Raw genomic sequence first — 72,089 nt, forward strand, 5'->3', positions numbered from 1 at the left:
GGGTGGTATGCACAAAATCCTCTGCCTTATCAAATTGATCACACTTCTTGGTGAGAATTTCACGAGCTCTTCCCCGTCCCCTTACAAAGGTGAAATCAAGGGGATAGTTTCTAGTTCTACACTACCTTCATTTTTTTAGATTCTCCCACTTCACATAGCCCCAAACATCAATTTATTCACATAACCCACTTTTCACACAGTAGCATTTTAATCCAGGTGTTCAAAGACTTAACGTACTTATCTCACAGTCCTTTGAGGAAGTGTCGCTCTACCTCACTAAAGCTGATTGAAGTATCTACTGCGAACTCAATGATAAATCCTTATATAATTCGATTGATCTAGTGATCAACAACGCACATGATCTTATCCTTCGATGCTTCCAATCTACGCACCAATTCTGGGGTCCACACAATAGGTCTGTCGAGCTTGCACCTTCCTTGGCTATCTGCTAGCTTCACGATCCACTCATATAGCTCAGTAGGGAAGGATGCGAAGAAATTTCGTGGATCTCTGTGTATAAGTAGCAGTATAACCACTCTTCTTTTGATAGTCATAGATTCCTATTCTCCTGTGCCGCGAAATCGTGAATCTTCTTATCCAACCAATCCTCAATTCCTTTCTTAGTTTGATTCCAGCGATACGACATCAGACATCTCTATGAAAATCGCAGTCCTGGACAGAACCATTTGTTGGCTTATGGGGGCCTGACCCACTTTCAAAGTTATCTAGCCAAACAAATCCCTATATTACTGGCCCTTTCGGCAATAGTTCGTAGAGCGTGGACTGAGGTCTCACCCGAAGTAGTATGGGGGGTGCTTGAACTAGGTTTCTGCACCTTTAAGATGTCTGAGGGTTTGATTGGGTCCAACTGTTAGTCCCTTCATGCAAGCTACTTCGCGCACTTCCCTGTTCCTCATGCCTTGATATACTCGCCTACGCGCAGCCATAACCAGGGGTTGTGGGGCTTCTGCGCCACTGGAACAGCACCCTGCACTATTTCGCTAAGTCACACTCAAGATCTTACTTATCTTCTTATACCGATTAATTACCTTCACATAAATGGATGCCTTATGTTATATTTATTTATATGTCACATTCATATGAGTTCACGTAGCAAATAAACAATAAACTTGCAATTCATACCAAATAATACCTAAAACAGGAAAAGATACACAGAAATATCATAAAACTTATCTTTATTGATGCTTCCAACGGTTACATACTTGACCTACCCTGCGCACTTAGTTGTAGGGGTCTGCACACTCAGCTGCAGACTACTAGGCCTCTGTGCACTCAGCTGCAGAGCCTTCTCCTACTCTACGACCCAAAGACACAATTTACACTTCGATTGAGTGCTTCTATCCTTCTATTTTCTTTCTTTGATTACCCTCTTTCTACACTTACAACCTTGCTCTATTTATACAATCCCATGGTCTGCAGACCATGGGTAGATCTTTCAAGACCTGTTGTTATATGTTTATGTTTGCAAGACCTATTGTGTTGTAGGTTTTTTCTTCATCTTTTATTGCAGTTCTGAAGCATAGAAAACAATATTCTGTTGTTAGGGTCACTAGTCACCAGTGACTTAAGTGAAGCATTTGGTACACATACTAAGGATTTTAATACTAACAAGTGACGACTTCACTGGTGTATTAATTCAAAATCTTGGTGAAAATTGGTTTAACGATTTTTAGTGTTTCTTCAGAATTTTTATTCCTCCCAATTTCTATTTTTAGATCTATTCTATTGTCTAGAAAATTTTTCTTTTTTTGGGGGGTTTCACGTCTTTTGATAGTTCACAGGTACCAGTTGAGCAACAAACAACACAATCTGCGTCAGATCTGCTGAGTGAGAGAAGAGAGAACATAACAATATTTTTGTCCTAGAAACTGTAGCCAATGCACTTTTCATCCCATAAATTGCACCCAACACACTTTTCAGGTCATTTTTACACTGCAAGTTTTAGATTTTTTTTTCAAATTTTATCGGTTTTTCTAAAATTGTTGAATGTGTGTTGGGAAGCGTTTCTATTACTTCTTGAGTCACCTCTAGGCCTAGATCCACTTAAGAGTTTCTCATTGAGGAAGGAAAAATCCCCAGAGGATTTAGAGTACACCTCCATCATTTAGGAGGAGAATCACTAAGTTGAGGAGTCCAGTGTACAACATTTTCAGCCACTATTTTTCAGTGTTTTTTCCACTGTTTTGTAGTCCTTTTAGATATGTTTTTAAAACACTTTACTCCCTTTAGAGTCTTGTGTTTCCTTCCCCCCTTAGGACCCCCTTATGTATATTTTCTTTTAGAATTTTTTTCGTGTCTTTTTCCAACATTTTCACCTTTGTTTCTAGCTAGTTTTCTGCTCCATTTTCAATAGACGTTTTCCTTTAGATCCGAGTCCCTTAGATGTTAAATATTTTGGCCATTTGGTGCATCCTTGAGTTTCTTGTTTTCCCTCTTTTCTTTTCCTGCTTGATTTCCTTCTTTTGGTGGGGGTTGTGTGTTTCACTATGCTATTTATTTACTGTCCATTATTTTCTTATTAAAGTTCAAAACCATAATGAGAATAATTGAATAAACCATTATTTATTTAATTTTCTCTATTGTAATTATCTTTGACTTAATCACCTTGGAATAATTAAATAAATTACTATTTATTTATTATTCCTGATTTATTCCATGTTTTCCTTATGTGATAATTATTAAACAACTATTTAATAGCTATGTCTTTCTTAATTCTCACAAAGTGATTGATAAATCAATTTTATTTCTTAATTACTTCAACCACTTTCTAAATAAATATATTTGACCATTTTGAAATAAAATATTCTAAACAACTAGATTTTGATTTAGTCAATAATATTTTATTATTTTCTAATACTTAATTTGGCTCAATAATTTGTTATAAATAAAGTATTTCCTATTCATTCTTCACCATGACCATTTTTATCATCACCACTATTGTATCCTTACATTTGAGCTCCCACTTGATTTCAAGCCATCTTTTTGTTTTCTGCCCATTGCAAGTTGAGAGAGAAACACGTTGTTGAAGCACAAGGACAAGAAAAGGACCCATCCCATGAAAAGGGAAATGTAGACCCATGTTGTAATTCCTCTTCATCAAGTGTTTTAATAAAGTTATTATTTGATCAATTCCTTAAATGATGATTTCACTTTATTTCCTTGTTGTTTTATGTTTATGTTTGCAATATATGTTGTGTTGCAGGGTTTTTATTCGTTTTTTCTTATAGATCTGAAGAATAGACAACCATATTCTATTGTTAGGGTCACTAGTCACAAGTGGCTTAAGTGAAGCATTTTTGGTACACATACTAATAATTTTCATACTCACAAATGACGAATCCAAAGTGTAGTAATTCAGAACATTGATGATTGTTGGTTCAACTATTTTCATTGTTTCTTCAAAAAATTTAGTACTCTCAATTCCTATTTTTATATCTCTTCTATTTTCTGGAAAAAATTTCATTTTTTTGGGGTTTCACATATTTCCATAAGTCACAGGTACCAACCAAGTAAGAGACAATAGAATCTGGGTCAAATATGTCGAGCAAGAGAAGTGGTAACATAGCACAATTTTGGCCTAGAAACTACACCCAATGCACTTTTCAGGTCGTTTCTGCACTCGAAATTTTTTCAAAAAACAATTCATTTTTATTTTTATTTTTGCCAAGATTGTTGATGCATGCCAAGAAGGGTTTCTATTATTTCTTGAGTTAGCTGTAGGATTGGATCCACTTAGTAGTTTCTCATTGAGGAAGGAAATCCCCCCTAAGTTTTAGAGTACACCTCCATCATTTAGGAAGATAATTACTAAGTTGAGAAGTCTAGTGTATAGCATTTTTAGCCACTATTTTTGAGTTTTTTGTCCTCTGTTTATCAATATTTTGAGATAGATTTTAAAACAATTTACTCCATTTAGAGTCTTATGTTTCCTTTCCCCTTAGGATCCCCTTGTGTATCCTTACTTTTAAAGCTTCTTGCCTGTCTTTTTCTAACATTTTCACCTCAGTTTTCTGCTGGTTTTATACTCCATTTTCAACAAAATTTTGCCTTTAGATGAGTCCCTAAGTCATTAGATCTTTTGACTATTTTGTGCATCCTTGAGTTTATTTTTCCCTCTTTTCTTTTGTTGCTTGATTGTATTCTTGTGTGGGAAGTTGTGTGGTTCACTATGCTATCTATTTACTCTCCATTTTTAGTATTATTTATAGGTAATGCACTTTATTTTTAACATCATTAACATAATCAAAACATGCTTGATTAAATAATCCACTTGACACATTTTTCACACATGCACACCCTAAGCGGATGTGAGTTTGGTTAACACTGCCAAGCCAATACTTGAAGCAATCGACCTTAATAACTTAACTCACATAGATTAAGCCCACATAGGCACCAGGGCCAAACAATGTTTGTAGTTAGGTGTAAGATAAGTTGGATAGGCTTCCAATAACATCCATTGATTTATTACATTAATACATGCAAATTTGACATATTAGGGAGCTTAAAATCCTTCACCATACCACAGTCTAAAGTCGGAGCACGTGAGAAAATCGATTTAAAGGGGGTTAGGCTAGATCATAGCGTGAGCGGTTCTCCTTAAGGATGTCGAACTCATGGTAGGGAATTTTGTGTCATGGTTGATCACCAAGAAGCTAAAGACTCAATTTCCCTTGTGGGACGAAGGTAACCTTAGTGTCCAATCTTAGGAAAACACCTTCTAGGACTAGTTGTGGGCACGTAGTTGGGAATTACTCATATCATGGAAAAAGCCTACTATTTCACATGGATGTTGTGGGGAATTAATCTAGGTGGATATTGGTGGGCACCCTCCTATTCCATGTAGAGCCTAGCCTATTTCATCAATTTCCTTCATTATAGCAGCATTTACAATTTTTCGCAGTTTTTCGGGTCCTGAACTTCCAGAGCTATTTTAACCCTCTAAATGGGATTTTTTTTCAGGTCCACCGCAAGCCTACAAAAGAAAATCTTGTAGTACTCAGAGATATATTTCTAACAAGGTATCATACACACAAAACAAAGATGATATGGCTAAGTTAAGACCCCAACAAGTTGGTTGCCCAACCAACTCCAATGGCGCCCACAAACTCTTGGCTTTCCATCTCCTAGGGTTAGGTTTTTGTTTGTTTGTTTAGGGTTTCCCTTTTCTGTTCAAAATAAAAAGGCCCTTGAGACTCATTGTAACATAGTTTAGAGGCATGTAGCGACCACATATCTTCTTAGAGATAAGCTACCATCGCTTGAGCTAGTTTATTTCCATTTTGTATGCAAGCATACTTTAGCTCTCTCATGTTAATGAAATGAAGTTTTATTTCTAACACATCTCTGTGTTTATGTTTATATCTATGTTCTATTGTGTTTTTGGATAAGTCTGAGTCAAGAATGCTTGTTAATTTTTGTCATTAATATAATGCTTTCATTTCATAAATTCCGATAAGTTTTTTTTTTTTTTTTTTATAGAAACAAATAGAGAAATTCCATAATTATAATTCCTATAAAATATAGAACCACTTGAAATATCCTTAACTGCATACGAATACATGCTATCATGAAAAATATAATATAATATTTTTACAGGATGTGGGAACATTTATAAAAAAGCTTTAGAGGGGAACATGAACTACTTGCTATTGCCTCCTTTGACCAAGTGTTCCTAACTAATCTCTTTACCATAATCATCATGTGTAACTTTATCTGGGAGCTTCACTTCACTATGAAGCATGGGATTTGCATGACTATTATTATTACATTTCTAATTCATATTGGGACAATGTCATTGTTGTGCCATCTCTACTCCATAGGATGAACCATGTTATTAGATTTCTAATTTATGCTTTATACTATAACTTTGTCACCACTATTCAAATTTTGGTCATAACAGGATTCCTTTTACTCAAATTTGTCACTGTGGCTTGTCCCAGATTTAAGTCATAATTTCTGGTGTTTTTTTCAACATGTTGATTTGTTAGTTGGAACAACTTAACATTAGAGCTTTCCATGGAATACTTGATATTTTTTAATTCCATGAACTTTCAAAATTTTTCCCATGCCATATCTTACTCTTATTTGGAAAGTATTTCATCTTGATTCCCCTGGAGAATAGTCTCATGTTCATGATAATTGGAAATCCAACTTGAGTAATGATCTTTAAGTGACGCATTCATAAAAGGAGATAGTTTGGTGAGGAACTGAGCATATCAATTGATGTATTTTCATTATAATTAACCGGTGCTTCTGTTGTATTCTCTAGATGTGTCTTTCTCTCCATCGAAATTATTGGCAACATTGTCATTACCGTTAAGATTGAATAGAAGTAAAACTGCTACTTTAGTCATGGAACTGTGAACTTGTTGCTTATCGATAACTCCTGTTGCAAGACCCTCCTTGGCTACCTGCTACTTATATATTTTTTCCTTCATTTTTCCATAAATATCCAAGAGATAAGCATAAACATGATTTTTCTATCCAAATATTCAGACAAGAAAAAGAGCATGAAGATCATGTGTTGGATTCCAGGAACCATCAGTAATTATGACCTGATTAGTTATTGGAAGATTTATACCCAATGATCCATCTCTAGTTGATATTAAAACACACCAAACCTTTTTTATTTGAAGGATTACTAATTTTCTCTACTATATTTTTCCTTTGGGCGACACTAGTGTGTCCATCAATATTGCACCATGTTAAAAAATGAAAAAAGTGGAGGAAAGTGATCTTCTCAATATTATAAAAAATTAAATAGATTACATTGGACACAACAATAATTAATGATTGAACTGGAACTCAAGTGTAACTCAACTAAACTGGACTAAATTAAAACTGACTATGACACCTAGATTGAGCTTTATGATGCCTAGTAGGTGGTTGGAATTAGTTTCTCCAACACTCCCCCCTAATTACAACCACAAAAAAATATAAATTAAGATACCTGATGGTTTAAGTCTCAACCAGGCTTACAATTTTGACATGACATGGATTTCCTTTTTTCTTTTTCCAAATCCTATATCCTCTAAATGTTTTTAACCTTTTTTTGTTGTAGGCTTCAAAATTCAAATTCTTCATTTGCTGGTGTAAATCTTCCATTGTTATAGGCTATTTAAACATGTCCTAAATTTCTTCCAAAATTGACTTGTATGGGGACTGCTACCACATGTCATTTTCTGTACTGTGCTTTCGATACTAAATATTCTTCTCATCAATTTTCTGCAACATAAGAATAGAATAGAATTGTGTCTCTTCAAAACTCCAAAATATGGAAATTTTATTATTGTTTTCATTATCCATGCTATCTTCAACATTCATTTCTACAACATTTATGCATACTTTATCAAAACATGGTATTACAAGCCATGCTTCAAGGAATGTTAATTCTTCTTCCAATTTTGTTGCTCCATCCTGATTGGTGACTTATGGAAATTCAAAATCAAGGTTAAGTTTACAAATATTTGTAGAACCACATTGATTTTGTTATTTCCGCTCTGTAATGATAGCTTTCTATTGTTGTGCTTCCTTCTTTTCCTTTTCTACTTCCACTTCTTTACTAAACTGTGTTGCTTCAAACAAGTTGTCTTCCACTTGGTTTTCAGACTCAAGTGGGCTTCTCTCACCAAATAACATCATGTCAATATGATTTTTTTGTTGCATCATCTTCAACCACACCTCCGGCTAATTGTTCTTCATCAAAACTAGAATTAGTGATTTTAATTATTGAATTTATCATACCAATGGATACTCCAATGACATTTTCATTGTCATGAGAAAGATCTACCATTGGAATCACTTGATTTTCATCCACTTGTGTCTATGCACAGTGAGATTTAGGAACATCTATGTGCTCTTTTTCAACTTCTTTAGCAAATTCTTCACAATAATCATCAACTTGTGTCTGATCATAGTGCCATTCACAAGAATTTATGTGATATTTCTCTGCTTCTAGTAACAAACCATCATAAATGTCATCCACTTTCAAGTGGCATTTACCAAACTCTTCATATTCAACTTGATTACTATCCCTTACACCAAAACGCATCTCAAGGATATCCTAGGCTTTCTTGGTTTTCTTTACATCTGCAATGAGGGGAAGAATGTTGTTATCTACACATTCTTTTATGCATTTCAATATGAAGGAATTCTTTTACCTTTTGTCTTCCAACCTTTCAAATAGACCTGAAAAAAATCTTGTTGTTTCTTCAACTTTCTCAACCTCTTCGTTTTTTCCATAGCTACCTAGCCTATGCTTCACATATAGGTTGAACACTCTTGATAATGATTTCCACTTTAAAAAAAAAACCTTTGTTTCTCTTACGAATCACTGCAGCTTACCCCTCTAGATTTGAATTAAAAGTCATAACTAACTCTCAAATTTATTTTCAAATTTCAATTGAACCCAAATTTTTGTTCAGGGTTCAACTTATGACAAAGGAGGGTCAATAAGATGATTGGAAATTTTTTCTTAAATAAAGAATATGCTCATGGATATCCACATGCTCATGGATATGAACATAATCGAGACATTCAAGTATGCCACTTCAAATTACTTTCCCCCCTTTTCAAAAAGACATGCCATTAAAATGGAATTTCACACCAGTAACATGAAGTTGACTTTTATCATAGGCTCATTTCATAAGAACCAATGCACATTACATAACTACATTTCATAAAATTTTGACCTCATGATATCTCATAAGGAAAGAGGGCTACGATTTACCTTCGCGGCCTTCCCAACATTTGAACGATCTCTGGCGGGCTCTCTTCGCTTGAGATTTCGAGGGGAAAAATGTTCACTCATGGTTCAAATTTCGTGGCGGATTTTAACTTTGAAAAATTCTCACTTTTTGATCTTTAACGAGGAGAAATTATGGCTAACCCACTTGTGGACATTTTTATGTTTCTCCATGTTAATTAAAGCAAAAACAAAAATTTACATAAACTTTATTTGGGCGTTATAACGTTGTTGCTTAGCAGAATTCAATGCAAACTTCTAACTACTTCTTGCCATTTAATGAATTTTTAGCAGTGGTCTTTCTTGCAATAGGAATGATGACTTTTTAAAATAGAAGAGGCTTCTCATGCTCTTTTCTCTTCTAGCGCGAATGGGATGCGATCTTGTTACAAATCTCGAGGTTACTTTTCTTTCACTTTTGTTAGGCATTGCCAGTTTTCTCATGCATTCTCCACTATTTTTTCAAAGAATCTTATGCAGTCTCACCCCCTTCTCTCAACTATTCTTAAAGTGTCTTATGGAGACCCATGTCTGATACCATGTTATCAATAGTTAAGTAGATTACTTAGAAAACAATAATAATTAATGACTAAACTAGAACTCAAGTGCAACTCAATCCAACTAGTCTAAATTAGTCTAAATTCAAATTGACTATAACACCTTGACACCTTGATTGACTTTTATGACCCATAGAAAGTGGTTGGAATTAATTTCTCCAACATACCATTCTTTACCTTGCCTGTAGTATTGATATTTCTTTCCAACCCAAGGTAATTTTGTGAGGAATGACTCAATAAGATCTAATGTACTTAGCCTTTTTTGGCAGAAAACCAATGCCCTATCATCTTGCTTAAAGTTTAGGGCCCAGAGATCTAGCAACAATACCATCTTACCACTATAATCATTTTTTTCAAGAGATTTATCTCCAATAATGTTCTCCCATCACTTATGAACTTGCAGGGGCACCTCTTCCAAATCATTATCTTTGTATTTTATTTTTCAATCCACTCTACCTTTCATCTTATCTCAATTTAAGAAGTCATGATTAACAGAGAACATAGTTGAAACTCAAAACTTGTTTCTTTCATCACTAAACAATGCAATTTATAGACATATTTAGCTAGAGATGAGCAATAGCTGCACCAAATGATATTTATTATCTACTGATTACGTTGATTGCTGAACAATGATCGGTGTCGTTTGAACAGTGAGCGGTGTCATTCGTGATTAATACCTGACACCTCCCCTTAATCAAGACCTACATATTAACTTGTGTGTTGGTCTAAGTCTCAACTAAGCTTACAACATAATTTGGATTTTCTACAACGCATAACTTACTTCTACACATTTCAAATTTAGCCTTTCCAAGAGGCTTGGTGAATATGTCAGCCACATTTTCATTTGTATTACAACATGATCAGTCAATTTCTTTTGATTGCACTTTTTCTCCTACAAAATGATGTTGTGTGTCAATGTGTTTTGTCATTGCATGATATATAAGATTGTTTTCCAATTTGATAGTGCTTTGATTGTCACATACGATTACTGTAGGTGCTTGTTGTGTTTCTCCAACATCTTCAAGTATCCTTCTAAGCCATATTGCTTCATAGGTAGCATTTCATAATACTTTATACTCAGCTTCAGTGAATGACAAGGAAACAGTTGGATATTTCTTATTGCTCCATGATATTGGTCCTGAACTGAAATTGAACAAGTATCGAGTAGTAAGATTCCTATCATCAAGATTTATAGCCTAGTCAGAATCAGAATAACCTAACAACTCAACATCAAATTCATCAATATACATAATACCAAAATTAAGTGTTCCTTTTAGATAGCGAAGGACTTTCTTTGCTGCTTTCTAGTGGCTTTCACAAGGCTTAGCCATGAACTGACTAAGTATGCTGACATAATATGATATATTTGGCCTGGTAGTGGTGAGATAGTTTAGACTTCCCACCAGTTGACGATACAAGGTTCCATTCACCTCTTTGGTTCCATCATTACTGCACAATATGACATTCTGTTCTAAAGGAGTAGATATTTCCTTACATTCAATCAAATTGAACCTTTCAAGGATTTCCCTTGTATATTTTCTTTGTGTGATTAATGTCTTACCAGATTCCCTCCAAACTTCAAGACCTAAACAATAATGCAATTCACCAAGATCCTTCATCTCAAATACATGTGACAACTAAATTTTAATGTCTTCAATAAACTTGCATGCATTTCCTGTTATGATAAGATCATCAACATATACAGATACTAAAGCAACATTCCCACCTTCATATTCCTTGATGTACAAGTTAGGATCATTTTTGCTTCTCATAAAACCTTTCTTATAAAAGAAAGAATCAATTTTCACATACCAAGATCTTGGTGCTTGTTTCAAAACATATAAAGCTTTCTTTAACTTGCAAGCCAGATGCTCCTGCCCATGTTTTACAAACCCTTCAGGCTAAACCAAATAAACTTCTTCTTTTAACTCACCATTCAAAAATGCAGATTTGACATCTAAATAATGCATTTTCCAATTATATTTTGTTGCTAATGCAATCATGATTCTAATTGTGCTCAATTTAGCTACAAGTGCAAAAGTATCTTCATAATCAATTCCCTCCTTTTGTGAATATCCTTTTGCAACCAATATAGCTTTATGCTTATCAATACTTCCATCAACATTAAACTTGGATTTCTACAGCCATTTGCATCTTATGGGAGCTTTGTTTTTATGAAATTATGTTAATTCCCATGTGTGATTCTTCATTATAGAGTCATATTCTTCATTCATTGCATCTCTCCATTCTTCATATTCTTTAGCTTCCTCATAGCTTGCAGGTTATACAAAATTCATAGCAAGAGACATTAATGCATAATATTTATACCTTATAGGTACCTCACTTTGACATGATGAACTTCTTGGATTTTTACTTCTTTCATGTTTCTTTCTACTTTGTGGAGTCTCCTCTCCTCTTCTTGGAGTGTCATGACTACTTCATACAACTTTCTCTTGAACTTGTACCTATTCTTGTGCTTGTTCTTGTTCTTGTTTAACACTTGTATCTAATTTGACATAATCATGAGTATCATGCCATACATGAGTATCATTTTTTTTATCACCTTCATTTTCATTCTTATGAAACACCACATCCCTACTTGCAAGCAATTTATGAGTACTAGGGTCAAACAACTTGTATGCTTTCTGATAATCACAATAACCAATAAATATGCACTTAATTGACTTTGCATCAAGTTTTCTTCTTTCATCTTTTGGAATATGAGCAAATGCCTTGCAACCAAAAACTCTTAAATGACTCACTTGTGGTTTGTACCCATAAAATGCTTCAAAAGGTGTTTTAAGCTCTAAACTTTTCGTTGGACTCCTATTTTAAATAAACGACAGTATCAATAGATTCAGCCCAAAAACCATTAGAAATATTTTTACCTTGAAGCATACTACGTGCAGATTCAACTAGTGTTCTGTTTTTTGTCTCAACAACTCCATTTTGCTGAGGTGTATGTGGTATTGTAAATTGTTGTAGAATCCCATTGCTTTTACAATATTGATTAAATTCTCTTGATTTATATTCTCCCCCCTTATCAGTCCACACAATTTCATTGCAATTTCCAGTTTGTTTTTCCACCATACTCTTAAACTCTTTAAAGTACTAAAAAACATTACTCTTCGTTCTTATGAAATAAACCCATGTAGATCTGGATATATCATCCAAAAAAATAAGAAAATAACATGCTCCAACAATAGATCTATTTTTAATAGATCTACATACATTAGTATGAATTAATTCAAGTATCTCCCTTTGCCTTTCTTCTTTATGTATAGGAAATTCCTCCCTATGTTGCTTGCCAATTACACATGCTTCACATTCAACATGATCATTCTTCAAGTGAGGAAGACCTTCAACCATTATGCTCCTTTGAAGTAGCATTAAGTCATTGTGATTTATATGTCCATACCTTTGATGCCATAACTCTACTGTTGATATTGTTGTAGATGCCAATATTGAATGACTTTTCCTGGTCACATCCAACTTATACAAGCCTCCAAGTACTTGTGGCAAGAACCTTGTAGTGATCTTGAATGTCTTTCACTAAACACTATGACTTAACAAATTCCACCTCCAAATCTTGGTCAACAGTAAGAGAAACAGAAATTAAATTCTTTTTTATACCAAGAACATACATCACATTATGGATCTCTCTCTCTTGTCCATTAGGCAAATTCACACCTATTACTCCATAACCTTGAACTTTAAGTGATCTATTATCTCCTAGATAAACATATGTTCCATCAATGTTTTCATAATATTCATCAAACCACTCCTTATTACAAGACATATGGAGTGATGCACCAGAATCAATGAACCAATCATTCATATCATCATTTTCCACTGACAATGCAACACCAGAAATAAACAATTTAAGGTTTTTAAATCCATCATTGATTGAGGTGTCTTTGTCCACAAAATTTCCATTATGCCTTCTGTTTCTTTGCATAGAATCATTATATTTCCTTTTATAGCAATCTTTAGAATGATGCTGGGGTTTGCCACAATAATAACAATAATCATTTCTCTTATCATTCATTAGAAACTTAGACTGTGTCATACCTTTCTGTTTTTCTTGAAACTTGCCTCCTTTGTTCCTGTCCCATGGCTTTCCTCTGTATGGATGTTTGCCCTTGGCTACCAACACCAAATCTGAACTACTAGAGCCCAAGTTAAAGTTCTTCATCCTTTCGTCCTCTTGTAGAAAAATTCCTGTCAATTCATCAAATGTAGGGGGCTTTTATCTAGCTCAAAGACTTGAAACAAAAATTTGATAATCTTGCACTAAGCCATTTAATGTAATGGTGACTAAGTCAGTACTAGACACCTTTTCACCAATATCTCCTAACTTATCACTTAAACCTTTGACATGAGATATGAAATTGCTTATATTTTCATTTGCTTCCATTTTTAGAGATAAAAGCTTAGCCTTCAAAAACAAGATCCTATTTGTATTTGTTGTTTCATACAAACCCTTCAACATATCCCAGGTTTCCTTTGATGTCTTGCAATCTATGATATGAGGGATAATGTTGTCCTTTAAGGACATAAGCAATAACACCTTTGCTTTCCTATCTCGTTTTTCCCAATCTAGAATAGAAGTTACAATAGTGGGTTTTGGCCCATCTCCACTCACAATGGACCACAAATTATAACCTTCTAAAATAGTAAACAACTTGAATTTCCAATTTAATATAATTTTCTCCATTAGTTTTGGTGGATTCATTCAAATAAGTATCAGCCAACAAATTTGGTATGATAAGAAAAAAAACTTTCTCCAATCAACAAAATGCCACAAAATCTAAATCCAAATGCATCCAAATTCACCACATGGAAAGTGATCTCAAAAAATCCTCATAAAATTTCATAAATTTTTCACATAAAAAGAATAAAATCTCCTTATATTAAACTTCACTTCAAAAAAACTCCTTTTTATTTTTAATAATCCTCAAACCACTTATCTTTTTTTTCCTTATGAAAACCTTCTCTCTCATTAAATCACACAATAGTTTCTCTCCTCTTCCCAATGTCATTTCAAAGCAAGTTATAAAAGCTCGTATCACCCTTCTCTCATTACACTTTATAACATCAATCTCAAAAAATGATGTGCTCCATTTTTTGTTTTTTTTAACCACATGGTGAATCGGTAACTGCCAGGCCTAATCTATGGGAGACCAAGGATCAAACCTCATAGTTGCCACTATAACACCAAGAGCATAACCAACCACCTGCAAGTCGGGTATATTAAGTTCCTATGATTTTAGCAAGAGCAAACTCACGGGAAAGGGGAATCCGCCCATCCGCCCCTCTAGGTGCCACCATAGCAGGTCATTGTACTCAATGAAATTTGAACTTCGGTCTGCCCGGGCTGCGCCCATGTGACTTTGAACTTCAGTCTGCCCGGGCTTCGCCCATGTGACTTACCGTCAAACCACACATCACTGTACAAAAGGTAGTGGGCTTGGCCCGGTTCGGTTACTACTCGCACGACGAGCTACGACCTTACTCGGGATCGAACACAAGACCGGTCCGTCATGACGAGGCCGCCTTTACCACTACGCCGCATCCACGACCTTAATGTGCTCCATTTTAATCATAAAAGGCATATAAAACAAAGGGCTTTAATTTAAAAGGATGTTACCACCGCAAAGGGCTTTGAAATGCATGGGCTGAGCCCAACCGAAATAAGATGAAAACCACTGCTCAATTTTACAGTGACTACAACCGATAGCAACACTATTTCACACTCACCAACTTACAACGGCAGCCTTACTCATCAGCGTCTTTCACACAGCAACTCAACTGGCAGCTTCTTTCACACACCAACACGATTTCAAGTTTGAGGAAATTGATTTTCTCTGCGGACATTATATATATATATATATATATATATATATATATATATAGATATATACATAATGTCCGCTTAGGGTAGCTGGTGATGGCCGTGGAATGAAGTCTCACCAAACCGGAGATCTTGGATTCGAATCTTGTGTTACCCTCCCCCCGTAGTGAGGTGAACAATAGGCATGTAAAAACTCAAAAATCGGAGGGTCCTACCAAGCTTATAAGATATATATATATATATATATATATATATATATATATATATATATATATATATATAACAAAAACATATTTTTGAAAAACATGATGAAAGAAACAAAATAAAAAATACATCATTGGACAATTTTTTCCACTGGAAAAATCCGTAATATTTCATTAAATATGAAAGATTACATATGTAGATGCTCTTTAAGCATATGCCTTGATTCACTGTTTGCCTATACATTTTCAAAAAAATTTCTTATCTATGAACTGTTTGTTTTTCTGTTAACAGGTCTCTGTATGCTGTACAAAATTTGATGCTATATTTGCATCCTTCAGTCTATACAAAAATTTCACATAGTGTTCTTTTTGTTTCTAAAAACTGCAGTCAAAAACTGTGAGTATATTATGTCGCCTGTAGACCCGCTGTAGGATAAGTCGGGTCTATATATGGGCGGTGGTAAAATTTCCGCTCCTGCTGTGCCAAAAACTCTGTGATTTCCCATACTCCATTCTCCATCAACGCAGCCTCCTTGGAAATTTTATCAGCGTCCTGGTTATGTTCCCTGTAGATATGAGATACATGTATTTGGTTAAAAGCTTCCTTGAACTGAAACACTTCATCAAGTATGACATTTAGTGCGTGCAAGTGACATGTAGATGTTCTATTGATCCAATTTGTGACAATCTGAGAATCTCCAAAAATGTTAATGCTTGTGCAGTGATGACTTAAAGCAAAGTGTAGCAGATGACGAAGGGAAATGAGCTCAGCATAATTATTTGTTCCGGCACCCAGTCCCGCTTTGATGTGGTAGTAATGGTTCGCGGTTTTGTGAAGGATGATGCCCCCTCCGCAACTTTGTGCATTTGCTGCACCATCAAAGAATGCCCAAGGGGTATCTTGATCGGTATTTGGAGGAGGGTTGAGACAGCCCTGTTTTGGGGGTGGCGGCTCTGAAAGTTCATTGTATGCAGTGATAATGCCAGCTTCTATGAGAGGCCAGTGTGGCTCTCGGTCTTCGAAGGTCAATTTATTCCTGAACCTCCAGATAGACTAGTTTACTATGATGGGCAAGTTCACAGCCTTCGTGGCCTTGTTTGCGCTACACCATTCTACCCAGGTGTTTATAAGATTTGTACCATTCCATTCCCCTGCGAAGTGTATGAATGGTTTAATGTTTTTCCACAGTTGCTAAACTGTTATGCAGCGCAAGAATAGGTGTTCTGTGGATTCGATGTCGGATTTGCAAAGCACACATCTCGAAGGCCCATATATAGCCCGGTGCATAAGGTTTTCTGCAGAGGGTATTCTATTCCGTAGGACACACCAAGTAAATAGCTTTGATCTTGGTGACGCGGCTAACTTCCAGATTTGATGCCACCATCGATCCAATACCTCCGGTTTCCTCTGTATGATGATTTGTTTGTAGCCCTCTTTTGGAGTATATATCCCACTTTCTGCTAGATGCCAGATGAGTTCATCTGGTCCCTCCACTATTCTGATATGAGATTCTGAGAGCGCAACACAATATTCTTGCCAGGTTATGTGCCATCTTGGCGAGAGGCCTAGCTGTGTGGTAGATTTCCATGACTGATGGAATAAATCGGATCCCTCTTGGTCTGCCACCTGTGCAATCATCCTTATGTTCTGAGCAGAGAGCAAATCTACCAAGTCTTGTGGGAGCCGATGTCTCCCCCCACAGCCGCTCCAGGGATCTATGCCTAAACAGGCACTCCTTCCATTCCTTATACACCATACAATATTATTTCTGATGAGAGGAAGTGAGTGCAGGACGACTTTCCAAATAGAGGAGATGCCAACTTTGTTCCAGCTGGGGAGCCTAGCCCAATCGATAGTGTTTAGGGGCCAGATGTATTTATGGTAAGTGATATCAGTCCATAGACTATGAATAGTCAGCAGGGCCCAGCCCATATTTGCTGCCAGTGCACTGGCAAAGGATGCAAGATCCTTCAACCCCCAACCGCCCCATTTTTTTGGCATAGCAATCTTGTTCTAGCCAATCCATGCGAAAGTGCGTTTCTCTTCATTTCCCGCCCACAGATATCTGTTGCAGAGTCTCTGAATCTTTGCAAGGATATTCCGGGGGATCCAAGCGAGTGCCATCCAAAAGACCGAGGTTGCTTCTAAGACTAATTTGACCAGTGTTAGTCTTCCAGCTCTAGAGAGATATCTGAAGCACCAGCATGATATTCTTTTGTCCACTTTGGATACCAACCAAACCCAATCAGTTATTTTTTGGTTAGTAGGTTTTAGCCAGTAGCCGAGATATTTAAGTCCCCGATCCAGGGGCTGTGTGGAGTATGGAAATGCTTGTCTGGCTGAGAAGGATTCATTTACAGTGGTGCCCACCATTGTGATGGTAGTTTTTTCCCGATTGACCTCCATCCCGGTGGCATGTGCGAACAATTTTAAGATCATGTTGAAGGTAGATGTGTCCTGTACATTGCCATCGAGGAGAATAAGGACATCATCAACAAATAGTAGATGAGTGAGACAGCAATCCTCTGTGATTTTGAGTCCTCTGATGGTTCCTTCCCTTTTTGCAGAGATGATGAGACGACTAAGGGCTTCCATAACCAGAAGGAAAAGCAGGGGGGATAGAGGACAACCCTGTCGGAGTCCTCTCTCTGGGTGGAAGAAGTGTGATGCAGCACCGTTAATCAGAATACTGTAGGTGGGGGAGGTGATGCAGGCCATAATCCATGTAATGAACTGATGTGGGAACCCCAGATGGATAAGAATCATTTTGATGTAGAGCCAACTGACTCGATCAAAAGATACATCATTGGACAATTAGAGAAAAAAATAAACTTAATAAAAAAATTAAAATAAAAATTCAAAAAACAAATAAACAACTTAAAAAAAAAAATGAAAAAACATTACAAAAATAAAATAAAATTTTAATATACAAACAATTAAAATAACAAAAAACTCAATTAAAATTTTAAATAAAACCAATAAAACAAAAAAAAATGATAACTATTATAGAAGCAAATTAAAAAAATAAATAAAAGAAATTGTGCTCTCCGAGGCCTTTAGCGGGCTCAATTTGAATCTTGGAATCAGATTGATCCCGCCGAGGGGGCGAAGGGTCGTGACCCTAGGTGGGAGGAGCTATGTGAAGCTCCGCCGATCTAGGTTCACGCAGCGCTGCCCACCTAGGGCCACGACCCCTTGGTCCCTTGGTCCTAGGTGGGTAATGCTACACGTAACTCCACCAACCTATAGCCGAGGGCCCTCGGGCCCCTAGGCAGGCTCACCGATTGCGTGTCTACCCATAGGAACTACCTATGGGCGAGTGCTCCCAACTATGGGCCTGCCTGCCTTGGGAAAAATGCAAAAACGTCCCCTGGAGTATCTGGGGACTGATTTCCCAAGTCAACCCCTCGCAGACCATGGGCCCAATTCCCAGAATCATCCCCAACAAGACAAGGGGACAATTCTCAGAATTGCCCCCTGGGCCAATTCTTAGAATCACCCCCGGTCTACTAGGGGGCCGATTCAGAGGATCACCACAGGGAGGCCATGGGGGCCATTCTAGGAATCTCCCCTCCGATGATTCTCACAATTGATACCTTGGCCTCATAGGGGATGATTCTCAAAATCATCCTCGATAGGCCATGGGGGTGATTCCATGAATAAGTTGAGGGGGGCAACTATGAGAATCACCTCTGGCAGGCATTCCTAGCCATGGGTCTGCCCATCCATAGGCACATGCTTATAGGCGGGCATGCTTAAACGTGGGCCTACCTGTCCTAGGAAAAACGTATCCCTAGCTTGCTTGGGGGTTGATGCATAGAATTGATCCCTAGTAGGCTAGGGGGTCGATTCTCAAAATCAACATCTTAGCATGTGAGGGGGCCGATTCCTAGAATCGCCCTTGTCACAAGCCACCTGATCGATTATGAGAATCATCCCCCTCGCAAGCCAGGGGGCCAATTTTGCGAATCGGCCCCCAGGTAGGCTAGGGGTACGTTTTTCGTTTTGTCTAAGGTGGGCAGGCCCATCACTGGGCGCCCCTGCCCATAGGCATATGCCTGTGGTTGGACAGACTTGGCCGCTGGCGTGCCTCCTCGTGGCTATGCGCCTGCCTACCCTGGGCAAAACGCAAAACGACCCGCTAGCTTACCCTGGGGATATTTTCCCATAATCATTCCCAATAGGCCATGGGGGTGATTCTGGGAATTTCTCCCCTAACCAACTCTCAGAATATACCCCCTAACCTACTAGGGGGCTGATTCCTGATATCGCACCAAGTAGGATAGGGGGCTAACTCTGAGAATCCCCCGAGAGCGATTTTTAGAATCGCCCCCTTCGCTTGCCGGGGGTGGTTCTCAGAATCAGACTCCCTGCCTGCCAAGGAGATGATTCCTTGAATCACCCACGATAGGCCAAGGGGTGATTCTGGGAATCGCCCCCTTGGCATACCGAGGGCGATTTTGGGAATCGCCCCTCGTGGCCTGTCAGGGACAATTCTTGGAATCGATCCCATGCCAGGAGAGGGGGCCAATTTTGAGAATCGACCGATGGGGGCGATTTTAGGAATTGGCCCCCTCGTAAGCCAAGGGGCTGATTGTGAGAATTTTCCAAGGGGTGATTCCCAGAATTAGCCCATGGGAGCGATTCCCTGGCATGCCGGGGGCGATTCTGAGAATCAGCCTAGGGGGGTGATTATGAGATTCAGCATAGGGGGTGACTTTGAGAATCGCCCTTGGCAGGCAAGGGAGGTGATTCTAAATCAAACCCCTCGTAGGCCAGTGGATTGATTCTAAGAATCAACCCCCTGGTTAGTCGAGGGATGATTTCAGGAATCAACCCATATGCAAGTGAGCGGGTCGTTTTTCATTTTACTCATAGCGAGAAAGCGCTCAGTCAGGCATGCTTGGCCAAACACCTGTGCTTATGGGAGAGCGTGTTCAGCTATGGGTGTGCATGCCTGCGTCATGATGCCATGATGCACGCTGCCATGCTGCGAGCGGGTATGCCCACAAAATGGTGACATGCTACAGTCCACCATGCTCCAGGCGGGCATGCCCACCAAGGGGCATGCCTTCCCATAGGACTACAAGTGGGTGGGTGTTCCCACCCATGACACGACGGTGTGTAGCACTATGTCATACCATGGGCGGGCACCTCCATGGCTTGGCATGACTATGGGCATGCCTGCCTATGACACAACAATGTGAGTCACATTGCCATCACATGTGTGGGCAAGCCCCTAGTAGGGTGAGCCCGCCTACAGAAACTACACGTAAGTAGGCATGCATGACTATGAGCCTACCCGTCTAGGGCAAAACGTGCTAGGGGGTGATTCTCAAAATCGACACCCTCGCTTGCCAAGGGGCTGATTCTGGGAATTGACTACCTTGCCTGCCAAGGGGGCGATTGCTAGAATTGAGCACTACAGGCTAGGAGGGAGATTCTGAGAATAACCCCCCTTGCCTACTAGGGGCGATTCTCAGACTCACCCCCTTGGGATGATTCCTAGAATCGCTCCCTTGGCTTGCCGGTGGTGTTTCTCAGAATCGGTCCCTTGGGCTGATTCCTAGAATCAAACCCTTGGCCTTTTAGTGGGCCGATTCCTAGAATTACCCCCAGCAGGTCGGGGGGCGATTTTGTGAATTGCCTCCCTAGCCTGCGAGGGGTGATTTTTGGAATTGCTCCCCTTGTGTGTTGGGGGCAATTATGGGAATCAACCGAGGGGGTGAATTCTTGGAATGGGCCCAGGGGGGCGATTCTAGGAATCGACCCTCGGAGCGATTCAAGAATCGATTATGGGGGTGATTTTGGGAATTGGCCCTCAGGGATGATTCAAGAAATTAGCCCTCGGGGATGATTCAAGAAATTAGCCCTCGGGGTTGATTCTGGGAATTGGCCCTCGGGGACGACTCAGGAAATTGGCCCTGGGGTTGATTCTGGGAATCGACCCTATGGGGTGATTCTAGGAATCATCCCTAGGGGGCGATTGTGAGAATTGTTCCTTGGGGGTGATTATGAGAATCGTCCCCCTAGCCTGCCAGAGGAGATTCTTGGAATCAACCCCCTAACCTACCAAGGGTGGATTCTAGGAGTTGGCCCTCAAGTAGGCCATGGGGCCATTTTGTGTTTTTTCTAGGGCGGGCAAGCCCATGACCAGGTGCGACACGACACTAAGGCACAACGAGCCCCTACTAGGGGACTTACGGAGTGATCGAGGATAAATGAAAAATATTTTTTTTTGTAAGGAATGGATTTTTTTTGTTCCGTGTATGAATCTATCATCTAGCTTATCATGGGGGTCGGTGTGCTAGTTTTTGGTCTTTTTTGTTTTCGAATCGACCCACTAGGCCGAATCCTAGAATCGCCCTCGGAAGGCCACGGAGCTGAATCTCAGAATCACCCTTGGCAGGTTAGTGGGGCGGTTTGTAGAATTGCCCCCGCAGGCTAAGGGGGTGATTTTAGGAATCATCTCCTTAGCCTATCAGTGGCGATTCTGGGAATCACCCCTTGGCCTACTAGGGGTGATTCTAGGAATCGACCCAAGGGGCGACTTTGAGAATGACCCTTAGCAAGCCAGGGGGCAATTCCTAGAATTGCCCCTTGGTTTGTGGGGGGTGATTTTGGGAATCATCCTAGGGGGGAATTCTAAGAATCACCCCCCTAACTTACCATGGGCAATTCTTTGAATCGCTCCTCCAGCCTACCCTGGGGCCGATTCTGGGAATCAGCCCTCGGGCAAGCCATGGGGCCATTTACATCTTTCCCAAGGTGTATAGGCCCAGGGCCAGGCACGGCACAACACGATGGCACAACGACCCCCTAGTAGGGGGCCTACTAAAGGACTAGGTACAAATGAAAAAATAAATAATACTTTTCTTAGGAACGGATGTTTTTTTATGTTCCATGTATGAATCTAACATCCAACTTATCATGGGGGTCGATGTGCATTTTTCTGGTCCTTTTTCATCTTTTGAGCTTGTTTTGTTTTGTTTGTTTACTTAAGTTATTGGTTTTCTTGTAATTTACTGATTTATATATATGTGTATATTTTTTCAGGAAAATGGCATCAAGGAAGATTTATGTGAATCGTTTTGGACCAAATACTACTAAAACTAGAGGTGGACAATCAAAAGATACTGTTAAATGAACTAAACCTCAGTCAATAACTACAAATATATCAAGTCCGTCAAAGGATAAGAAGTCTATTTCTTATTGGAATAAATCACAAGAAGTGAAGCATACATAACATATATGGTTTGTGAAAAACAGAGAAGGTGAAAAAAATCTACAGATATATTTATATGTAGATATCCCTAATGAGAGTGGAAGTTATGAGGTGCTGAGAAAAATTCTAGACATGTGTTTGATAATGGATACTAAAGTTGTTTATGTACTTACAAAACCACCCAAGTCACATGACAATATTAGATATCAGTTTGCATTGTCAATGTATGACACAAGAGATGAATCTACAAATATGTGTAAACAAATCATAAATGAGATTGCACAAGATATCATAAGTATTGTTATTTGTATTTATATGTTTTTCATTATTGTACTATATCGTTATATTTTTTACAAAGTTTTTATTGACATATGATATTTTGTTTGAAATTTTTTTATTGAAAATATTTCAATTATGTTGGGAGGAATTTATTTTATAGAGCAATATATTATGAATGTTGTAAAAAGTTTCTACTCATGGTCAGAAAAAGATATGGAAAATAAGAAAAAAAAGGTGTTTCAAGATACTACAAAACTACATCCAAGGGATCAAGAAAGAATTCCTATAGTGGATAAATCTAGCAAATCTAGAAATGTTTCTTTTGAAGAGGAGGAAGTTGAAATTGAAGCTGAAGAATATGTTTCCATTATTGAAGATGAGATTAGAACTGATGTTAGAAAGGAGAAGATCCATAAAATAACAAAAGTAAAAATACCCAAGAATGTATATTTTCTAGTTGATGATGAGGATGTTACTTATCTACAAAAAAAGAGAAGGAAGAAAATAAAATTTGATAATTCTCAAAAAGTCAAGGCTAGCATTGAAGATCCTAGTGAAAATTCAAAAGAAAGTAGGGAATTCATTACACCAGGAGATGATTTAGAAGATGGCATTATTAAAACAAAACAAAATGTCATTCAACATAACTTGACAAAGACAAACTTAATTGAGGGTGGTCATACATTTCAACTTAATGTTAGATAAATCTATAAGCCAAGTGAAGGACAATTTAAATATTAAATTAGAAAGCCACACCACCTGCAAGTTCACAACTTGAAGACATTGATGATGTACAATCCATATGCTCATATGGTTGATTATGTGCTTCTTATTGATCATGTTTAAGTTCCCAACAAAGAAGAATTTGATAAGTCAATATGTTTAGCCTAAAATTTAGGAAGGAATGTTGCATCCAAATAGGCTATCAAATTGAGGAAAAAATCAATTCAAAAGGTGACAAAGTAAATTATGATACATTTAAAGGCATTGATAACATTTTCTAGTTGGAATTTAGAACTAAAGAGATATGGGAATTTATTAATGATATTTTTAGCATGTGGGAGAACATTGGCATTAAAAAACAGAAGGTAAAAAGGTCTAAACCATTGATATGTAGCATGAGTAAATCAAGTCCTGAAATCAAGCTGCTTCCAGAAGATATGACTATCACACCTTGGAGAGCATTGCAAGGAGTGAATGATGAAAAACTTTTCAAAACAATATTATCTCATGTGAAGTGAGGGGAATTATCATTACACGAAATGTGTGAGGAATTTTAAAAGTAAGTTTGTTTAATTATTTTTTCTTATTTGTAGATTATAATTTTATTTTAAATATAACATGTTGTTGTTGGTAGTATTTGTTATAGATATCATTAAATTAACTTTTTTTACTTTATCTATTCAACCATAAGATTTACATGAAAATACAAGAACAAATGTTAAATTTTTGAATGAAGATAGTATGGATGATGTTGTACGTAACTACCTAGATTCAAGTTCTACATCAACACCAAAATACTTTTATCTTGCATTTAAAAAGGTATGTTTATTTATACATTCATTTTTATTCATCTATATACTATTGTTATTTTATAACTTATGCATATATTTGTTTTTTTTATTAAAGACAAAGAAGGATGCAAATGGAGCACCAGATAGTTTAAAAATCTTTATTAAAAAAATTAAGATTGAAATATTGGGAAAACAGTGCCTTAGTAATGTTGAACCTGATCCAAATATTACTCATTTCATTTGGAACGGGCTTGAAACTATCCAATATCAAATAATACAAGGTGATTATGAAGACATTGCTAAACTCATACCTAAAAGGGATTATTCCCTAGTTATTGCAGATATTCCCCATGGTTTCAGTATCCCAAACATTGACTATGATAGTGACCCTTAGTAAAGTGGTTGTGGGATTTGTAGAAATCACATCATCACCATTATGGAGATTTGTGACAATTCATTCAGACATAGAATTGACAATGTTATTGACAAGCTTCAAGGGGAAAGAAAACTCAAGGATGCAACTTACATTGTAAGACGTCGAAATTTCATGTTTGATTAATGTTAAAAAATTCATTTATGTACAAGTTAATTGAAATTTACTATTTCATGTTACAGGAAAAAGTCAAATCTTATTAACCATGAATATCAACCAATTATAAGTGTTTTTGAGTTCATCCATGTTGAAAGTTGGACAAAAGATAATAGGTATAAGTCTATGCTTCTTAATTGGGTAGATGGAAAGAATCATTGCCAAGTACTGGATTATGATGTTGATGTAAAAAAACTAATATATGAAGATAAAGAATAAAAAGGAGAGATAGTTAACACTTATAAAAAACTACAGTCATTGATTAACTATTTTATAGACTTATGTTCAAATGAAGGAAATTGGGTTTTGGATTTATTCTAAGGCTCAGGTAAGTTTTATTATATAAAATTGAATTTCAATATCTTTTTTCTTAATTTATATGTGATTATACTAATTTACTTCATTATTTCTTTTGTGCTTGATAACTAAGTACAACACAAGCATGTTCCCTACAAAAGGGAAGAAATTGCATTGCCATTGAAAAAGATTGTGTACAGTGCAAATTTATTCATAAAAGAATTAATGCTCTTCAATTTATTCTAGATGTAATGCAAGAAATTAGGTTGAGGAAAGGGGATTTTAATGAATCATGTGTGGCAAAAAAGGAAAAGGAACCTCAACCACCATTAGATGAAATTATTGGAAAGGCATACATTGGGAGATTCACAGACATCAAAGATTCATCAGAAGAGGAAAAGGAGGAAACTGAAGTAGAAAATATTGTGGAAAAAGGCAATGATAAAACTCTAGAAGATGAAGAGTTTGGATTATGTGATATTATTGATTAAATTTAAGTTATTCTTGGAAATCAAGCTCATTTTTTGGAACTATTAATTGGTTATACTTGTAATGCTTTGATGTTGACATTTTGTGAGAAGAATAAGTATTCAGTTAATGTTGTTATATGTTCAATACTTGTATTATGTGATTTTCACTTTAATTCTTATGTGAATCATTATTTTTTGAAAAAACCTATGATTATTATTATTATCTGACATTAAATTCATTAAAAAACTATTATTTAACCATTTTTTGTTATATTTTCCCTATAAAAATTGTGATTTTGACGTGTCATTTCTAGCAAAAGGTGATCAAAATGTGTAATTTTTTTGTTATATTTATGTGTAGGAATTTACAGGGTAAGTTCCTTAGACAGAACACCAAAAGACACCGCTCACAACTAGATCACAGATCAATACACCAGTATTTTTGACGTGGTTAAAACCCTCAAAGAGGGAAACAGTCCACGGCCTGAGCCAACATGGCCACTTCAGGCAATTTATTAATAAAAGAATGAAAAATTTACATATGCTTGTCTCATGCATGGATTACCCTTCAAATGACCCTCCATGCGCTTTAAATAGAAATCATGGACCAATCAGGTGTCAAGCCATAGATCAAGTGTCGGTAATACTGATGAGAGAATGAACCGTCAGATCACTACATATCGTGACCGTCGGATTGTAAGTTACAAAATGTACAACGGTAAAGAAACACACTTTACCTAACTTTATACTAGACCAAGTTGTACTTAACTATTTCCTATGTGTCGGAATATCCTAACATCCCCCCTTAAGAACAACTTGGGATAGGATTGGAGGATTTACAAATATGACACAATAGGAGAAGGAATGAGGCACTAGAGCATATCCCCCCTTAGTGACAACTTCCTGAACTCCAACCATAAATCAAAGTTTAGTGAACTTCGCCTCTGTGAGAGCCTTTGTTAAGATGTCTGCAACTTGATCATCTGTTGAACAATATTGCACTTCAAGAACATGGTCGTGAATGAGCTTTTTGATGAAGTGCATGTGCAGTTGAATGTGTTTGCTGCGCTGATGTTGGACTGGATCTTTGTATAGTTGAATGACACTTTGATTATCACACCAAAGTGTAGTCGGATGCTGCTGCTTAAAGCCAAACTCTGATAGGATCTGACGAAGCCACAAGGCTTCCTTACTAGCTTCTACGACACCACGATACTCTGCTTCTGCTGACGAAAGAGAAATGGCACCGTGTTTCTTGCAAGCCCATGTAATAGGTCCTGAACCAAGAGTGAACACATAACCGGCAGTAGACTTCCGATCATCAGGGTCACCAGCCCAATCAGAATCATTGAAACCAACCAATAGAGGAGTTGCTTTGGCACTGTAATGAATCCCAAACTGAACTGTACCTCAAACATAACGAAGTATTCTTTTAGCTGCTTTCCAATGACTTTCACGTGGGTTTTGCATAAACCGAGCAACAAGGCCAACAACAAAGGAAAGGTCAGGACGAGTATGAGTTAGATACAAGAGTTTTCCTACAAGTTGACGATATAAGGTAGCATCAACTTCAGGAGAAGTACAAATGACTGAAAATTTGACTCCAGACTGAAAGGGAGAAGGGGCTGGCTTACAGTCTTCCATGTGAAAATGACGTAGAATATCACAAGCATACTTGGACTGGGAAAGGGAAATACCCTCCTTGGATTGCAAGACTTGAAGACCAAGAAAATAATGTAAGTGTCCTAAGTCTGTCATTTCAAATTTCTTTTTAAGGCTGGACTTCACATGGTTTATAAGGTTGGGATCACTACCGGTAAGGATAAGATCATCAACATAAAGAACAAGAATGATAAGAGACTTGCCCACTTTCTTGGTGTAGACAACATTGTCAGAATGGCACCTAGAAAAGCCAAATTCTAAAAGAAAGCTATCCATTTTGGCATACCAAGCTCGAGGAGCTTGCTTGAGACCATAAAGGGATTTCTTAAGCCGACATACAAGGCTGGAGTCTGTTTTTATGAAGCCAATGGGTTGTTCCATGTAGATTTCTTCATGCAAGTCCCCATGCAAGAAGGCAGATTTAACATCCATCTGATGGACTTCCCATTTGAACGAGGTAGCAAGGGAAAGAACAAGGCAGATAGAGTTCATTTTGGCAACAGGGGAGAAGGTTTCAGTGTAGTCAATGCCTTCAACCTGTGAAAAACCTTTAGCAACGAGACGAGCTTTATGTTTATCAACTTTCCCATCTGGTCCATACTTGGTTCTGTAAACCCATTTGCATCTAACAAGTTTTCATCCCTTTGGTAGAGGAACAAGATCCCATGTATCATTTGCCAATAATGAATGATATTCTTCATTCATAGCTACTTCCCAATCTATATGGCCTGAAGCTTCTGCAAAGGTGTCAGGATCACAATTTACTGGAGCTTGAGCCAGTAAAGAAGAGGCTCTCTCAAACTGAGAACGTGTGCGTCGCTGATCTGTAGGATCACTGGAAAGATCACCTGCTGCATCTCGAGTAGCACGAACCCATTTTGGAAGCTGAGGAGCTGAAGGAGGATCCTGAGATGGTGGGGGAGGATTGTCATCCTCACTTTCATCATTTGAAGAACAAATGTTTTCAAAAGTAGAAGAGATAGGGAGAGGTGTCACATCTGCCAGACTAGGCTCGCAGGCCAATATATTTTCATCAAATTTTACATCTCTTCTAATGATAACGTTTTTGGACTTAAATGGAATAAGTCTATAGCCTTTGACATCTTCAGAATATCCAACAAAAGTACATTTTTCACTCTTAGGTTCTAAAGCTTTATGCTTTTCATCTGGAATATGGGCCCACGCTTCACTTCCAAAAACACGAAAGTGACTAAAATCTGGTTTGATTGAGCTCCATGCTTCTTCTGGAGTGATATTCTTTAAAACCTTAGTAGGAGTGCGATTTATTATGTAATTTGCACAGTTAATTGCTTCTGCCCAAAAACTAAGACCAAGTCCTTTAGATTGTAGCATACAATTAGCCATTTCCTTTAAGGTGTGATTCTTCCTTTCAGCTACACCATTTTGTTGTGGAGTATATGGAACAATATGTTGCATTTGAATTCCATTCTCAGTGCAAAAGTTTATGAATGTATTTTTAACATATTCTCCGCCATTATCATATCTTAGCTTAAGAATTTGATGTCCAGATTGTTTTTCAACAGAGGCTTTGAAGGCCAAAAATGTGTTAAATACTTCACTCTTGAGTTTTAAGAAGTATACCCAAGTGCGTCTGGAGAAATTATCAATGAAAGTTAAGAAATAATTGCAGCCAGAGAATGAAACAACAGGAAGTGGACCACATAAATCACTATGCACAAGCTGTAAAGGGGCTAAGGCGTGTTAAGAGGCACGTTTTTCAAAACTGTCCCGATGATGTTTTCAGAGTACACATCCGGAACAAACACCATCTCTGCAAGATATCATAGGAAGATCTGTCACCATATTTTCTTTACATAGATGCTGAAGGGAGCGATAGTTTAAGTGACCAAATCGCTCATGCCAAAGTTTGCTCACTTCATCCTTATGAGCAACAAATACTGAGGGAAGATTTGATGACCCAAAGTTGTGAAACTTATACAACCTTGTAGAATCATCAGCAATGCAAGTAGCTAAAATCTTCTTAGGATCTCTTAAGTCCTTGATTACAGCATAATGAGGTGAAAATTCAACGATTTTACCTTCACCTGAATGAGTTATCTGATATACAGATAGAAGGTTGCAGGATAAGGTTGGAACACATAATACATCATTAAACTGACCATTGTCTAGATGAACAGTTCCAGTCCCTACAACACTAAGAGATCTATCATCACCAACATATATATTTTTGGTGTTACAATCATTTAAAGAAGAAAACATGGCTTTGTTTTTGGCCATGTGATAAGAACTACAGAATCAACGAGCCACTCATGAGAATGAGAAGAAGAAGATACATTTAATGCATAGCCAGACCGAGATGCTTGACAACCACATGCAGAAAGTGCCATTCCTGAAGATGAAGTTGAAGTTGAAGATTGACCCAAATGGATGTTATGCTTCTTCATTTCTGCTTCCAAGGCTTCCATCTTCTTAGAGCAATTTGATTCTAAGTGGCCATCTCGATTACAAAAATTGCAATGTCTATCAGTCTTCTTCCCTTTGTTTTTATTTGTCTTATCATTTTGTTGAAATGATTTTTCATTTTGGGGCTGAAATTGCTTAGGACCCTTGTTTGGTTTAGGACCATTCTTTTTAGGATATGACTTCTTAGGATTCTTTGAATTTGGTTGCTGCTGGGCGGCTAACGCTTTCTTGGAGGAGTTTCCAAGATTAAGAAGACCAAGGTGTAAGAGTTTTTCTTGTTCTCTTATTAAAGAATCACAAAAAGAGTCAAAGGAAGGGGACTTGTAGTCTGTTCCTTGATGTTGGGTTGTGTTATATTCTTTCCACGTAGTTAATAGGGGGTTGGAAGGGCACCCGTAATCCCACTTTATGGGGTCCGGGGCAGCGCCCCAGAAAATTTTGGTTTTGGACCATATGTTAGGTTGAACAGACCCACCTATGGTTTTGTGCATGATTTTCGCACATGTTTTTTGGACGCGATGGTTTTCGTTCCATGGTATTGGACGCGATGGTTTTCGGTCCATGGTAATTGGATGCTTCAGCATGTATAAATATGTATTGTAACATTGAAAGGAACATAATGAAAAATCAAGCTGGTAGTCCCGGTTTTGGGATCCAGGGAAAAATCTCTGTGCATATGTGTTTTATGGGTTATGCGCTCGCATTGTTTATTTTCTTTGTTTAAGAATTCGTATGCAGGTAATTTCTGTACAGGGTTAAAACCTACATTTGGTATCAGAGCTGTTTTGGCTTCAAGGGGATGCCTTTGTTGCTGAGGGGTTTCGCTCGGGCCTGTGGTAGACCCTGTTCAGTGGGAGATCTGCGAGATCGATTCTGGTGGTGAAAGGAGATGGCGAGCAATGGAAAGATAGAGATTGAGAAGTTCAATGGTCAGAATTTTGAGTTGTGGAAACTCAAGATGGAGGATCTGTTGGTGGATAAAGATCAGTGGATTGCGGTAGATCCGGGTACTAAACCATCGGAAGTGACCGATGAAGAATGGAAGAAGTTGGATCGGAAGGCAAAGAGCACAATACGATTGTGTGTCTCGGATTCAGTATTGCTGAATGTATCAGTGGAAGCTACGACAAAGGCTTTGTGGGTCAAGTTAGGGACTTTGTACCAATCTAAGTCTCTGGTGAATAAACTGTTCCTACGGAAAAAGCTGTATAACCTGAGGATGAAAGATGGATACTCGGTGACAGAGCATCTGAATGCGTTTAATACTGTGGTAAGTCAGTTATTATCTTTTGATATTAAAATTTCAGATGAAGATAAGTGCATCAGTCTGTTGTGTTCTCTTCCAGATTCGTGGGATAGTCTGGTTATTGCAATAGGTAGCAATGCAACAGCTTTGCAGTTTGATGAAATAGTCTCAGCCTTGCTGACGGAGGAGATGAGACAGAAAAATATGGACAACCAGAATGGTGATGCCTTGTCTGTACGAGGACGATCCCAGAACAGAAACAAAAATAAGTCATTGAGTGGGAGATCTAAATCTAGAGGGAGATCTAAATCTCTAGGAAAACCTACAAAGGTGGTGTGCTGGAAATGCGGAAAGGAAGGGCACTTCAGAAGGAATTGTAAATCTAAAGTTCCTGATAAAGGAAAGGAATGTCATGATGCTCCTTCTACAGAGGTGAAAACCACCTCAGATGAAGGTGGGGATGTGTACTTGGCTTCTTCAAGTACACATGTAGATCATGAGGCATGGTTGATTGACTCAGGTGCATCCTTTCACTTCACTCCCCATAGAGAGCGGTTCTGAGAGTATGAGAAATACGATGGTGGTGATGTCTTCTTAGGAGATGATAGGAAGGCTAGAATCATTGGTCGGGGAAAGTAAAGTTGAAGTTGCAAGGTGGAAGGGTTAGAACACTTCCAAGTGTTCTACATATTCCTGCATTGGCCAGAAATCTGATTTCTATAAGTAAGTTGGATGATGCAGGTGTAAAGAAGGTGTTTGAGAAAGATACCTACAAGATGGTTCGAGGAGCACTGATATTAATGCGGGGAGTTCAGATTGGAACTCTGTACAAGCTGCGAGGTAGCACTGTTGTTGATGGGTGCAATAGTTCTATGGTTCCTGAAAATGGAGTAGAGAATCTAGTGGTCTCTGGAGAGAAGACCATGTTGTGGCATCAAAGGCTTGGACATATTGGAGAGAAGAGCCTTTGAATACTTCATGGTAAAGGTATGGTAGAAGGTATGAATAATAGCTCTTTGGATTTTGATTTCTGTGAAAATTGTGTATATGGGAAGCAGAATCGGGTGAGTTTCCCCTTTGGTGGTAAGAGGACGAAACAGATATTAGAGCTTGTGCACAATGATGTGTTTGGACCTGTGAAGGTTCCATCACTGGGTAAGTATGTGTACTATGTATCATTCATAGATGACTTCTCAAGGAATACATGGATATATTTTCTTAAGAAGAAATATGAAGTCTTTGACAGGTTTAAAGAATTTAAGGCTCTGGTGGAAAATCAGACAGAGAAGAAGATAAAGGTGCTGAGGACAGATAATGGTGGAGAATTTTGCTGCAAGGAATTTGAAGAATTTTGTAAGAAGTGTGGTATAGCACGGCATAAGACTAATCCATATACACCTTTCGCAAAATGGAGTCACAGAAAGAATGAACAAGACGTTGATGGAAAGGGCAAGAAGCATACTCAGTGGTGCTGGGTTAGGACAAGAATTCTGGGCAGAGGCGGTGGATACTGCATGTTACCTGATCAACAGATCACCTTCATCAGCGTTGGAGGATAAGACTCCACAAGAAGTATGGACTGGTAAGAAACCCTCTCCTTCACATCTAAGGGTATTTGGATGTGATGCATATGTACATGTTCCAAAGGAGAAACGAACCAAGTTGGATAGTAAATCTGAAAAGTGCATCTTTATTGGGTATAAGCATGGTTTAAAGGGTTATAAGCTTTGGAACCCAGTCACACGGAAGGTTGTGTATAGCCGAGATGTGTTGTTCAGAGACGTAAAAGATGTTATTCAACATGAAGTCCAACCAAAGGAACCTGAGAAGATAGAGTTTGAGCCAAAGGAGAAAGAATCAGACTCTGCAGTAGAGGAGGAATCAGAAGATGAAGAGCCATAAACTCCGGCTATGAGAAGATTAGTTCGAGAAAGAAGGCAGCCAGAAAGGTATAGTCCATCTGCTTTCAGTTCAAATTTTGCTTTGTCTATTACTGATAATGATCCCAGAACTGTGAAGGAAGCAATGGATTCAGAGGATGGAAAACTCTGGAAAGAGGCCATGGTCGATGAAATGACATCTTTGCACAAAAATGAGGCTTGGGATCTGGTGGAGTTTCCGGCTGGAAGGAAACCCATTGGCAGCAAATGGGTGTTCAAGAAGAAGACAAATGCAGAAGGAAAGGTGGAGAAATACAAAGCTCGGTTGGTAGCAAAAGGTTATTCCCAGGTGCCGGGAATTGATTTTGGTGATATTTTTTCTCCTGTTGCCAAGGTAACTTCTATTAGATTACTTTTATCTGTTGCTGTTGCTTTTGATTTTGAGGTAGAACAGATGGATGTGAAGACAACATTTCTTCACGGGGATTTGGAAGAGGAAATCTACATGAAGCAACCTGAAGGCTTTGTGGTGAAGGGTAAGAAAGAATTGGTATGCAAGTTAAAGAAGTCTCTGTATGGGTTAAAACAATCATGAAGGATGTGGTATCAAAAATTTGATACATTTATATGGGGACTTGGCTTCACCAGAAGCAAAGAAGATCATTGTGTGTATTTTAAATTAATTGGTGACCGTATTATTTATCTGGTCTTGTATGTGGATGATATGTTGCTGGTTGGAAATGACAAAGAAATTATCCAGGATTTGAAGACCCAATTGTCCTCCAAATTCGACATGAAAGATCTTGGTGCTGCAAACTATATTTTGGGCATGGAAATTAAAAGAGATCGGTCAAAGAGGAAGCTCTGGTTAAACTAGAGGAAGTATGCCGAGACAATACTCCAGAGGTTTAATATGAAGGATAGTAAATCGGTGAAGGTTCCTATTCCTGTCTGTGTAAGGTTATTTGCTGAACAGTGTCCCAAGACACAAGAAGAGGAAGAGGACATGTCCCGTGTTCCATATGCAATTGCAGTGGGTAGCCTGATGTATGCAATGGCCTGTACTAGACCAGACATTGCACATGCAGTGGGAGTATTGAGAAGGTTTATGTCAAAACCTGGGAAGGAGCACTGGACAACAGTGAAGCGGGTTTTCAGGTATTTGCGTGGCACTAGTGATTATGGTTTGTGCTACCAAGGAAGACCAGGATTGGACAGAGTGTTGGATATTCATGGCTTTGTTGATGCAGATTGGGCTGGAGATCTGGATCAGAGAAGATCTACAAGTGGGTATGTGTTTAACCTATTTGGAGGTGCAGACAGTTGGATGAGTAAGAAAAAATTTGTAGTGGCACTATCAACTACAGAGGCAGAATACATGGCAGCCACTCATGCAAGCAAGGAAGCAGTTTGGTTGCAGAGATTGTGTTCAAGTATGGGGTTAGTAGAGGGAGCTATAAGAATAGACTGTGATAGCCAAAGTGCAATTTTCTTGGCAAAGAACCCTGCTTATCATTCAAAGACAAAGCACATTGATGTTCAGTATCACTTTGTGAGGGATATGATAGAAGACAGAAAGGTGTTGTTGGTAAAGGTGGACACTTTGAAGAATACTGCAGATGCATTGACAAAATCTGTGAGCTCTGAGAAGTTCTCTTGGTGTAGAGAAGCAATGGGAATCTCAGGGCTGAAAAAATGACTAAGCTCTCCTGTGGCCCCCTGTGGAAAGAAAACAACAAGTGGGAGATTGTTGGGTTGTGTTATATTCTTTCCACGTAGTTAATAGGGGGTTTGAAGGGCACCCGTAACCCCACTTTATGGGGTCTGGGGCAGCGCCCTGGAAAATTTTGGTTTTGGACCATATGTTAGGTTGGGCGGACCCACCTATGGTTTTGTGCATGATTTTCGCACATGTTTTTTGGACGCGATGGTTTTCGGTCCATGGTATTGGACGCGATGCTTTTCGGTCCATGGTAATTGGATGCTTCAGCATGTATAAATATGTATTGTAACATTGAAAGGAACATAATGAAAAATCAAGCTGCTAGTCCCGATTTTGGGATCCAAGGAAAAATCTCTGTGCATATGTGTTTTATGGGTTATGCTCTCGCATTGTTTATTTTCTTTGTTTAAGAATTCGTATGCAGGTAATTTATGTACAGGGTTAAAACCTACACTTGAGAAATGAAGGCTTCTCTTGTAGAATGGAAGGTGGAAACAAACACAGAGTAGGCTGGTCCCAACTTAGTAAGAATGTAATAGATAAGGTTACTATCTTCTTTCTTAACTTTAACACCTTCCAAGAGATATCTAAGGGTCTTGAACTTGGACAAGAAATCTTCAATGCAAGAAAAATTATTAGGGTCCAATGTAAGCAACTCATTTTCAAGTTGATGGGCTCTAAGTTCATTTTTAATCCTAAAAACTTTATTGATTTGTTTCATTGCTTCATCAGGAGTATCAAGTTCTGCAATATGGAATCTAAGATCTGTAGAAATAGACATCCCTATCAATGCACGTTCTTGATCTTGCCTATTTTCCCATTTAGTAGCCTTATCTTCATCCTTCGGTTTCTTTTCTTGGCCTGAGGCTATTCTGTAGAGACCTTCTAAGTAAATCCTCAATGTAGGCCAACCATTGGAAGTAGTTGGTGTTGTCAAGGGTAACTTGGTATTGACTTTCCATTTCAATGGAAACTGAAGCTAAAGATGCTGAAACTAAGTGTTCCAATGGATAGATCTCGAAAAATTAGGCTGGTTTAAAAAAAACGGCTCTGAAAACGGCTTCCAGATGAAGAATTTATGGCTTTTACCATTATGATCAAAATGTTTATTTTTATGTCAATTGTTGAAAAATATTGTTTTTTTACAGACAATTATTGGCTGTGCATTGAAAAAGTAATTAACGATATACAAATATGTAGAATATCGAAAATTTAAAATATCGACATTTTTCTTTAACTATGCAAAAAAATAAAGATCTCACTACAAAAGTAAATGAATTAAAAGACAAACAAAAAAATATGAAGAAGAGGACTACTTCAAAAATTGTTAAATTTAGTCTGCATGGAGTAGCTCAAGTGGAAATGGCCGTGGAAATGAAGTCTCACTGAACCGGAGATCTTTGGTTCGATTCTTGTGCTACCCTCCCTCGTATTGCGGTGAATAAGAGACATGTAAAAACTGGAAAATGAGAGGATCCTACTAAAGCTTACAAAAAAAGGAACTGTTAAATTTAAAAAATAACTATTCACAATTAATACATTAGACAATTTAAAGTAAAAAAATAAGTCTTCTAAAAAAAGGGCCTCATGCAGCATCAACACTTTTTAAAATCAATGCGCAAATCACTAACATTCTAAAAAATAATATACATAAAAAAGTTTGAAGTGTACAAATCTATGCTAATATATATATATATATATATATATATATATATATATATATATATATATATATATATATATAGATATATATGAATTTTGAATTAGTACTTTTCGAAATCAGATGATTTTTTTTTACATCAAAAAAATGGGTAATCTTATCAGTTCTCGTTTCAAAGTTTACGTTGTTGTGAGGTTAAATTGTCTACTATGTATGATATACCAATTTGAAATCTATTTAATGATTGTTGAAATTGTGAAAATGGAATTCTATGGTTTTTGAGTTGAACCTTAGGCAAAGTAAAATCTCTAAAATATGATGATTTGAAATTTGTGTAAAATTGTTGAAATTGTGAAAATGGAATTATAGAGTTGAACCTTAGTCAAAGTAGAAATAATTGTTCAATATGATAATTTGATATTTGTGAATTTTTTTTGAAATTTGAGTTTTGGATGGATTTGATGATTGAACAAAAATCTAGGGTTTTCAACTAGCCTAGTGGAAGCTGGTCATGCTAATGACTAAGCTATGATTGACTTTGATTGATTCTTTTGTATAAAATCTAGGATTTGTATGAAACCCTAGTGAGAAGTGTAACATATGAATTTTGAAAATTTGTTGGATGCATTCTGTCTGTCTGAATTATTTGTAGGGTTTGTTATATGTTGAAGTAAGGTATGTCATACCTTGGGAATTTAACATTAAAACTTGTTGTGCTATTCAAAAACCCCCCATTTGTTAATAGTAGTAGTCAATAGTACATTAATAAATGGGGACCCTTTAAAAAAAATTCCTTCCAAAAAAAAGTTTAGCATTTAGGCATCTTCCTTATTAAATTTTGAAATAGAACAAGATATCAATCGAAGACCTTTTCAAAAAATTTGTAAATGTCTTCCTTTCTCGCATATCACACAATCAAGTGTAATTGAAAGCCTTGCTAATCCACCACAACGATCAAAAGAGGACTCTGCACTAGAGACTTCGAAACTATTATGTTTATTATATAAACTAAGTCCTAAGGCATTTCACATTAAAAGTAAGGCCCGCATCGCATATCGCTAATTTTAGAAGGCGCACCTTAATGAGTTATCTTAAAATGTGTGAGATGCGAAATTACAATGACAACATCTCACTTATCACATCGCATTTCCGATATTAAAAAGAACACTGCAAACTTACCATCCGACGTGATTGTAAAATGCGATTCAGACCCGGATCCACTCCTGAGACATGATACAAACGAGTATTTAGGTTCACTACTTAATAAAAAGCGATTTACATAAGAAAACCTAACAAATAAGATATGATTTGGAAACAATAGTAAGAGGCCTGCATTTCGCATCTCGCAAGAACAAAAGAAATGATAAGGAAAGCGTACAAACATAATATGATAATGTGATTTGCGATATTGCATTGCAATCACAAAATCAACATTTTCACAATTTAAAGGCTCAAAAACCTTGAAGCTTTCCTCCTAACTTATGATGAGGATATTAATGAGCAATGAAGCTAAAAGATAATGAACCATTAGTGGGCATTTAATAAATGTTAATGGCATTTATGTGTGAAAAGCCATTCAACGTGATACAGTATCTTCTCACTTGCATTCAGATAAAACTCCTTTCTTATCACCTTTTCAAGTTATATGTATTACTCTATCTTATGTTCATTCTTAACTCTGTATATCTGATAGGTATTGATTTTCTCCATTTTTAGGAAAAATCCACAGAATGAGTCTTTGAGAGCAATGGTAAAGAAGGGCAAGGAAGGTGTGTCTGAGAAATTAGAAATGACTCCTTTATTCATAGATACTACATGCAACAGAGAAGGAAGAACCTCTGCATGGAAAACCATGTATGATTTATTAGAAGAAGAGGAACTGAGACCTCTGGAAACAAAGGTCACAACTGGCGATAATGTTCCCTCAAGTGCCTCCATTTTTAAGATGGCATGCTCATTTCTGCATCGCATAGCTGTGCGACCAAAGATAATCCGTTATACATATATGGTCAAGTGGATAATTAATTAGGTTGATATCTCAGATGGATGTTTTAAGAATAGAATCCAAGAGGTTATGGGATATTTTTCGCCAGACAACCTACGACTTATGTACAACGTGCCAAAGCCACAAACACTCTACAACAAGCAGTTCCTCGAGAAGTTTGCCAAAGAGAACGAGGACCTAATAGATGTCACACATACCTGGTCAAAAAATGAGGCTAAGAACAAAAAGGAAAAGAATTAGTGTGTACTCTACTGCATCTATTTCTTCCCCTCATAGTTTTACAGCAACCATGCTATGTAGGATGTTCGGCAAGTCTGATAGCACTAAATTTCCCCTAGAATGGTTGCCATTAATAGATGCAGCCGTAAACGTAACCATAATGACTTGGGCCCAAATTTTGTGTGATAATTTAGCAAAGGTGATAAACATAGTTACCAATCAAATGAGAAAGTGAACTAGTACCCATTTTTTTGATGTAGCAAATAATCACTCGATTTTGAAAAGTGGTGATGCCTGAATTCACTTTTTTTCTAGCATATTTTTGACACTTTAAATTTTCTTATGTATCAAGTATGAACATTTTTTTTCGATGTTAGTGGTTTTCATGCTGATTTAAAAAAAATTTGATGCAACATCAACACATTTTTTTAAATGCTAGTGACTTTAATGTGGATTTTGAAAAGTGTTGATGCAACATCAACATATTTTTTTTGAGAGATTATTTTTGACACTTATAAATTTTTTTATGTATCAAGTGTGAACATTTTTTTTTATAAGTGATTTTCATCTTGATTTTGAAAAGTGTTGATTAGCATCAAACCTCTTTGTTTAGAGAGCTTAGTTTTTACACTTTAAATTTTCTAACGAATTAAGTGTGGATATTTTTTTTAAATGTTGGTGATTTTCACGTTAGTAATAAAAAGAATAATAATAATAAAACATGACAAAAAAATCAAATACAGAAAAATATTAAAAAAAAAGAAAAAAACCTATATATATATATATATATATATAGATATATATATAGATATATATATATATATATATATATATATATATATATATATATATATATATATATATATATATATATATATATAACATAAAACATGACAAAAATAAAAATAATAAAACATGTTAGTAATAAAACATAAAAATAAAAATAAAAAAACATGACCAAAAAACCTATAAAAATGTAAAAAAAAGAAAAAAAAAACCAAAATTAACTCATTAAAAAAAAATTGAATAAAAAATTAATGAAAAAACAAAAAAAATAAAAATTATCAAAAAATAAATAAAAAATGATTATATATATATATATATATATATATATATAATTTAAAGAAAAATAAATTGATCTACATTTTTTTTGGGTGAATTTTTAAAGTTAAAAAGTTATAATTAAAAAATCCTCATTCCAAAAAAAACCTAAAATAATTACCAAAAAAAAAATTAAGAAAAAAATTATTTAGAAAAAAACAAAATTAAAATAAAGAATATTTAAATCAAATAATTTAAATAAACAAAAAAAATTAAGAATTATTTTTTGAAATTAAAAAAAATAAATAAATAAAAGAAAACCATTAAAGAAAAATAAAAGAAAAAAACAATTTAAAAAAAATAAATTAAAAAAAAAATAATTAAAAAACACAATTTAAAAAATAAAAACAATTAAAAAAACATAATTAAAAATAAAAATTAAAAAACAACTATTTTTTATTTATTTTTTAAAAATATAAAAAAACAATTAAAAAAACATTAAAAAACCATAATCCAAAACAAACCTCGCTCCCTGCCCACTCTCATCTCTGTCCTAATCCCTACTGTCACGCCCCCAATTCTTTTTCGTTAATTGGCAACCGTGCGGCACTGCCTAAGTACTTAACATGTTCATTTGTTAAATTACTTTGTGAACTATGCCTAACATTCATCATCTTTAATCAACAATATTAATGTGCGGAATCCATTAACATTATAACATAAACATTCAACAGAGCAGAGAGGAGACCATCATATGCAATAATAATCTTTTATTCTGAGTTTATGAAAATATAGATGATCGAGAGAAAAAGCTCCACTGGCGTTTACAACCGTGTCGTTTTGCCAAATGGGCGCCCCAACCATGCACACCACCACACGTTGGTCACGCCTCACCAAATCCACACTTAGAAACTTTTGTGTCAACACCTGCTCAGCGTGCACGATGCATCCACACCCAGGTCGCACGTCCACCCGTGGTCCTGTTGCTTGGTGGGCGCCCTACCTATGGGTCACCTGTGTGCTCTAACTCATCGGGCAGGCACACCTTCGTGTGGCCTGTTTCTCGACTCGCCCTCCGCTACCAACTCGCACCAAGACTATGCATTTTGCCAACGAGTGGGCACATGAATTACGGTTCTGTGCCATGCTTTACACCGGCTCCTTGCACTTCTTGTTTCATCGAGTTCATCCTATCGAATGATGCCTTTGTTGCACCTCCTACCTACCTATTCATACGGTTGGTTGGTGAGACCGTGCCACCCAGATAACCTTCATTCCATCGCCTAGCTGACTTGTTTCGCATTGCAAACTCGTTCAAGAGGTGGGTCGGCTTGCCCAACTCATGGGACCACCCCCTCCTTAGCTCGCCCATTGCAATCTTCATTCGGTCGGCCATGGGTTGAGCACCCAAATCGCCCATGTATAAACTTACGACCAAACACTTCGTCCACACGCTCGTTCAAGGTGTCTCGCCCATCTTCGATCGCAGCTCGTTCATTTGGTGGGTTCACCCGGGTAACTCGCAAGCCACAGGGCATTACATTCTCCCCCACCCGAAAGCATTGCCGTTCCTCTCAATTCGGCTCTCCTCCATAACTCATTGTCATCTTCACAATCTTCCACTTCCATCTCCAAACTGAGTCCTCCGTTTCCCAGCTATCCTCCTCCAGTGCATTCTTCGATCTGACAAGAAATTCCCGTCGTATGTGGCTACCAATCCCTGCAGATCGACAACTCAGAATATTATCCATCTCAAGATGTGGCTTGTCCACAATCATAGCTGGTCCCCTCGATGGTTCCACCTTCTCTGGATGATCAGCATCAAGTCTGCATCTCTTCAACTGATTGATACAAAAAATTGGATGTTTCATATGCATATGGCGTGGAAGCTCCATCTCGTAAGCAACTCCCCCCACTCTCTTCTTCACTTGGAACAGTCCCTCTTATTTCCTCGTCAATGATCTCGCAGTCCCCTTGGGTGGCTGAAACTGATCTCCGGTAATCCTGAGAAACACCATATCTCCCACACTGAAGTGTGTATCCCATTTTCCCTAATCTACCCATTTCTTCATTCTCCTTGCAGCTTCGTGCAAGCACAATCATGCCAACTCCAAGGTCTCATCCCATGCCTTCATGGACTTCTTCGCATGAGGACTCCTCAACAAACCTCCTGTCACTATGGTATGTGATGTGACTAGCATCTGTCTATTCATCAACTCAAATGGACTGTACCCTGTCGCAGAACTCTTTTGTATGTTGTAGCTAAACTGAGCCACATCTAAGAGTTCAGGCCAATTCTTCTGATCAACCATTACATAATGTCTCAAGTAATCCTCCAGTAATGTGTTGATCCTCTCGGTCTGTCCATATGTTTGCGGATGGTAACTCGAACTCATCAACAAATCTATCTCGACTAAATTGAACAATATGGTCCAAAATATGTCTGTAAATCGTGGATCTCGGTCCAACACAATGCTTAATGGCATCCCCCAATACTTCACTATGTTCTTGAAGAACAACTCCGCATCCGCTCGGCTCCACATGACATCTTTTTTGGAACAAAGACAACATACTTGGAAAAACGATCAACCACGACCAGTATCCCATTATAACCTTATACCTGTGGTAATTGAGTAATGAAGTCCATCGAGACACTCATCCACGGTCTCTCAAGAATCGGTAAAGGCTACAATAGACCTCCTTGCCTCTGAGTATCCGATTTGTCCTGCTGACAAATCGTGCACGTACGTACATACTCCTCTACATCCTCGCGCATCTTCTCCCAAAAGAATCCTCTCTCCAACAATGCCAAAGAATGATGCTACCCTAGGTGGCCAGCCCATGGTGAGTCGTGGCACTCCTTCAAAAGGTGCCTTCTGAGCCCAGATGACTTTGGAACATAGAACTAGTTTCTAAAGATCAAGAATCCATCTCGGAGAAAGAAGTTTCGTGTCTTCCCCTACTTTATCTGCTTCACTATATTCTGTGCCTGAGTACCAGTCTCAACACTTTCCTTGAGCTTATTCTGCATTTATTCCAACATCTGAACTTGACTCCTACTCCTTGCCGCCCGGTCTTCTCCTTCCAATGCTACAAGCTGTCCCTTCCTATTAAGGGCATCTGCTACCGGATTGAGTCTCCCTGGTCTATACTCAATAGTCATGTCAAATTATGCCAAGAAGTCCTGCCAATGAGCTTGCTTTGTAGAAAGCTTCGGTTGTGATGCAAAATAACTTATTGCAACGCTGTTCATATTGACAACAAACAGCTTCCTAATTAGGTAATGCCTCCACACATGAAGACAGTGAATGATTGCAGTCATCTCCTTTTCATGGACCGGATACCTCCATTCTCTATCCTGTAACTTCTGACTCTCGTACGCCACTGGATGCCCATCCTACATAAGAAGCCCTCCTATGGAAAAATCTAAAGCATCTGTGTGTACCTCAAACGGTCGCTCGAAGTCCATCAACTTCAGTATCGATGTTGTAACAATCCTCTTCTTCAAATCATCAAATGCCACATGACATTTGTCCATCCAACTCCATTTCTTGTCTTTCTTCAATAGGTCTATCAGTGATGATGTTACCTTGGAGTACCCCTCTACAAACTTCTGTTGGTAGTTGGTCATGCCCAAAAACACCCTCATATCATGGACATTATTCGATTCAACCCAGTTCTCAAGCGTTTTCACTCTGCTTAGCTCCATTTGTATGTACCCTTGACCCACTATATGTCCAAGGAACGGAATCTCGGTCTGAGCGAACACACACTTAGACTTCTTCAAGTACAACTGATTTTCCTTCAGTCCCTCGAACACCATCGCCAAGTCCTTCTTATGATCCTCCATGTTATCACTGTAGACCACTATATTGTCCAAGTACACTACTACGAACGAACCCAAGTATGGATGTAGAACATCATTCATCAAAGTGCAAAACGTAGCAGGAGCATTGCACAACCGGAATGGCATAACAAGGAATTCAAAGCTACCATACCTTGTTACTATGTCGGTCTTCTTCTCGTCTCCTTCAACTATCTGCACCTGATAATACCCATGCCTCAAGTCCAGCTTGGAAAACACTTGGGATTTCGCAAGCTTGTCGAAGCAATCAACAGCCAATAGTAAAGGATACCTATTCCTTACCATCTTCTTGTTAGGAGCACGTTAATCAAAACACATTCGTAGCTCATTTGTATCCTTCTTTCACTGGAATAATACCAGAGCTCCATAGGGGGACCTTGAAGGTCTTATGAAACCTGCATCAGTTAACTCCTTTAACTATCATTTCAACTTCTCCAACTCAGATCCTGACAATAGATAAGGTGCTTTAGCTAGAGGTTGCTTCGCTAACTAAAGCTCGATGGTATGGTCCACTGCACGCCTTGGTGGAAGTTTCTTTGGTAGCTCATTAGGCATCAAATCTGCATATTTGGCCAATACCTTAGAAATCTCAGCTACAACAGGCATCTGCACTCCATCACCTTTGAATCCCTTGAACATAACCACATATGTCTCCATGTCTGGTTCCTTCATAGCTTTCTCCAAACTTAGTGTAGAAACATGGTACACCTTGACTTCCCACCTTTGCCTATGGGTGGGCAAAGTCAAAGTTTGTGACTCTCCAACTAGAAACACCTTATCACAGAAGGGGACAACAATTCCTTCGTTTCCCTTCAAGAAATCTTACCCCAATAAGATATCAGAGTCATTCATCTCCATCATCGTGAAGTCCAACTGACCTTTCTAGTCTTTTATCTGCACAGGCACTTTGTGTGCCAAACCAACCACTTTAGCTCTAGAGTTCACTGCCTTGACTTCGACATTCAATGGGAAGATCCTCAGTCCAACCTCTCTTTCTAACCGCGTCGTCATGAAGTTATGAGTGACCCCTGTGTCCACTAGAGCTTGGATGGTCTTGCCTTGAACCACCAAGTCCATAAAATCCAGACTGTTAATCCACGATTTCTTCATAACTTTTCCCTGCATACATGTCTGTTCTCTGCAAGTAGGTCTGATACAATCTGTTAGGCCCTCATTTCTTTTTTCATTAATTGGCAACCGTGCGACACCAACTAAGTACTTAACATGTTCGTTTGTTAAATTACTTCTCGAACTACACCTAAAATTCATCATCTTTAACCAACAATATTAATGTGTGGAATCCATTAACATTATAACATAAACATTCAACATAGTAGAGAGGACACCATCATATGCAATAATAATATTTTATTATGAGTTTATGAAAATATAGATGACCAAGAGCAAAAGCTCCACTGATGTTTACAACCGTGTCGTTTTGCCAAACAAGCACCCCAACCATGCACACCACTGCACGTTGGTCACACCTCACCAAATCCACACTTCGAAACTTTCATGTCAACACCTGCCCAGTGTGCACGATGCACCCACACCCGGGTTGCATGTCCGCCCGTGGTCGTGTTGCTCAACGGGCGCCCTACCTGCGAGTCACCCGTGTGCTCTAGCTCGTCAGGTGGGCACACCTTCGTGTGGTCCATTGCTCGAATCGCCCTCCACTACCAACTCGCACCAAGACTATGCATTTTCCCAATGAGGGGCGCATGAACTGCGGTTCTGCACCACAATTTACACCTACTCCTCGCACTTCTTGTCTCACCGAGTTCATCCGATCGAATGATGGCTTCGTTCCACCTCCCGCCTGCTTATTCATATGGTTGGTTTGTGAGGGCGTGCCACCCGCCAACCTTTGTTCCATCGCCCAGCCGACTTGTTTCGCATTGCAAACTCATTCAAGAGGTGGGTCGGCCCGCCCAACTCGTGGGACCACCCCCTCCTTAGCTCGCCCATTGCAATCTTCATTTGGTCAACCGTGGGTCAAGCGCCTAGCTTGCCCATGTATAAACTCATGATCAAACACTTCGCCCACATGCCCGTTCAAGGTGTCTCATGAAAGAAAGAATCAATTTTCACATACTAAGATCTTGGTGCTTGTTTCAAACCATATAAAGCTTTCTTTAACCTGCAAACCAAATGCTCATGTACATGTTTTAGAAACCCTTCAGGCTGAACCAAATAAACTTCTTCTTTTAACTCACCATTCAAAAATGCATATTTTACATCTAACTAATGCATTTTCCAATTAAATTTTGTTGCTAATGCAATCATGATTCTAATTGTGTTCAACTTAGCTACAGGTGCAAAAGTATCTTCATAATCAATTCCCTCCTTTTGTGAATATCCTTTTGCAACCAATCTAGCTTTATGCTTATCAATACTTCCATCAGCATTAAACTTGGATTTATACAACCATTTGCATCCTATGGGAGCTTTGTTTTTATGCAATTATGTTAATTCCCATGCGTGATTCTTCATTATAGAGTCATATTCTTCATTCATTGCATCTCTCCATTCTTCATATTCTTTATCTTCCTCATAGCTTGCAGGTTATACAAAATTCATAACAAGAGACATTAATGCATAATAGGTACCTCACTTTGATGTGATGACCTTCTTAGATTTTTTACTTCTTTCATGTTTCTTTCTACTTTGCGGAGTCTCCTCTCCTCTTCTTAGAGTGTCATGGCTGCTTGACGCTCCTTTCTCTTGAACTTGTACATGTCCCTATGCTTGTTCTTGTTCTTGTTCAACACTTGTATCTAATTTGACATAATCATCAGTATCACGCCATACACGAGTATCATTCTTTTTATCACCTTCATTTGCATTCTTATGAAAAACCACATCCCTACTTGCAATCAATCTATGAGTACTGGGGTCAAACAACTTGTATTCTTTTTGATCATCACAATAAACAATAAATATGCACTTAATTGACTTTGCATCAAGTTTTCTTCTTTCATCTTTTGGAATATGAGCAAATGCCTTGCAACCAAAAACTCTTAAATGACTCACTTTTGGTTTGTACTCATAAAATGCTTCAATAGGTGTTTTAAGCTCTAAACTTTTGGTTGGACTCCTATTTTTCAAATAAACAATAGTATTAATAGATTTAGCCCAAAAACCATCAGAAATATTTTTACCTTACAGCATACTACGTGCAGATTCAACTAGTGTTCTGTTTTTCATCTCAACAACTCCATTTTGTTGAGGTGTATGTGGTACTATAAATTATTGTAGAATCCCATTTCTTTTATGATATTGATTAAATTCTCTTGATTTATATTCTCCCCCCTGATCAGATCTCAAAATTTGTTGCAATTGCTAGTTTGTTTTTCCACCATACTCTTAAACTCTTTAAAGTACTCAAAAACATCACTCTTATTTCTGATGAAATAAACACATGTAGATCTAGATCTATCATCCAAGAAAACAAGAAAATACCATGCTCCAATGATAGATCTAGTTTTCATAGATCTACATACATTAGTATGAATTAATTCAAGTATCTCCCTTTGCCTTTTTTCTTTATGTATAGGAGATTCGCCCCTATGTTGCTTGCCAAGTACACATGCTTCACGTTCAACATGATCATTCTTCAAGTGAGGAAGACCTTCAACCGTTGTGTTCTTTTGAAATACGATTAAATCATTGTGATTTAGATGTCCATACCTTTGATGCCATAACTCTATTATTGATATTGTTGTAGATGCCAACACTTGATGACTTTTCCTGGTCACATCCAACTTATACAAGCCTCCAACTCTGGTACCTGTGGCAATAACCTTGTAGTGATCTTGAATGTCTTTCACTACACACTGTGATTTAACAAATTCCACCTTCAAATCTTGGTCAGCAATAGTAGAAACAGAAATTAAATTCTTTTTGATACCAAGAACATACATCACATTGTGGATCTCTCTCTCTTGTCCATTAGGCACATTCACACGTATTTCTCCATAACCTTGAATTTTAAGTGATCTATTATCTCCTAGATAAACATATGTTCCATCAATGTTTTACATATTCCTGCATTGGCCAGAAATCTGATTTCTATAAGCAAGTTGGATGATGCAGGTGTAAAGACGGTGTTCGAGAAAGATACCTGCAAGATGGTTCGAGGAGCACTGATATTAATGCGGGGAGTTCGGATTGGAACTCTGTACAAGCTGCGAGGTAGCACTGTTGTTGATGGGTACAATAGTTCTATGGTTCCTGAAAATGGAGTAGAGAATCTAGTGGTCTCTGGAGAGAAGACCATGTTGTGGCATCAAAGGCTTGGACATATTGGAGAGAAGGGCCTTCGAATACTTCATGGTAAAGGTATGGTAGAAGGTATGAATAATAGCTCTTTGGATTTTGATTTCTGTGAAAATTGTGTATATGGGAAGCAGAATCGGGTGAGTTTCCCCTCTGGTGGTAAGAGGATGAAACAAATATTAGAGCTTGTGCACAATGATGTGTTTGGACCTGTGAAGGTTCCATCACTGGGTAAGTCTGTGTACTATGTATCATTCATAGATGACTTCTCAAGGAATACATGGATATATTTTCTTAAGAAGAAATATGAAGTCTTTGACAGGTTTAAAGAATTTAAGGCTCTGGTGGAAAATCAGATAGAGAAGAAGATAAAGGTGCTGAGGACAGATAATGGTGGAGAATTTTGCAGCAAGGAATTTGAAGAATTTTGTAAGAAGTGGGGTATAGCACGGCATAATACTAATCCATATACACCTCAGCAAAATGGAGTCGCAGAAAGAATGAACAAGACGTTGATGGAAAGGGAAAGAAGCATGCTCAGTGGTGCTGGGTTAGGACAAGAATTCTGGGCAGAGGCGGTGGATACTGCATGTTACCTGATCAATAGATCACCTTCATCAGCGTTGGAGGATAAGACTCCACAAGAAGTATGGATTGGTAAGAAACCCTCTCTTTCACATCTAAGGGTATTTGGATGTGATGCATATGTACATGTTCCAAAGGAGAAACGAACCAAGTTGGATAGTAAATCTGAAAAGTGCATCTTTATTGGGTATAAGGATGGTTTAAAGGGTTATAAGCTTTGGAACCCAGTCACACGGAAGGTTGTGTACAGCTGAGATGTGTTGTTCAGAGACGTAAAAGATGTTATTCAACATGAAGTCCAACCAAAGGAACCTGAGAAGATAGAGTTTGAGCCAAAGGAGAAAGAATCAGACTCTGTAGTAGAGGAGGAATCAGAAGATGAAGAGCCATAAACTCCGGCTATGAGAAGATCAGTTCGAGAAAGAAGGCAGCCAGAAAGGTATAATCCATCTGCTTTCAGTTCAAATTTTTCTTTGTCTATTACTGATAATGATCCCAGAACTGTGAAGGAAGCAGTGGATTCAGAGGATGGAAAACTCTGGAAAGAGGCCATGGTCGATGAAATGACATCTTTGCACAAAAATGAGGCTTGGGATCTGGTGGAGTTTCCGGCTGGAAGGAAACCCATTGGCAGCAAATGGGTGTTCAAGAAGAAGACAAATGTAGAAGGAAAGGTGGAGAAATACAAAGCTCGGTTGGTAGCAAAAGGTTATTCCCAGGTGCCGGGAATTGATTTTGGTGATATTTTTTCTCCTGTTGCCAAGGTAACTTCTATTAGATTACTTTTATCTGTTGCTGTTGCTTTTGATTTTGAGGTAGAACAGATGGATGTGAAGACAACATTTCTTCACCGGGATTTGGAAGAGGAAATCTACATGAAGCAACCTGGAGGCTTTGTGGTGAAGGGTAAGAAAGAATTGGTATGCAAGTTAAAGAAGTCTCTGTATGGGTTAAAACAATCATGAAGGATGTGGTATCAGAAATTTGATACATTTATACGGGGACTTGGCTTCACCAGAAGCAAAGAAGATCATTGTGTGTATTTTAAATTAATTGGTGACCGTATTATTTATCTGGTCTTGTATGTGGATGATATGTTGCTGGTTGGAAATGAAAAAGAAATTATCCAGGATTTGAAGACCCAATTGTCCTCCAAATTCGACATGAAAGATATTGGTGCTGCAAACTATATTTTGGGCATGGAAATTAAAAGAGATCGGTCAAAGAGGAAGCTCTGGTTAAACCAGAGAAAGTATGTCGAGACAATACTCCAGAGGTTTAATATGCAGGATAGTAAATCGATGAAGGTTCCTATTCCTGTCTGTGTGAGGTTATTTGCTGAACAGTGTCCCAAGACACAAGAAGAGGAAGAGGACATGTCCCGTGTTCCATATGCAAGTGCAGTGGGTAGCCTGATGTATGCAATGGCCTGTACTAGACCAGACATTGCACATGCAGTGGGAGTATTGAGCAGGTTTATGTCAAAACCTGGGAAGGAGCACTGGACAACAGTGAAGCGGGTTTTCAGGTATTTGCGTGGCACTAGTGATTACGGTTTGTGCTACCAAGGAAGACCAGGATTGGACAGAGTGTTGGATATTCATGGCTTTGTTGATGCAGATTGGGCTGGAGATATGGATCAGAGAAGATCTACAAGTGGGTATGTGTTTAACCTATTTGGAGGTGCAGACAGTTGGACGAGTAAGAAAAAATCTGTAGTGGCACTATCAACTACAGAGGCAGAATACATGGCAGCCACTCATGCAAGCAAGGAAGCAGTTTGGTTGTAGAGATTGTGTTCAAGTATGGGGTTAGTAGAGGGAGCTATAAGAATAGGCTGTGATAGCCAAAGTGCAATTTTCTTGGCAAAGAACCCTGCTTATCATTCAAAGACAAAGAACATTGATGTTCAGTATCACTTTGTGAGGGATATGATAGAAGACAGAAAGGTGTTGCCGGTAAAGGTGGACACTTTGAAGAATACTGCAGATGCATTGACAAAATCTATGAGCTCTGAGAAGTTCTCTTGGTGTAGAGAAGCAATGGGAATCTCAGGGCTGAAAAAATGACTAAGCTCTCCTGTGGCCCCCTATGGAAAGAAAACAACAAGTGGGAGATTGTTGGGTTGTGTTATATTCTTTCCACGTAGTTAATAGGGGTTTTGAAGGGCACCCGTAACCCCACTTTATGGGGTCCAGGCCAGCGCCTCGGAAAATTTTGGTTTTGGACCATATGTTAGGTTGGGCGGACCCACCTATGGTTTTGTGCATGATTTTCGCACATGTTTTTTCGACGCGATGGTTTTCGGTCCATGGTAATCGGATGCTTCAGCATGTATAAATATGTATTGTAACATTGAAAGGAACATAATGAAAAATCAAGCTGGTAGTCCCGATTTTGGGATCCAAGGAAAAATCTCTCTGCATATGTGTTTTATGGGTTATGCTCTCGCATTGTTTATTTTCTTTGTTTAAGAATTCGTATGCAGGTAATTTATGTACAGGGTTAAAACCTACACTTGAGAAATGAAGGCTTCTTGTAGAATGGAAGGTGGAAACAAACACAGAGTAGGCTGGTCCCAACTTAGTAAGAATGTAATAGATAAGGTTACTATCTTCTTTCTTAACTTTAACACCTTCCAAGAGATATCTAAGGGTCTTGAACTTGGACAAGAAATCTTCAATGCAAGAAAAATTATTAGGGTCCAATGTAAGCAACTCATTTTCAAGTTGATGGGCTCTAAGTTCATTTTTAATCCCAAAAACTTTATTGATTTGTTTCATTGCTTCATCAAGAGTATCAAGTTCTACAATATGGAATCTAAGATCTGTAGAAATAGACATCCCTATCAATGCAGGTGCTTGATCTTGCCTATTTTCCCATTTAGCAGCCTTATCTTCATCCTTCGGTTTCTTTTCTTGGCCTGAGGCTATTCTGTAGAGACCTTCTAAGTAAATCGTCAATGTAGCCCAACCATTGGAAGTAGTTGGTGCTGTCAAGGGTAACTTGGTATTGACTTTCCATTTCAATGGAAACTGAAGCTAAATATGCTAAAACTAAGTGTTCCAATGGATAGATCTCGAAAAATTAGGCTGGTTTAAAAAAAACGGCTCTGAAAACGACTTTCGGATGAAGAAGTTATGGCTTTTACCATTATGATCAAAATGTTTATTTTTATGTCAATTGTTGAAAAATATTGTTTTTTTACAGACAATTATTGGCTGTGCATTGAAAAATTAATTAACGATATACAAATATGTAGAATATCGAAAATTTAAAATATCGACATTTTTCTTTAACTATGCAAAAAAATAAAGATCTCACTACAAAAGTAAATGAATTAAAAGACAAACAAAAAAATATGAAGAAGAGGACTACTTCAAAAATTGTTAAATTTAGTCTGCATGGAGTAGCTCAAGTGGAAATGGCCGTGGAAATGAAGTCTCACCGAACCGGAGATCTTTGGTTCGATTCTTGTGCTACCCTCCCTGGTATTGCGATGAATAAGAGACATGTAAAAACTGGAAAATGAGAGGATCCTACTAAAGCTTACAAAAAAAAAGAACTGTTAAATTTAAAAAATAACTATTCACAATTAATACATTAGACAATTTAAAGTAAAAAAATAAGTCTTCTAAAAAAAGGGCCTCATGCAGCATCAACACTTTTTAAAATCAATGCGCAAATCACTAACATTCTAAAAAATAATATACATAAAAAAATTTGAAGTGTACAAATATATGCTAATATATCTATATATCTATATATATATATATATATATATATATATATGAATTTTGAATTAGTACTTTTCGAAATCAGATGATTTTCTTTTACATCAAAAAAATGGGTAATCTTATCAGTTCTCGTTTCAAAGTTTACGTTGTTGTGAGGTTAAATTGTCTACTATGTATGATATACCAATTTGAAATCTATTTAATGATTGTTGAAATTGTGAAAATGGAATTCTATGGTTTTTGAGTTGAACCTTAGGCAAAGTAAAATCTCTAAAATATGATGATTTGAAATTTGTGTAAAATTGTTGAAATTGTGAAAATGGAATTCTAGAGTTGAACCTTAGTCAAAGTAGAAATAATTGTTCAATATGATAATTTGATATTTGTGAATTTTTTTTTGAAATTTGAGTTTTGGATGGATTTGATGATTGAACAAAAATCTAGGGTTTTCAACTAGCCTAGTGGAAGCTGGTCATGCTAATGACTAAGCTATGATTGACTTTGATTGATTCTTTTGTATAAAATCTAGGATTTGTATGAAACCCTAGTGAGAAGTGTAACATATGAATTTTGAAAATTTGTTGGATGCGTTCTGTCTGTCTGAATTATTTGTAGGGTTTGTTATATGTTGAAGTAAGGTATGTCATACCTTGGGAATTTAACATTAAAACTTGTTGTGCTATTCAAAAACCCCCCATTTGTTAATAGTAGTAGTCAATAGTACATTAATAAATGGGGACCCTTTAAAAAAAATTCCTTCCAAAAAAAAGTTTAGCATTTAGGCATCTTCCTTATTAAACTTTGAAATAGAACAAGATATCAATCGAAGACCTTTTCAAAAAATTTGTAAATGTCTTCCTTTCTCGCATATCACACAATCAAGTGTAATTGAAAGCCTTGCTAATCCACCAAAACGATCAAAAGAGGACTCTGCACTAGAGACTTTGAAACTATTATGTTTATTATATAAACTAAGTCCTAAGGCATTTCACATTCAAAGTAAGGCCCGCATCGCATATCGCTAATTTTAGAAGGCGCACCTTAATGAGTTATCTTAAAATGTGTGAGATGCGAAATTACAATGACAACATCTCACTTATCACATCGCATTTCCGATATTAAAAAGAACACTGCAAACTTACCATCCGACGTGATTGTAAAATGCGATTCAGACCCGGATCCACTCCTGAGACATGATACAAACGAGTATTTAGGTTCAATACTTAATAAAAAGAAATTTACATAAGAAAACCTAACAAATAAGATATGATTTGAAAACAATAGTAAGAGGCCTGCATTTCGCATCTCGCAAGAACAAAAGAAATGATAAGGAAAGTGTACAAACATAATATGATAATGTGATTTGCGATATTGCATTGCAATCACAAAATCAACATTTTCACAATATAAAGGCTCAAAAACCTTGAAGCTTTCCTCCTAACTTATGATGAGGATATTAATGAGCAATGAAGCTAAAAGATAATGAACCATTAGTGGGCATTTAATAAATGTTAATGGCATTTATGTGTGAAAATCCATTCAACGTGATACAGTATCTTCTCACTTGCATTCAGATAAAACTCCTTTCTTATCACCTTTTCAAGTGATCTGTATTACTCCATCTTACGTTCATTCTTAACTCTGTATATCTGATAGGTATTGATTTTCTCCATTTTTAGGAAAAATCCACAGAATGAGTCTTTGAGAGCAATGGTAAAGAAGGGCAAGGAAGGTGTGTCTGAGAAATTAGAAATTACTCCTTTATTCATAGATACTACATGCAACAGAGAAGGAAGAACCTCTGCATGGAAAACCATGTATGATTTATTAGAAGAAGAGGAACCGAGACCTCTGGAAACAAAGGTCACAACTGGCGATAATGTTCCCTCAAGTGCCTCCATTTTTAAGATGGCATGCTCATTTCTGCATCGCATAGCTGTGCGACCAAAGATAATCCGTTATACATATATGGTCAAGTGGATAATTAATTAGGTTGATATCTCAGATAGATGTTTTAAGAATAGAAGCCAAGAGGTTATGGGATATTTTTCGCCAGACAACCTACGACTTATGTACAACGTGCCAAAGCCACAAACACTCTACAACAAACAGTTCCTCGAGAAGTTTGCCGAAGAGAACGAGGACCTAATAGATGTCACACATACCTGGTCAAAAAATGAGGCTAAGAACAAAAAGGAAAAAAATGAGTATGTACTCTACTGCATCTATTTCTTCCCCTCATAGTTTTACAGCAACCATGCTATGTAAGATGTTCGGCAAGCCTGATAGCACTAAATTTCCCCTAGAATGGCTGCCATTAATAGATGCAGCCATAAATGTAACCATAATGACTTGGGCCCAAATTTTGCGTGATAATTTAGCAAAGGTGATAAACATAGTTACCAATCAAATGAGAAAGTGAACTAGTACACATTTTTTTGATGTAGCAAATAATCACCTGATTTTGAAAAGTGGTGATGCCTGAATTCACTTTTTTTTTAGCATATTTTTGACACTTTAAATTTTCTTATGTATCAAGTATGAACATTTTTTTTCGATGTTAGTGGTTTTCATGCTAATTTTAAAAAAATTTGATGCAACATCAACACATTTTTTTAAATGCTAGTGACTTTCATGTGGATTTTGAAAAGTGTTGATGCAACATCAACATATTTTTTTTGAGAGATTATTTTTGACACTTATAAATTTTTTTATGTATCAAGTGTGAACATTTTTTTTTTTATAAGTGATTTTCATCTTGATTTTGAAAAGTGTTGATTAGCATCAAACCTCTTTGTTTAGAGAGCTTAGATTTTACACTTTAAATTTTCTAACGAATTAAGCGTGGATATTTTTTTTTTTAAATTTTGGTGATTTTCACGTTAGTAATAAAAAAAAAATAATAATAAAACATGACAAAAAAATCGAATACAGAAAAATATTAAAAAAAAAGAAAAAAACTTATAAAAATGTATATATATATATATATATATAAAACATAAAACATGAAAAAAATAAAAATAATAAAACATGTTAGTAATAAAACATAAAAATAAGAATAAAAAAACATGACCAAAAAACCTATAAAAATGGGTTTTATTTAGCGGGAGATGGCGGGAGCGGTGCTAGGGTTTCGCTGACGGCCCTGCTGCACTCTGGCAGCAGATCTGGTTAGGCCCCTGACAAGTTGCAGTTGAGCGCAGGGTAGGAAGGACCCTGGGGGTGGCAGGCGGCCAAACCCAGCGGACTAACCACTGTATAACTGTTTCATCTGACAGCGATTAATCAGAGAACTAAAGGTAGCAAGTCCTGAACGGAAATGATGGGAATGGAGCACGGGGGGGGAGAGATCCCCTCCTACAAAGAAGTTATAACAGGAGAAGCCCGAAAGGAAAGACATAAAGCGGAAGAACGGAAGAATGAGGGAGAATCATCAGCTGATGGAGCTCAAAGGAGAACTGGCATACCAAGCAAATGTCTTCCGAGGGCGACGAACAGACCCAGGTTTGTAATTCCGTCGAACTCACTAGAAGACTATAGATGTTACATGAGAGATTATGCTCTGATCTGTAAGTTCATAGGATACTGGCCGAATGAGAAAAATCTTATGAGATGGATCCAGCAGAAATGGAAACCAAAAGGACATGTAGAGGTCAAGTTGGGGGCGAAGGGTTTTTTCACTGTCATATTTTCAAACTTAGAAGATAAGACTAGAATCTTTGAGGAACAGCCGTACTTCATGAACAATGCTGGCCTGTTCATGAGAGACTGGGTAGAATGCTATAATCCAGACAAGGAAAAAATACTAGCGGCCCCGGTCTCGATCAGGCTGTTTGGCCTTCCTTCAGAATTTTGGAGACTAGAGATCCTCCAAGGGATTGGAAACTCAATCGGTTCCTTTGTGAAAGTGGCAGAATCAACCAAGAGAGGAAAATACACCACATTCGCTAGAATCTGTGTGTACATGAATATAACTGAACCCTTGCCAGATTCAATAGAACTGGAGTATCATGATGAGTTATGGAACCAGACTTTAGACTATGAACACATTCCATTCCGCTGCAGAAGATGCCATGAATATGGCCACCTAATCAGGGAATGCCCCATTACGTTAGCAGAAAAGGAAAGAGAAGCTGAAAATGATAGAAGACAGGGAGTGAGAAATCCAGAAAAGGAAGAAGAGACTTTCCAAGAAGTCCAACGAAGAAGAAGAAGAGGAAATAATCAAGGTCAGAGGAGAACACAGAAAGAAACCCAGAAGAAAGAATCCCCAAACAAGTTCCAAGTTCTGCAGGAAGAAGGGCAGGAAACAGAAGTCAGTGAAGAAGAAGAGGTAGAAGAAATGGAGGTAGCAGAGGAAAACGCGGATAAAGAAACAGAGAAGATGGAAAGGGAACAGAGGGTAGAATCCGAAGAAGAAACTCAGGGAGAGTTAGGAGAAATGGAGATAGATCCCCAGAAGGCAAAAGGGGAAGAAGAAGAACAGGTAATGGCAAAACTCCTACAAGAATGGAAAAGAATAGATGAGAGATTCATACCAGAGGAACAAAAACAGAGGTATAAGGATGCCTTCCAAAGGTATAAGGAAAAGAAAAAAGGAGTCACAGAAGATAAAGAGAATCAAAATCCAGAAAAACAGGGGGCACAGATAATAGGAGTGAGCAGCTCTGGCAAGGCCGGAAAAAAAAGAGGTCGAAAAACTTTGAGTGAAGTGATACAAGAGGTGGGAGAAGGACTTGTTAGCTCTGGAAGAGTAATCCCCCTCTCGGAGGTATTCCTTTCCCCCACAAAAGTGTTAAGATGATAATTACAACCTGGAACATAAGAGGCCTCAACAGCAGAGGCAAACAACGATATCTGAAGGAGAGAATGAAAAAAGAAAAACCAAGTATAATGATCTTACAGGAGACAAAAATAAGTTCTGAGAAGATGCAGGAAATTCTGAATAGAAATAAGAGTAGATATGAAATAATGGGACAAGATGCCACCGGGAGCGCAGGCGGTCTGGTCATTCTATGGAACCCAGAGGAAGTTCAGTTCAGTAATTGGATGAGCTTCCCCCGAATCCTAACAGGTAAAGCAAATATTATAGGAACAAAAGAGGAGGTTTTTATAACAGGTGTCTATGGACCACACATCCCAAACGAAAAGGAAAACTTTCTTCAAAATTTAAAGGCACTACGCTGCCTAATCCCAGGCAAGCAATGGATCATAGGAGGGGATTTTAATCTAATCAAAGAACCAGGAGAAAAAAGAGGAGGAATCAGGAGAATGGACAAGGAAGGAGAACAATTTGGAGACATGATAAGAGAACAAAAGTTGATCGACATACAAACCAATAATGGAATGCATACTTGGAACAACAGAAGAGGCGGGGAAAATCAAATAGCCTCCCGCCTTGATAGATTCTTAATCTCAGAACAAGTAATGATGAAGGATGTTTTTATTGAAGCAACTATTCTTCCGGTAGCAGGTTCCGATCATTGGCCGATCAAACTAGAAATAGACCTGAAACAAAGACCCAATAATAAGCCTTTCAGATTCGAAGCATTCTGGCTAAGACATGAAGGTCTGATAGAAAAATTAGAGGGATGGTGGAAAGAGAGCACGGTAAGAGGAAAGAACAAGATCCATACTTTCCAACTCAAGCTGAAGGAAATGAAAAACAAGCTAAAGAAATGGAATAAAGAAGAATTTGGCAACATAATGGAAGAAAAGATCAGGTTAGAACAAAAAATGGAAGAACTGCAGCAATTAGACATCCTAGAAGGCATACAAGGGGAGAGATCAAAAGAAGAAGGCATGATACTATCCCAGCTTGAAGAAAGAAGAAAACAAGAAGAAATTCTATGGAAACAGAAATCAAGAGTCCAATGGCTAAGGGAGGGAGAGAGGAATACCAAATTCTTCCATAGGGCAATGGTCCAACATAGACAGAGGAACAGAATATTCTCTTTAAGAAATCAAGAGGGGGACAGAATTATACAACATGAAGATATAGAGAAAGAATTGGTAAATCATTTCAAGAATATTTTGAGAGAACCACAAATAGACAGAACAGAAGCCATATCCAAGATAAGAAGGGAAATACCGACTATGGTGTCAAGAGACCAAAACCTGGCCCTAATGAGAAGAATTACAAAGGCAGAAGTGGAAGATATAGTCAAAAATATGAAAAAGAACAAAGCTCCTGGCCCGGACGGGTTTACTGTGGAGTTTTTTCAAGCAGGGTGGCATTTTTTAGCTGAAGAAGTGGTGGAAGTTGTAGAGGAGACCAGAATCAATCAAAAAATATGGCCCGGAGTAAACGCAACCCTACTGACCCTTATTCCTAAAACAAACCAGGCGGAGCAGGCGGAAGGCTTCCGTCCTATAGCCCTATGCAATGTCATATACAAAATTATAGCCTCAGTTGTAGCGCAGAGATTGAAATCGATCCTTCCGAGCATCATCTCTCCAGAGCAAACCGGTTTTGTTGAGGGGAGGCAGATCTTGGATGGTTTAGTTGTCGCTCAGGAAGTAATTCACACTTTGAAAACGAAAAAAGAGAGAGGCATGCTCATCAAACTAGACCTCTCAAAAGCCTATGATAGGCTTAGTTGGAGATATTTAGAAACGATCCTTAAAGCTTTTGGTTTTTGTGATAGATGGGTGAACTGGGTCCTGAGTATGGTCTCTACTCCAAATTTCTCTATTCTCCTGAACGGGGCGCCATCCTCAACTTTCAATGCAACTAGAGGTCTCCGACAAGGGGACCCCCTATCTCCCTTCCTCTTTATAATTGCAGCAGAAGGATTAGGCAGATTCTTTAAAAAGAAATTAAGAGATGGGAAAATTCAAGGCCTCAAATTATGGGGAAACCAAACAACTGTTACACATCAACAATTCGTTGACGACATAATGATCTACTGCAGAGCTTCTTTGAAAGAAGTGAAAAGGATAAAGAAAATTCTTGAAATATTTATGGAGGGAGCAGGGATGGAGATTAATAAGGAGAAATCCAGAACCTTCTTTTTCAATACCGTGGAGCCGATTAAAAATCACCTAACTCGGGTGCTAGGATACAGGAAAGGAGATCTCCCTACCAAATACTTAGGAACTATGTTAGATTCTTCCTCAAGAAAACTAGGGAACTGGAAGCATATCTTGGAGAAGATAACAAAAAGACTGGACAATTGGACCTTTCGAGCTCTAAATCTGGCTGCTCGGGTAGTGCTTTTGAAAGCTACCATTCAAGCAATCTCGATTTATTCTTTATCTGTGATGGCTGCTGCGAAAGGAATATGTAATAAACTGGTAGAGATCTATAGAAAATTCTTGTGGGGAGGCCCGAAGCAGCAAAGGAAATGGGCCCTGTGCTCCTGGAACAGCCTCACTCAACCGAAGGAGAAAGGGGGCTTAGACCTAAGGGACCCATGGATCTTAAATCAGGTGCTCGCGGCCAAGCTAAGATGGAGATGGATGCAGGGGGGGTCAGACCTCTGGAAAGAAATTTGGTCATCCAAATACCATATGCCTCTCACTCCGGAAGAAATCCTTAGGAAGCAAGAGATGCCCCGAGGATCAGATATCTGGAATCTAACCACTCAAAATAGGGATTTAATCGATAAGCATATTTTCTGGGAGATCAGAGGGGGTCAGGTAGCGAAATTCTAAACGAAGCATGGCAGCAAAGGGAAAAGCTGATAAATAACCAAGAACTGCGAGAACTGTATAGAGAAGGAGTGGAGAGAAACCTCACTACAGTGAAAGATTACTGGGATGAAGAACGAGGAGATGGGGAATGGCGAAGCTGGAAATCGCTGGAGGAATGGGTAGGGAACACCACAGAAGAACAAAGATCCAACTTTAAAAAGGAAATAGACTCTAGAAGAATTAAAAGGAGAGAAGGCAGAGACATCCTTCGCTGGGGCAAAGAAACAAAAGGAATATTTAATATAAAAGAAGCTTACAAAATCCAAACGCAGATGGAGCAAGAGGAGGAAAATCTACAATGGAAAAAGCTATGGAAAACAAAATGGTGGCCCAAAATAAAATTGTTTGCTTGGTTGATAGGCAGGAAACGGATTTTAACCTGGGATAGAATTCAAAAACGCGGATTCTCAGGACCTTCAAGATGTTGTCTTTGTAATGCGAGGGAGGAAGACCAGGAACATCTCCTCATTGGCTGTCAGGTAGCCCAATTCCAATGGGAAAATACAAGGAATCTATTCTCGTCCTCAGAAAGGAACCAACGAGACATAATTCAAACCCTGGTAGAAAGGGGGGAAGGCAAGTTTAACAGCAAAATCGTTGGAAGAGCTTGGAGCATAATAGCAGGTTTTAATGTCTGGAACCTGTGGAAGGAGAGGAATAGCCGTATTTTCAAAGGGAAAGCTTCTAGCCTGGAGGACGTATGGGAGATGACCTTAAAGCAAGTCAGGGAATCAATCCTAGCAGAGAAGTGGACAGAGGAAGATTGGAAAACCTCTGAGACTGAGATGATAGTTTTAAAGAGGTTGAACTTAGAGCAAGGGATGATTTATCAGCAAACAAAACAACAACAACACCCTATGGCTACTCAGAGTCAAGTTAAGTACCAAAAACCTCCGGAGGGATTTATGAAGCTAAATTTCGATGGTGCTGCTAAGGGGAACCCAGGACCAGCAGGTTATGGCGGAATTTTTAGAAATGGACAGGGAGGAGCAGAATGGATATATGCGGAATATGGAGGTACAATGACCAACAACGAGGCCGAGTTTATGGCTGCTTACCAGGGGATTAAAATTTCCAGAAGAATTGGATACAGGAAGCTAGAAATTGAAGGGGACTCCACCTTAGTAGTGGATACATTAAGAAAACTAATCCAAGGGAAGAACTGGGATAAGGTAGCCACAAGTTGGAGAAGTGCAAGCATAGTCCAGGATATAGCAGAGCTATTGAAAGAAATTGAATATAAAATAGTGTCGCATGTCAGAAGGGATGGAAATCAACCTGCTGACTGCCTAGCGAACTGGGGGAGCAAAGAGGCCATAGAACGCATAGATGACAGCTGGCAGACTCAGGCTGAGCTGGCGAAATGGGACGGACTCAAACAGTTGATTGGTAGTGATAATCATGATGCGGAACAGAGTTAATTACATTCGCGCGTGGAGAAGCATCAGGCGAGTTAGGCTCGATTCGGCGGCAAGTAGGAGAGGGCATAAGAACGGTGATCGTAATACATTGTCAGTAGTAATTAATGTTTTGAACGTATGGCAGGGACGAGGCCCAAAGCAAAAATTGATTTCCCAGATAAAAAGTATTAGTGGGAGGAGACGTGACAAGAGATGTGAAAAGATTTCCCATCATCAAACCAAAGGCGCTGAGAAGGTTATAAGAGGGCGCGGAGGAAGAATAACCCGGAGTAGAAAGGACGAGAGGGAAGAGCCAATTTGGAAAAGAACCAGGAATTAGAGATTTCGTCGTGCAAGCATGACAGAGAGCCGAGGCAAGTTTGGTATTCAGGGGAAGGAGACAGCGGAAGACCGAAATTTGGCTCAAGGAAGAGTAGAAATTGAAATTGAGAGTTCTGAGGAAATGGATTACAGTCAGGGCAAGGGAAACAGAGGGAATCGTATGGAAAAGGGGCAGAGTAGCCGAAACCTGCAGCAAGGAAGGGAGAACGAGAATCCGAAAAGGCAGAGGAAGCGGGGAAGAGGGAGGCCCAGAAAATGCTCTGACAATGCGGAAGGAACCAGAAGACAGACGAGGCGGAAACGCAGACAGCGCACCATCAACTCGGCCCTGAATGAAGCAGAGCAAGCTTACAACTATGACTCCAATCCCCACATTCAGAATATCATAGAAGCGATGGAGGAACAGGTTCGCGAGGAGCCATCTGACCCTGCAATGAACGACTGGTCGTTGCAGCTTCCCGACCCTGGGAATACGAGAGGGAGGCTTACCCTGTACCGCCGCGCTCTCCATACCTACTGGGTGTTGAAACATCTCCTGGCCAAGGCTATGGAGCAGGTGGCGGCAGAGATGATGGAGATGGCTCAGGAGACTGCAGCGGCTAAACAAGAGACAACAAATATCGAAGAACTGGTGAAGCAGCAGACCACTCATCTCATGGAAATCAAAGAAATGCTGGAGGCGATGCAGTCCAACAATGCCAGCAGCTCTGGCAAAGATCATGCAGAAAACTGATTGTCCAGGTTCCTCTGTAACTTTTTGTTTTGTCTTGTTAGAAATAGGGAGGCTTTTCCAAGGAAACATTACTCTTGGAGGTTAATAAGTAGAACTGAGGAGAAGATAGATGGGTGGGACAATTTTGGGAACAAATGGTGCTAAAGTAATGTTAGTAAACTATGTTCAGACTGTTATGAATTTGGACTGGTGGATTACAGGAGTCAACGGATCTGGTTTCCCTTCGGGGCAGGTTGAGACTCCTGAGTTTTGTATTTGTACTACTTGTTTGTAAATAATAGAATTACCGCAGCTTACAAAAAAAAAAAAAAAAACCTATAAAAATGTAAAAAAAAAAAAAAAAAAAACCAAAATTAACTCATTAAAAAAAATTTGAATAAAAAATTAATAAAAAAACAAAAAAAATTAAAAATTATCAAAAAATAAATAAAAAATGATTATATCTATATATATATATATAAAATTATATAATTTAAAGAAAAATAAATTGATCTACATTTTTTTGGGTTAATTTTTAAAGTAAAAAGTTATAATTAAAAAATCCTCATTCCATAAAAAACTTAAAATAATTACCAAAAAAAAAATTAAGAAAAAAAATTATCTAGAAGAAAACAAAATTAAAATAAAGAATATTTAAATCAAATAATTTAAATAAACAAAAAAAAATTAAGAATTATTTTTTTAAATTAAAAAAAATAAATAAATAAAAGAATACCATTAAAGAAAAATAAAAGAAAAAAACAATTTAAAAAAATAAATTAAAAAAAAAATAATTAAAAAACACAATTTAAAAAATAAAAACAATTAAAAAAAACATAATTAAAAATAAAAATAAAAAAACAACTATTTTTTATTTATTTTTTAAACAATATAAAAAAACAATTAAAAAAACATTAAAAAACCATAATCCAAAACAAACCTCGCTCCCTGCCCACTCTCATCTCTGTCCTAACCCCTACTGTCACGCCCCCAATTCTTTTTCGTTAATTGGCAACCGTGTGACACTGCCTAAGTACTTAACATGTTCATTTGTTAAATTACTTTGCGAACTATGCCTAACATTCATCATCTTTAATCAACAATATTAATGTGCGGAATCCATTAACATTATAACATAAACATTCAATAGAGCAGAGAGGACACCATCATATGCAATAATAATCTTTTATTCTGAGTTTATGAAAATATAGATGATCGAGAGAAAAGGCTCCACTGGCGTTTACAACCGTGTCGTTTTGCCAAATGGGCGCCCCAACCATGCACACCACCACACGTTGGTCACGCCTCACCAAATCCACACTTAGAAACTTTTGTGTCAACACCTACTCAGCGTGCACGATGCATCCACACCCAAGTCGCACGTCCGCCTGTGGTCCTGTTGCTTGGTGGGTGCCCTACCTACGGGTCACCTGTGTGCTCTAACTCATCGGGCAGGCATGCCTTCGTGTGGCCTGTTTCTCGACTCGCCCTCTGCTACCAACTCGCACCAAGACTATGCATTTTCCCAACGAGTGGGCACATGAATTACGGTTCTGTGCCATGCTTTACACCGGCTCCTTGCACTTCTTGTTTCATCGAGTTCGTCCTATCGAATGATGCCTTTGTTGCACCTCCTACCTACCTATTCATACGGTTGGTTGGTGAGGCCGTGCGACCCAGATAACCTTCATTCCATCGCCTAGCTGACTTGTTTCACATTGAAAACTCGTTCAAGAGGTGGGTCGGCTTGCCCAACTCATGGGACCACCCCCTCCTTAGCTCGCCCATTGCAATCTTCATTCGGTCGGCCATGGGTTGAGCACCCAACTCGCCCATGTATAAACTTACGACCAAACACTTCGTCCACATGCTCGTTCAAGGTGTCTCACCCGTCTTCGATCGCAGCTCGTCCATTTGGTGGGTTCACACGGGTAACTCGCAAGCCACAGGGCATTACATTCTCCCCCACCCGAAAGAATTTTCATTCCTCTCAATTCGGCTCTCCTCCGTAACTCATTGTCATCTTCACAATCTTCCACTTCCATCTCCAAACTGAGTCGTCCGTTTCCCAGCTATCCTCCTCCAGTGCATTCTTCGATCTGACAAGAAATTCCCGTCGTATGTGGCTACCAATCCCTGCAGATCGACAACTCAGAATATTATCCATCTCAAGATGTGGCTTGTCCACAATCATAGCTGGTCCCCTCGATGGTTCCACCTTCTCTGGATGATCAGCATCAAGTCTGCATCTCTTCAACTGATTGATACGAAAAATTGGATGTTTCATATGCATATGGCGTGGAAGCTCCATCTCGTAAGCAACTCCCCCCACTCTCTTCTTCACTTGGAACGGTCCCTCTTATTTCCTCGTCAACGATCTCGCAGTCCCCTTGGGTGGCCGAAACTGATCTCCGGTAATCCTGAGAAACACCATATCTCCCACACTGAAGTGTGTATCCCATTTTCCCTTATCTACCCATTTCTTCATTCTCCTTGCAGCTTCGTGCAAGCACAATCATGCCAACTCCAAGGTCTCATCCCATGCCTTCATGGACTTCTTCGCATGAGGACTCCTCAACAAACCTCCTGTCACTACGGTATGTGATGTGACTAGCATCTGTCTATTCATCAACTCAAATGGACTGTACCCTGTCGCAGAACTCTTTTGTATGTTGTAGCTAAACTGAGCCACATCTAAGAGTTCAGGCCAATTCTTCTGATCAACCATTACATAATGTCTCAAGTAATCCTCCAGCAATGTGTTGATCCTCTCGGTCTGTCCATATGTTTGCGGATGGTAACTCGAACTCATCAACAAATCTATCTCGACTAAATTGAACAATATGGTCCAAAATATGTCTGTAAATCGTGGATCTCGGTCCAACACAATGCTTAATGGCATCCCCCAATACTTCACTATGTTCTTGAAGAACAACTCCGCATCCGCTCGGCTCCACATGACATCTTTTTTGGAACAAAGACAACATACTTGGAAAAACGGTCAACCACGACCAGTATCCCATTATACCCTTATACCTGTGGGAATTGAGTAATGAAGTCCATCAAGACACTCATCCACGGTCTCTCAAGAATCGGTAAAGGCTACAATAGACCTCCTTGCCTCTGAGTATCTGATTTGTCCCGCTGACAAATCGTGCACGTACGTACATACTCCTCTACATCCTCACGCATCTTCTCCCAAAAGAATCCTCTCTCCAACAATGCCAAAGAATGATGCTGCCCTGGGTGGCCAGCCCATGGTGAGTCGTGGAACTCCTTCAAAAGGTGCCTTCTGAGCCCAGATGACTTTGGAACATAGAACTAGTTTCTAAAGATCAAGAATCCATCTCAGAGAAAGAACTTTCATGTCTTCCCCTACTTTATCTGCTTCATTATATTCTGTGCCTGAGTATCAGTCTCAACACTTTCCTTGAGCTTATTCTGCATTTCTTCCAACATCTGAACTTGACTCCTACTCCTTGCTGCCCGGTCTTCTCCTTCCAATGCTACAAGCTGTCCCTTCCTATTAAGGGCATCTGCTATCGGATTGAGTCTCCCTGGTCTATACTCAATAGTGATGTCAAATTATGCCAAGAAGTCCTGCCAATGAGCTTGCTTTGTAGAAAGCTTCGGTTTTGATGCAAAATAACTTGTTGCAAAGCTGTTCATATTGACAACAAACAACTTCCTAATTAGGTAATGCCTCCACACATGAAGACAGTGAATGATTGCAGTCATCTCCTTTTCATGGACCGGATACCTCCATTCTCTATCCTGTAACTTCTGACTCTCGTACGCCACTGGATGCCCATCCTACATAAGAACCCCTCCTATGGAAAAATCTAAAGCATCTGTGTGTACCTCAAATGGTCGCTCGAAGTCCAGCAACTTCAGTATCGATGTTGTAACAATCCTCTTCTTCAAATCATCAAATGCCACATGAAATTTGTCCGTCCAACTCCATTTCTTGTCTTTCTTCAATAGGTCTATCAGTGATGATGTTACCTTGGAGTACCCCTCTACAAACTTCCGTTGGTAGTTGGTCATGCCCAAAAACACCTTCATATCATGGACATTCTTCAATTCAACCCAGTCCTCAAGCGTTTTCACTCTGCTTAGCTCCATTTGTATGTACCCTTGACCAACTATATGTCCAAGGAACGGAATCTTGGTCTGAGCGAACACACACTTAGACTTCTTCAAGTACAACTGATTTTCCTTCAGTGCCTCGAACACCATCGCCAAGTCCTTCTTATGATCCTCCATGTTATCACTGTAGACCACTATATTGTCCAAGTACACTACTACGAACGAACCCAAGTATGGACGTAGAACATCATTCATCAAAGTGCAAAACGTAGCAGGAGCATTGCACAACCGGAATGGCATAACAAGGAATTCAAAGCTACCATACCTTGTTACTATGTCGGTCTTCTTCTCGTCTCCTTCAGCTATCTGCACCTGATAATACCCATGCCTCAAGTGCAGCTTGGAAAACACTTGGGATTTCGCAAGCTTGTCGAAGCAATCAACAGCCAATAGTAAAGGATACCTATTCCTTACCATCTTCTTGTTAAGAGCACGGTAATCAAAACACATCCGTAGCTCATTTGTATCCTTCTTTCACTGGAATAATACCAGAGCTCCATAGGGGGACCTTGAAGGTCTTATGAAACCTGCATCAGTTAACTCCTTTAACTATCGTTTCAACTTCTCCAACTCAGATCCTGACAATAGATAAGGTGCTTTAGCTAGAGGTTGCTTCGCTAACTCAAGCTCGATGCTATGGTCCACTGCACGCCTTGGTGGAAGTTTCTTTGGTAGCTCATTAAGAATCAAATCTGCATATTTGGCCAATACCTCAGAAATCTCTGCTAGAACAGGCATCTGCACTCCATCACCTTTGAATCCCTTGAACATAACCGCATATGTCTCCATGTCTGGTTCCTTCATAGCTTTCTCCAAACTTAGTGTAGAAACATGGTACACCTTGACTTCCCACCTTTGCCTATGGGTGGGCAAAGTCAAAGTTTGTGACTCTCCAACTAGCAACACCTTATCATAGAAGGGGACAACAATTGATTCGTTGCCCTTCAAGAAATCTTACCCCAATATGATATCAGAGTCATTCATCTCCATCATCGTGAAGTCCAACTGACCTTTCTAGTCTTTTATTTGCACAGGCACTTTGTGTGCCAAACCAACCACTTTAGCTCTAGAGTTCACTGCCTTGACTTCGACATTCAATGGGAAGATCCTCAGTCCAACCTCTCTTGCTAACCGTGTCGTCATGAATTTATGAGTGACCCCTGTGTCCACTAGAGCTTGGATGGTCTTGCCTTGAACCACCAAGTCCATAAAATTCAGACTGTTAATCCACGATTTCTCCATAACTTTTCCCTGCAAACATGTCTGTTCTCTGCAAGTAGGTCTGATACAATCTGTTAGGCCCTCATTTCTTTTTTCATTAATTGGCAACCGTGCGACACCAACTAAGTACTTAAAATGTTCGTTTGTTAAATTACTTCTCGAACTACACCTAACATTCATCATCTTTAACCAACAATATTAATGTGCGGAATCCATTAACATTATAACATAAACATTCAACACAGTAGAGAGGACACCATCATATGCAATAATAATATTTTATTATGAGTTTATGAAAATGTAGATGACCAAGAGAAAAAGCTCCACTGATGTTTACAACCGTGTCGTTTTTCCAAACAAGCGCCCCAACCATGCACACCACTGCACGTTGGTCACACCTCACCAAATCCACACTTCGAAACTTTCATGTCAACACCTGCCCAGTGTGCACGATGCACCCACACCCGGGTCGCATGTCCGCCCGTGGTCGTGTTGCTCAACGGGCGCCCTACCTGCGAGTCACCCGTGTGCTCTAGCTCGTCAGGTGGGAACACCTTCGTGTGGTCCATTGCCCGAATCGCCCTCCACTACCAACTCGCACCAAGACTATGCATTTTCCCAATGAGGGGTGCATGAACTGCGGTTCTGCACCACACTTTACACCTACTCCTCGCACTTCTTGTCTCACCGAGTTCATCCAATCGAATGATGCCTTCGTTCCACCTCCCGCCTGCTTATTCATATGGTTGGTTGGTGAGGGCGTGCCACCCGCCAACCTTTGTTCCATCGCCCAGCCGACTTGTTTCGCATTGCAAACTCATTCAAGAGGTGGGTCGGCCCGCCCAACTCGTGGGACCACCCCCTCCTTAGCTTGCCCATTGCAATCTTCATTTGGTCAGCCGTGGGTCAAGCGCCTAGCTTGCCCATGTATAAACTCATGATCAAACACTTCGCCCACATGCCCGTTCAAGGTGTCTCATGAAAGAAAGAATCAATTTTCACATACCAAGATCTTGGTGCTTGTTTCAAACCATATAAAGATTTCTTTAACCTGCAAACCAAATGCTCATGTACATGTTTTAGAAACCCTTCAGGCTGAACCAAATAAACTTCTTCTTTTAACTCACCATTCAAAAATGCAGATTTGACATCTAACGAATGCATTTTCCAATTAAATTTTGTTGCTAATGCAATCATGATTCTAATTGTGTTCAACTTAGCTACAGGTGCAAAAGTATCTTCATAATCAATTCCCTCCTTTTGTGAATATCCTTTTGCAACCAATCTAGCTTTATGCTTATCAATACTTCCATCAGAATTAAACTTGGATTTATACAACCATTTGCATCCTATGGGAGATTTGTTTTTATGCAATTATGTTAATTCCCATGCGTGATTCTTCATTATAGAGTCATATTCTTCATTCATTGCATCTCTCCATTCTTCATATTCTTTATCTTCCTCATAGCTTGCAGGTTATACAAAATTCATAACAAGAGACATTAATGCATAATAGGTACCTCACTTTGATGTGATGACCTTCTTAGATTTTTGACTTCTTTCATGTTTCTTTCTACTTTGCGGAGTCTCCTCTCCTCTTCTTAGAGTGTCATGGCTGCTTGACGCTCCTTTCTCTTGAACTTGTACATGTCCCTATGCTTGTTCTTGTTCTTGTTCAACACTTGTATCTAATTTGACATAATCATCAGTATCACGCCATACACGAGTATCATTCTTTTTATCACCTTCATTTGCATTCTTATGAAAAACCACATCCCTACTTGCAATCAATCTATGATTACCGGGGTCAAACAACTTGTATTCTTTTTTATCATCACAATAAACAATAAATATGCACTTAATTGACTTTGCATCAAGTTTTCTTCTTTCATCTTTTGGAATATGAGCAAATGCCTTGCAACCAAAAACTCTTAAATGACTCACTTTTGGTTTGTACTCATAAAATGCTTCAATAGGTGTTTTAAGCTCTAAGCTTTTGGTTGGACTCCTATTTTTCAAATAAACAATAGTATTAATAGATTTAGCCCAAAAACCATCAGAAATATTTTTACCTTATAGCATACTACGTGCAGATTCAACTAGTGTTCTGTTTTTCATCTCAACAACTCCATTTTGTTGAGGTCTATGTGGTACTATAAATTATTGTAGAATCCCATTGCTTTTATGATATTGATTAAATTCTCTTGATTTATATTCCCCCCCCTGATCAGATCTCAAAATTTGTTGCAATTGCTAGTTTGTTTTTCCACCATACTCTTAAACTCTTTAAAGTACTCAAAAACATCACTCTTATTTCTTATGAAGTAAACACATGTAGATCTAGATCTATCATCCAAAAAAACAAGAAAATACCATGCTCCAATGATAGATCTAGTTTTCATAGATCTACATACATTAGTATGAATTAATTCAAGTATTTCCCTTTGCCTTTTTTCTTTATGTATAGGAGATTCGTCCCTATGTTGCTTGCCAAGTACACATGCTTCACGTTCAACATGATCATTCTTCAAGTGAGGAAGACCTTCAACCATTGTGTTCTTTTTAAATACGATTAAATCATTGTGATTTAGATGTCCATACCTTTGATGCCATAACTCTATTATTGATATTGTTGTAGATGCCAACACTAGATGACTTTTTCTGGTCACATCCAACTTATACAAGCCTCCAACTCTGGTACCTGTGGCAATAACCTTGTAGTGATCTTGAATGTCTTTCACTACACATTGTGATTTAACAAATTCCACCTTCAAATCTTGGTCAGCAATAATAGAAACAGAAATTAAATTCTTTTTGATACCAAGAACATACATCACATTATGGATCTCTCTCTCTTGTCCATTGGGCACATTCACATGTATTACTCCATAACCTTGAACTTTAAGTGATCTATTATCTGCTAGATAAACATATGTTCCATCAATGTTTTCATAATATTCATCAAACCACTCCTTATTACAAGACATATGGAGTGATGCACCAGAATGAGTGAACCAATCATTCACATCATCATTTTCCACAGACAATGCAACATCAGAAATAAACAATTTAAGGTTTTTAAATCCATCATTGGTTGAGGTGTCTTTGTCCACAAAATTTCCATTATGCTTTTTGTTTCTTTGCATAGACACATTATATTTCCTTTTATAGCAATCTTTAGAATGATGCTGAGGTTTGCCACAATAATAACAATCATCATTTCTCTTATCATTCTTTGGAAATTTAGACAGTGTCATACCTTTCTCTTTTTCTTGAAACTTGCCTCCTTTGTTCTTGTCCCATGGCTTTCCTTTGTATGGATGTTTGCCCTTGGCTACCAACACCAAATTTGAACTATTAGATCCCAAATTAAAGCTCTTCATCCTCTTGTCCTCTTGTAGAAGAATTCTTGTCCATTCATCAAATGTAGGGGGCTTCTCTCTAGCTCAAAGACTTGAAACAAAAATTTGATAGTCTTGTAGTAATCCATTTAATGTGATGGTGACTAAGTCATTACTAGACATCTTTTCACCAATATTTCCTAACTTATCACTTAAATCTTTGACACGAGATATGAAATTGCTTATATTTTCATTTGCTTCCATTTTTAGAGATAAAAGCTTAGCCTTCAAAAACAAGATCCTATTTGTATTTTTTGTTTCATACAAACCCTTCAACATATCTCATGTTTCCTTTGATGTCTTGCCATCTATGATATGGGGGATAATGTTGTCCTTTACTGACATAAGCAACAACACCTTTGTTTTCCTATCTCGAGTCTCCCAATTTGGAATAGAAGCTACAAAAGTGGGTTTGGGTTCATCCCCACTCACAATGGACCACAAATTATAACCTTCTAAAATAGTGAACAACTTGAATTTCCAATTAACATAATTTTTTCCATTATGTTTGGTGGATTCATTCAAATAAGTATCAGCCAACAAATTTGATATGATGGAAAAAAAAACTTTCTCCAATCAATAAAATGCCACAAAATTTAAATCCAAATGCACCCAAATTCACCACATTTAAAGTGATCTCAAAAAATCATCATAAAATTTCATAATTTTTTCACCATAAAAAAAATAAAATCTCCTTATATTAAAGTTCATTCAGAAAAGAAAACTCCTTTTTATTTTTAATAATCCTCAAACCACTTAAATTTTCAATTCCTTATGAAAACCTTATCTCAGAAAAGAAAACTCCTTTTTATTTTTAATAATCCTCAAACCACTTAAATTTTCAATTCCTTATGAAAACCTTATCTCTCATTAAATCACACAATAGTTTTGCTCTCCTCTTCCCAATGTCATTTCAAAGCAAGTTATAAAATCAGGTATCACCCTTTATAAACCCACTTGCTCTCATTACACTTTATAACATCAATCTCAAAAAATGTTTTGCTCCATTTTAATCATAAAAGGCATATAAAACAAAGGGCTTTATTTTAACAGGACGTTACCACCGCAAA

The 72,089-nt window shown here is 38.2% G+C and overlaps 1 pseudogene; it reads right to left on the reverse strand.

Moving 5' to 3' along the window:
* Window positions 1–5,900: 5,900 nt before the first annotated feature.
* LOC149215065 (protein CHROMATIN REMODELING 20-like) lies at window positions 5,901–41,172 on the reverse strand (annotated as a pseudogene).
* Between the last annotated feature and the right edge of the window lie 30,917 nt (window positions 41,173–72,089).

Source organism: Pinus tabuliformis, chromosome 1_1 (assembly GCF_031772625.1).
Source record: "Pinus tabuliformis cultivar Carrire ecotype Pingquan chromosome 1_1, CPIR1, whole genome shotgun sequence".
NCBI classification, from domain to species: domain Eukaryota; kingdom Viridiplantae; phylum Streptophyta; class Pinopsida; order Pinales; family Pinaceae; genus Pinus; species Pinus tabuliformis.